This window comes from Megalops cyprinoides, chromosome 22 (assembly GCF_013368585.1).
Source record: "Megalops cyprinoides isolate fMegCyp1 chromosome 22, fMegCyp1.pri, whole genome shotgun sequence".
NCBI classification, from domain to species: Eukaryota; Metazoa; Chordata; class Actinopteri; order Elopiformes; family Megalopidae; genus Megalops; species Megalops cyprinoides.
Window position 1 is genome coordinate 12,731,643 of NC_050604.1, and position 72,089 is coordinate 12,803,731.

The window sequence follows — 72,089 nt, forward strand, 5'->3', positions numbered from 1 at the left end:
TTTCACATTTTCATCTAAAATGAATAAGACCAGTTTGGATAACTTCTCATTATTGAGCATCTTTTGTCAGTCCCTGCTAGGCATACCAGAAATATTCTGTTCATTAAATGTCTACTAACAATGAACATTGTGCCTGCAAAAGAGAACAAATCCTGGTCTCCTCATATACACAAAAAGTGGTGAGAATATAACACAGAAATCTTCATTTTAACAAGTAACTTTCTAGATCCCTAACAGTAGCTACCTTATTTAAACAAGCATATACCTGCAGTGAATCTATGTAGCTAGCTGATTTACTATGAAATTACTATCCCCAGGGCTCATCTGAAAGGCACGAACACTCGCGAAGTGTCACAGTTCGCTAGACCACAACTTTTGCATTTCAAGGTGTATACCTTGAGGATGTATTTCACTAAAGGTCCAATCTACATCTCCATGCTGACATGAATTAAATGCAGTTCTGACAAAGTCAATACACACACAGGTAAACAGAAATGTCACTCCCCTAGAAAACATAATCACAGACGTTTTTTCTGCTTTAGTTCATGAGTGCTTGAATTACTTTCAGTAATAAATGTGTTCCCCTGTGTGTGTCTCCTACAGTTTCAACAAAGTTCTTCACCATTACGCTTCCTAAATTCTTATATAGTCGGCAAACATACTTGCACATGTACAATAATATAATACCAACATTCAAAATCATCAGGGAAAAACTATGTATAGATTCAGTATAAGTCTCTATGTTACCACAGCAGCATTCAGCAATATTACATTGCACCACCAAGGGCTCTAATCTGTACAAGCATTTTATGACAGCTTCTCATGAGCTTTGCTCTTTTTTTGTAGGCCGATGATTTTTTTGTAGGAAGATGATTGAGACCTGTTTGAAAGGCCAGGAAACCTTAAAAGCCAGATTTCCAAGTGTTGGGCAGGCGGTGCCAGTAGCATTGATTTGACACGTTTGAAAGAAAATAACATACGCCTCTGAGAGTTTACCCCATAACCGGCGGGGGAAAGACAAATGTAGAGCAGAAATGTTGCAGGGGCATTTTCCTTTGCTTTCTTTAGATGCTTGCCAGTAGTAATCGTCCTTTTTCCCCATTGTTAGTCGTAACAGAAAGAGATGGCATCTGTCTGTCTATAATGGAGTAAAAGAGAAGAACCAAACACAGAAATTTCAAAACATTTGTTAACCAATGACAGTGAAACTGTAACTGAACAAACTGTTGCATTGTGGCCACTTGTGAATTCTGCGGTTCATATGAGATTCTTCTGTAAGCTCCCACAGTTCATGAAAAATGAAACTTGAAGTTATAATTTACATCAGAAAGTAAACCAAGACTTGGCTTTTGTACTTTTATAGCACCACCTGAGTCACAGACAGATAATAACAAGTGCAAATTCAGATATATTTTAGATGAGAACTGGTTAAAGTGTTACTTGAATATCACAGGCCTTTGCTGGAACCAAATCTACATGTGTGATTTAAACAAGAAGAGGGAAGGAGAGCGCGATCTGAGTGGAATTCATGTTCCTTTGGAGAGTTATCACCAGAGGGCGAGTGGCCAGGCCAGTGCCTGAAGAGGCTAGGATTGAGTGGCTTGATACCCGCCTCTCCTTGGGTCACAGATGGCTGGGACGGCCTCTCCACATTACACCTGCAGCGTGCGGTGGAGCGACTGGGGGGCTATGCCTTCCGGGGCTCAATATACGCTTCTGAGGAGCAGAGTCATCTGGACCTTGCAGACATGGAACCTGACCCAAAGGGATTTGTAGGCAAGAGACCGCATATCAAAGAGGGAGCTCTTGCTCTGAGAGCTGTCAGGAAATTTTGTTCGATTGGCAACTCGTTCCCCGAGGACGTGATGAAAGGTGACAAATGTGTTAAAATACATAAAAAAAAAGTTTGAATCTAATTTGAATAACCCAGATTTAATAGCAGGCGGAGCGGGGAGCTGACAGCACAATCAGTCTTAAGCACACAACCAGAGAAGAGAGAAGAGAGACAGACCAAGATTAAAGGCAATTTCATAGCGCTCACCCTATTAATGTTTAACAAAACGCATTAATAAGGAGAGAGAACAGCTCCTTTGTCTTTGAACTTGAGGAAGAAGAAGGCCAAATTGATCTATGAAATATTTACAAAATACTATCATTTGTTTATTTCTGACACAAATGACTATTTTTTTAATGTTTTATTCATGGAGTGTAGTTGTTTGTGGCGTGACTCGTATTACAGTAATGAGATGGCCCCAGTTTAGAGAGAACACACTTCAGTCTAGTTTAAATCAGCTAAGACCACCAATTATGTTGCCATCTTTCCTCTAAACTGCAGTCAGAGAAAATGCTAATACAGCCCATTTTTCATTCCAGAGACATGGAAGACTTTGACAAGGTTTACACTTCCTGAGGTTAGCTCACTTTAATTGGCTAGTGCAAACTTCTTATTAACAATTTCGGTGAAAGGGGAAAAGCGTACAGCTATGAGTTGGTCAAACAATAAAGATTCAGCTCAAGATCCAGACCCGGATGGTGGTGAAAAACAATGTATTCTTCCTTCATACAATTTTTATGAAAAACAAACAATTGCATACATATGAGACAATTATGGCTACATATATCCCCTGGAGTGGGCAAGTTTGATTAAACTCAGAATCTCTCTCAGTGTTTGAAGAGAAAACAAAAACTTACCAGTTAACCTTATGTAATAAATAATGCAGCCTGTTGGGTATTAGGAAAATTAAGTGTGGCACCATAAGCAACAAACAACAGGCAATTACAGAGGCCACATCTCATGTCATTTAATGCGCTTGCAGCAACTTGACTGAAAACAGTTTGACCGTGAACTTTTAAAACAAAACATATTGCAAGCATAAGCCATGCCTCTGGAATGGCTGAAAAGCCGCCTCCACTGAAAGCAGCCACTGCAATTAAGCAGAATGGAATCATGTTCTAATGGACAATACTTATTTGACCTGGTATGTGCAAAACAGGTGCATGAGAGTTACCAGTTATGTTGTCAGTTATATTTTTTAGCCTTGCCTCTTTCAGACTCACAAGTGTCCATAGATTACTGCATAAAAATGGCATGTGTGCTGAACAATACAGAAGGAAAGAAAGAAAGAAAGAAAGAAAGAAAGAAAATGTTTAGAGTCGGTCCAAAGGTTGCTGACTTTTATCCAGGGCAAGGCTAACCATCTCCAGACTCCCATCTCACCCCATTCCCCTGTCCATAATGCACACTCAGCCGAGGCCATTAGAAGAATAATGAATTGGCCTTGTCACTAAGCACATGCATGTTAGAGCTGATAGCCTTCCACTGTTGGTAATGTTATTCTGGGAAGATGCATAATAGCTTGTCAAATCCTGTTTAAAAGCTCTTTCACCCTTAGTAATTTACCTTGCCTTGCCCTCCCTCTGTAATGGATTTTGTATTTATTAGCAAAATCAAATCTATCATAAGTGACTATAGGCTGAAGCAAGGGTGCAGCACTCTGCACTTTCTGCTTACATATTTAATTTGATAGCAGTGGGAGGCACTGGTTAACAGCTTTTAAACAGCATGTTTGGTTCTCATGGTCTTAACAAAATGGTGAGAGCAAGGGCTAAACTGACAAATGACCAGCTACTGACTGACCGGGACGCAGTCTGATTACTCTTCAGAGCGAGTTCCTCCTCTCCCTTTTCTGATTATTATTTTTTTTTTGCGTGTGTGCATTCATGAGTACTCCATTACTTCTCAGAATATATTGTATTCATCTGAGAACTTTTGCACTCCAGCTTCTACTGAGGTTTAAATGCAGTGACACTCAAAGTAGGGTCCAGGTTAAATCTAACCACCATTTTGTTTGCAGCTTTGAGAAACAAATTAAGTGTTGCATTTTTGCACAGCAAGATAACAAAAATATATTTTAAGAAATGATAAAAAACTGCTGAATTTGTTTTGTCATCATTAACAACAAAGAACATTACAGTTTGGCTGAATCTGGCTGTGTGATTTGTTCTTAGAAGCATCTTCTGTAACATAGACTAGTACCTCATTGTACACCCACTTTTACCTTAACAAGACCTCACCAAAAATCTTGCAGCCACACATGGAGTCAAAAACAAAACATCTCATGCATATCACCCCGGCTATCAACAAGCAATTTGTTCTGTCTGGAAACAATGTATGTGAGAGAGGCGGCAAGTGGACACGAACAATCAATACTATCTCCGGTGATTACAATGATAAAGGGCTCTTTCCTTTATTCCTCTAAAGAATCACCTTCTTTACACAGGCACCATAGGTATCACAGCACCACTCCTATTTCCATGACTCTGGCTGCTCTGATAAGGGAATCAATAAGTTGATTTAAGGCCCTCTAAACAACCAGAAAAAGCACAGATTTGAATCCTTCACGGTAGAGAGTGGTGCCAGAGAATTGTCTGAGAGTATTGTTGTGGTTCAGGACTAAAACACCGGTCACTGACAAGAAGAGTATATATGGTGTATTTCTAACACTCCTAGATGGAAGCAATGAATTATTCAAGCAATGAAATTATAGATTCACTTTCCTTTGCAGAGTGGCTGTGGACTGATGTCTCTGTCGTGGTGACTGAAAGGGGTTTATTTATCTTCGAGATAATTAAAAAGAACCTCTTCTCTTTCAGAAAACAATTGAGCAGACTACGTCTACAGCACTGTATGCGAGAAAGGCAAATTGCAGTGTTTCCACTTTCGCTTATGGTCTTAGTGTTATGGGGTTATGGTCATAAATCTGAGAAAGCAGATCCAAGATCATATTGTGATGTAAATCAGCAGTTTTAATCTGTTTGTCTCTTCCTCTGTCATTTGACATCAGAGTTGACATCTGGTAATAGTATGTCTGTGTCTGCTTTTCCATCTCATGGTCTCCCTTACATTATAAACAACAGAATCCATATGTCACTGCAAAGTGTTATACAAACTACAGCAACCTACAGGAGGGAGATTTCTATTTGCTTGTTTGCTTTAAGTACAAGTCAACCCTTCTTCTCTGCCTCTGGGCAGTGGCCATGCAGTATATGATAGGAGAGCACTGAAATCTAATTTGATCCTGTATATCTTACTTATATCACTCATCTTACCACTGATCGGCTAATAAAGTGAGGTAGACACATTTCAAGGGCGTGAAGGCATATCTTAGGCGAAGAATATTTATTTTTTCTGAATGCCCTCCAGGTGTGAATTGACTTAGGTGTTCCTCTTAAAGTGTTTCTGATGATACCAGTGTCAATCTCTGAGTCTTTACTCCTCAGTTGAAGCAGCTGGAAGTCTTCTGTTTTAACATGCTTTGTTAAATTCCAGTGCTACTGAAAGAGGCAGTATTGTTAAAATTAGGCTGCATAATGCTTTCTCTGTTTTTCTCAGTTCTGGCCTGTGTACCTATGAGAATGCATGGATGCATGTCTGTAAAGACTGTACATAAGTGCGCTTGTGATATTTCCACATCAGCATCCAGCTACGCCTCCCCAACGTATGTGGACAAATTCAGGTCATGAAGAAAGTGTGTGTGTGTGTGTGTGTATTTGTTTGTTTGTGTGTGTGTGTGAGCATGTGCATGTGCGTGTGGTATAAAAAATACAAAAAAACCTGGGGCTAAACAAACAAAAGTGTATCCCGGAGGACTTCAAAGATCAAACACAAACAGCATGGCTACATTTGTGATTTGCTTGCAGGTCCCGAATACACAAACACCAGTTTCATTTAAATATGCAAATAGAACTATCATGTATGTGCAGATAAAATAAACAGGACTACACACATCCAAACAGAAAGTAGCCCCGCATCTGTCGGTCTTTCATTTCAGCTTGCTGCCCATACACTTGGATGTTGGAGAGACGACCAATCAGTACTTCACTGCAGTAAAAAATGAAAGAAAACAACTAGATTTACAATTGGCATCTTAGTAGGCACCACAAAGTAACACAGGGACATGAAATATGTGAAATATAAATAGTTAACATTTGTTTTATGCATTATCTGTTTGATAATGTCATGGCATGTGCTGCAGTAGTATTTTAACAATAGTAGACAAATATACAGTTTGTATACGATATACAAATAAGCATACAAATATACAGTGAACAAATATATTGTACACAATACACCTTTCTTGCATATACAATATACAGGAAGAGGATGCATGCGTATCTTGCCACCACATGCTGTGAGATGAGTGGTTCTGGTTGCAACAGGAAATCCATAGGCAACAACTGGAGATATCTTGATTAAACTGTCATCTTCAAAGCCTCAAAAAGAACCCTTCAAATTTACATGTATAAATGCTGCACTTTTGGCTGGGCAGGAAGGAAGTTGTGTCTATTGAAGACAAGCTACAAAAACGCAACCTAAACTGCAATACCTAAACGCAATACCAAACTGCATCTGAAAGAAAGGCGGAAATGTTTACCATGGTCAGATGAAATGAAAACTGCGTTTTTTGGAGTTTTTGCTTTATGTTTGATGTAAAGATGAAGCTTTTGTCATGAAAGTATTCATGTCTACTGTGAAATATGGTGGGGGTTTATTATGGTTTGGAGCTGGGTCCTGGAGCACAGGTGTATGAACTCCAACATGCACAAGCACATTTTAGCCAAAACCTGGTTCCCCTTGCCAAGAGGTTCCAACTTGGCTGGGAATGGACTTTCCAGCATGATAATGTGGTCTATAAAGAAATGGTTAAATGTGTGCAATGTAAATGTTCTCAACTGATCATCTCAACTACCACACCTTAATCCAATCGAACATTCAGGGTAGGAACTCAAGAGGACAGGTCGCAAATCAAAATCAATATAGCTGAAGGAATCAGAGTAATTCTACCTTGGGGAACGGTCAAAATTCCACTCAGAAGTGCCAGAGCCTCATAAAACACTACAGTAAGCATCTTGTAGTGTAAGTATAATTCATTCCAGACAAAAAAAGATTTACAAAATACCATTTACAGGGATGTGAATTCATTTGACCTTTGTGTTTTCTGGAATAAAATCCATTATTTATGAGAAATATGACTTTACTCTGCTCAACTGCTAGTAAAAGCATTTTTTTTACTTTTTTACATTGTAAAGCAAATTAAATGATGCATTTGCTTTACACATCTTCCTTTATGACATTATTACATGATCATGTATATTATGTCTTTATTTCATTCCTGTTTATTTGTGGAGTATGAATAAATAAGGTGGGAACTGGATAGTTATTCAGAAGCCCAGCCAAGCTATTGACAATTTGGCTGGAAGTCTCAGCATCAAGATTTTTGTGCAAGAAGATTGTATATAGTACATGTCTAAAGTTAACCATGCATCACAAACTGGACAGATATTGTATTTTACATTTATTGTGGTTTAAGAGATTATTTACAACAATTTAGCAATTTACATGACAGATTCAGGTTTAATTTCTTGCTCTGCCTTGTTTCTGTCTCTTATTGGCTCCAAAACAGGTAAAATTAGATGGGGAAACTCAGATCTAGTTGTATATTTCAGTCCATAAAAACATAACTGGGTTATTTCTCAGAGCTTAAGGAATAAAAGCTGGGCTATTTCTCAAAACTAATTTCTCAAAATCTGTTACATATTTGGAAGAAACAAGAATAAGTGGTGCCCTCTGTTTGTGATCTAGAACAACCTGGAGGGATAAGACGGGGCTGGCTGCATGGATTCCTTCACTGTGTCTGCATTTCCATGGTGTTGAGAGCCATTCATAATTCAGAATGACCATACAGATTCAAGCAGACACTCACAGCGGAGCCTCCATTCTCAGTCATACAAGGAGAAAAAAAAAATGTACGGAAGAGTCTTCCCTCACAATGGATCCCCTTTGAGTTCAATGGCAACAAAAGCCGGCCGTCCGATTCGGCTGCATCAAGCCTCAATAACAGGGAGCCGAGCCGCGGGAGGAGAGCTCCAGAAGTTCAGCAGATTCTCATAACCTCATACCTTAGGTATGGCACCAACCATAAAATCATTCTGACTACCAAGCGGGTTTTGAGCGTGTTTTGTGTTCTGTCGCGGGACCATAGATTTACATTACAAAGTGTCAGCTGCATTACACTGTATATCAAACGCAAGTGTGATTCAGAGGCTGCTCATCCCAACAATGGCTGGAATGCTTGACTTAACAAGGACTCTGAACTGGAAAAAATAGACGATGTGAGAGAACGTGAGAGAAACACCGTCAGGATAATGTAGGAAGTGTCCCTCAATGAAAAAAAGCTAAAATACAGTTTTAACACCAGGAGTCTTCAATGCCTTTTATCGGGTAACACAAGGCAGTATTTTCCACCCTGAGAATCATATTAAAAGAACTGAATAATATCAATTCCATAAATGATGCTTTATTATACAGTCTCAGACAGTAAAGTGTGCTTTTCATTTGCTGTAAGCATGCCTCTTTAACTTCCCAACCTCCCTCCACCCCATCCTACAGCCTTGCGCTTGCCGGAAGACCATGAGGTAAAGTCTGTTTCTATGCCTCTATTGTTCCTCTGACGCCTTGGAGCAGGGAACCCAACAAAGCTGTTTGGTGGCACTTACATTTGCAAAGAAGCAGCTGAAACAAAGGGGATAATCGTCTCAAGACAGGTGCTTGAGCCGCACAATGCACTTCTTAATTGTTGACAAATGCGCTGTGCAGTTCATTGTTTGTTCTTCAAGGCTGAAAATGAGTGACAAATGTTTACCATATTAGGGGCAATACGGAACAGGCCCACCAGTGGGTAACAGCAGCCTGGACGTTTGTGTGTGTTAGGTGAAATATAGCCTGAAATATTACTGCATTCCTTATTTTATAAATGCAAAACCAGTTGGAATCAATTTATATTACACCACATGAAATGCAAGTGCTTTATTCATTGGCGAGTCAACAAAGATACTCATCCCTGAAAATGGGGTTTATTATAGTACAGCCAGTCAATCTGACCAACCCAAATTATCTGATTAATGGCTTCTTGTAAGGAGATGATGACCTCAGATAGGCTATCAATCTGTCTAGAGGGAGCATTACAATTTTGTCATTAATGTGATAAAACCAAGATAAGATACATCACCTCATAGGTCATCAAAGGACTAAAATATAATTGGGTGTTATTGTCTCTGTGATCCAGCTGTAATCTCATTCGAGACATAAATGCCATTTGAAGTTTGTAGACATGGAAGGGCCTTGTGTGTCTCACCTATTAGTGTTTCCTTTCATAGCCATTTTTACAAACCTGCTTGTAGCAATTCTTGGTTAATTTTAGGTGACCTACTTTTGATGAGCATTACTGCTACCTAAGGTTGTTTCTTTTTCAAACACATAAGATTTGAAAATGAACGGCAGACAAGCATTCTTTCTTAAACTCTTGTATTACCACAATAGCAACAACAACAAAATGAAAGTTCTCCTGGACAAAATCTTCACTGTACTCATTTGCATTTCATTGGAGTTGTCCATTGACACATTTTATTTTATTTTTGTCCTGAAATATTAATGTCTTTAGACTTCAACTGGTGATTGAATGCTACTTTTTTGGGAGGTTTTAGAATTTTTCACTCTTTCTTTATGTAATGATGTTAATGTGTGCCAGAACACCAAGGAATAGAGCTCACAGCAGTGCCTGCAGAATAGTAAGGTGAGATGTTACATCTTTTTCCTTTTAGTATTCTGCTTTTTGAAGGCTTATATTCAGTTTTTTATGTCAGGAAGAAACAAAAAAGGTTAAGTAAGCTGCCCCTGGCAACTTAGCAAGGCCATGGCTGAGTCGACCGTTGACATGAGGAAATCCGAGCTCTTGTTCCTCATCCAGGCTCACAGTCATACCGTGTTAAAAACAGGGCCTAATCCAGCTTTGTCCCAACAAAGAGCATCCATCTCTTGGGGCTGTAAGGTTCACTCTGTGGAAACATGCTCAAGATGCATGTGCAAGTTTACGACTCTTGTTTTTGCTCTGATTTGCATCACAACGATTTGCATCACAACTTGGTTGGTGCATGAGCAAGCAGCCAATTTGTGGCATACAGTTTTGGAGTTACATGCACGGTGAGTTTTCATTCAGTGCTTGAAAATCCAAAGGTTACACTTGAGTTGAGGAAAATGTCTTTGTTTCAATACACATCGAAATGGCACTTTTGCTACCAAAGATTGTTTCCTGACATTACACATGCTACATTTTACATTTTTTATGAGTTTCACATTGTAGGACCAAGCCAAATTTTAGTATTACAAGTAAATAAATGCATCAGTCAAGGCCAATGCTCCCAGAAAGCAGTGCATTATGCTCTCTCTGTATAACTATAAAATACAACAATCAATTTATTCTTGTGTACCTTGCCTTTGTAAAGAGGAAACAAAGGTTTCCTTGTACTGTTTCTGAAGTGAGGTCTTAAAAAAATCAAAAACATAAGTTTGCCTAGACAAGATCTTCACTGTATTCATATGCATTTTGTCGGATTTGTCCATTAACACATTTTATTGTTTTTTTTTTTTCTTAAAACATGATTTACTTAGACTTTATCTGACTGTTAGAGTACTTTTTTTGGAAATGGGATATGTATAAAATTTACAAGTCATAGACACAACAGTACAGAGCTTTGCAAAGTGTCTCCTCCCTCTGTTTCACGCACATGTCCCATGGAGTCACTTATATGAAAAATAAATGAAATGACTTTCAATGCTGCTGTGAAAGAGCCATTTGTAACAACGTCATGCTGGGCAGTGACCCAAGTCTGCAAGCCAAAGTCAACTCAGCCGCGGCGAATGGAGCCACCAAGCCATTCCAAACCCCACCGGTGAAGTAGCTTTATGGATGGGATGCCTGGGAGAGTCACTTGCAGCAGGTATTCACATATTTGCTTTGGATGGAGACCTTGAAATCGCACGGTGTGGTTAGTCCATAGGAAGCATCCAAGCATGAGGTGGCCAGATGATTATTGATTTATATACATGCCCCGGGGAAGGGAATGAAAGAAACAGCTCTCCTTCAATCCTCTGGTGCAATATTACTGCATTAGAAAAATGTTTCTCTCCAACAAAATATACCTTACATCAGCTTTTACAACTGCAGTGCACCCCTCTTTTCAGTGGTCGTATTTGTACAACATGTTTGATTGGAATTTGGCTGTCCTTGTCAAATTACCCCATGCTGTTGATACGTTGCTTCAAAGACTTGTTGTAGAAGGGCCGATAAACAATGGAATTATTACATATCCCAATGATAAGGATGGCAACAAATGTAATGATATGAACAAGAACAGTCTAATTAAGGTAAAAGTCCTGCTAGGATGCAGAAAATAGTTCTGAACTTGTGAAAATTTCTGAGGTACAGTGAGAAGTGTAAGTCACATTTTCACCATCTGATGGGTTTTCACATATATATCTTACAGCCAAGCACACATCCAGAAGTGTTTTAGTCATATGCTATTATTGTCATTGATTGATACATCATGTTGGAATTCTGAAAGGATGCACCCTCTCTCAGAAAATCATTAAAATTGTTCTTTCCTGAGGACATAGATGTATCATGTTCATTTGAGAGGTTTCCATCATTACACAGTTTACCTCTCATGCATAAATTCCACACCTAAATATGGAATTAACTGCTCCGGGTTTTCAGACTACAGCCGGGAATATCACTAAATCAATTGTGAGTTATTTATTGACTGCTAAGAATCATTCAAAATCTTGGCGTTTGGTTTCTGAGAAGATGCTGGAAAGAGCCTATTTCCAAGTAATATCTATTATTACCTTGAAAGTAATGTGTAATTTGAATGAGAAAGAATAGCACAGTGTGGAAAAAAACAAGACAATTGTTCCATTTAACTGTTCCATTAGAGCTAGGGTTGACATAGTCTGTGGTTTAATACTGAGAAGGGCAAGCTGTTGAACCAGACAGAAAAGTAGACAGACCTTTTTATCCATTAATAAATGCGTCTGCCATTCTCCAGCATTACTTTTTACATATGATTAGCTAAACTTGCTGAAAGATAATAAGTGGTACTGTGGCCATTATTGTGTCGGTAATAATATGCAATTATCTCCTTTGATGTTTCTCTCCTCTTTACAATTTCCATTGGAGCATGGAATCATCTGGGTTCAAGTCCTCGTTTTGGCAATGCCACAAAACACAGGGAAGACATATTAAAAGCATGTTCAAAGTCCTGTCCATATTTCTGAAAGCTCTGCCGCATATTGAGGAAATCCACTTTCACCCTACTGTATTTGAAATATGTAAATTTCATTGCAAAAACAGTTGCTGGTGATTTTTGAGGTATAACCAATTGACAACACAAAACATGGAGCAACCAACTGCATATTTGGATGTATTAAGGTTTTTGCTCTTATGCAATGTCTGTTTCTTAGAGAAAGTTAGGAGTCATTTTATTGCTTGTTTTGAAAGCTGCACATATCCTGTTCCTATATGAAATGCACCTGGGAGAGCTAAGGGTGTATTGGTGTGGTGTCAGACAAGTGCATGTACCTTCCCCATCACGTTTCCTGAATGAGCCCCGGGTCTACCAGTAAGAGGGAGGAGATCTACAAACCAAGGATGATGAAAGTCTTTAAAATTTACACTACTATTGACTACTTTTACATGTGAACAGCCAAGTAATGGTACCGTGAATCTGGCGTGCATTTCTTTTCTAAATGTCTTACTTGCAAAAACAGCTCAGAAGATGCCAGCTTTTGAATTACCATGTGCTACTTGCCTCCTTGTCACTCACAAAATGCAAACTTTTTTATTTGTCATAACATCTAGCCAGTGAGATATGATGCAAGATTTTTCACAACATTGAACAAGCACAGAAATAAACTTTTAGGAGGAATAGTCCAAATGAGGTGTTTTATACGACTCAATACTATGTTTAATACAGCACTATACCACATGTCTTTTTTGAGTTTCTTTTAACCTGGACACTGGCTTATTTGGGTTATGACTGTCAGAATGAGGTATGTACAGGTTATGGAATGTTAGCTAATGCACATTTAAGTGTAAACACTGTACGCATGACATTACAAAGGAAAAAAAAAATCAGGAGACAGGATAAGCAAATACATTTTTCAAAAGGCTTCGAAAGATGCCACCCTGTGTCTCCACTACCATATTCTTCCATTTGTGTTACATTATCGGACATTTTGATTGGGAGCTGTCTTCATGGCAAGGTCTCCCTTTGTTAAAGACATTTGATGTTTCAGTACCATCCCCTAGTAAAAATAAAGGTTCATTAAAACCATGCATGAATATTTAAACACATCAATAAATAAATACAAGGAAGTCGGCAGCTTATGTGACAGCAGGTAATATGATAGCTCTGTGACAGTGTGCTGCGACAGTTTAATTATCGGACATGCCGTGGTTTTCGCTTGAGGAAATAGATCATTGTGCACATGAATATGCATTAGTTTGCAGTGCTGCATCGGTAACATGGAGCTGCTTCCCTCTGTTGCATGGTGACGTCACGCTGGTTCATTAAGAGAATAGAGTGTGGCCAAGCCTGGGGGCTCCTGCTTATAGTACACAAACCCAGTAATTAGGAACAGTTGATTGTTTAATGAGGTGGGAACAAACTGCATATAAATGGCAGTGAGCCACTGCTGAATGTCTTGCAGCTGGTTAAAACTAGGTGATTACAGGCGTGATCCGACAAGACAGGGGCAACTTTACCAAATATAGACATTATGACAAAAGTGCTTAGGAGCAAAATGAATTCATAGTTGACTTAAGAAAATGTTGCAGAGAAAAAAAAAAAACGAACTGGAGGAGTACAGATTTTTGGCAGTTATCGTGACTTAAGTATAACATTTAAAACAATAACAATTCAAGGCTGCATATTTTTGTCCTCGGTTTCTTGCGCGTTTTGAAATCTCATTGCATCACATCACATTAATAACATTTAACGGTCATAAAAAATGGATCAGATGAACATTTACCATGGAGATTCATCATCCAGCAGATCAGCATATATTCACCAAATGATGCCATCAGTACATTCAAAACACTATTATGCTGAAAGTGTTGATGAACTGGAAAACTCTGCACATGTTTATACCAGGATGCACAGGACAATAAATATACTTTTCTTAGCATCTCAAGTTAATCAAAGCAGTCACATTGTAAAGTTTTAACACAGAACTATTCTTTGGGAAAATGACAGTAGTCAGTAGCAGCAAGTCAATGAAAGATTTTCGCAGGAACAGTTTGTTACTGCAAAAAGCAACATTGCATATAAATCCTGCTAAAATTCTAGCAAAAGCAGTTTGTTCACCAGTATCATTTCCTTGAGATGAGGCAAAAGAAGACAGAGGCCACACATTCATAGAGATTGTGAGTTTTACAAGTAAAACTGGCATTTTGTAGCTGTGGGAATGAAAGCATTAAATGCGATTCTCCCTTTGAGGTACAGTGGAATGTTTTAAAATACTATGATTTGAAGTGGTTATGCAGCATTGGTTATAACATCAGGGATCTTAACCTGTATCTCTTTATCAAAATTGTATATTACCATAGTACCTCTATTTACATAGACAACCAAAATGGTAATTTAGCATAGTGGCTGTGACCAGTAGTTTCAGCTCAAATCTTTAAATCTGACGTTGCGAGAGCTATCATTTTAACTAAATTCAAATGTGTGCTTTGATGAATCAAATTTAATGATTTATTTTGTCTCCTCAAAGCTTTAGTTAACGCCCCACCCAGGCCTGAGCCTGCAGATGGATGGAGAGATTTGTCTACACGCCTTTGTCGTGTGTCTGCACCACCGGGACCTGGGCTATCCTGGCTCCGCCTTTGTGGCCCAGAGATGTTCAGGAGTGGGGCTTGGAGCTTGGCTGTTTCCCCACACCGGCACGGTGCTCCAAGGAAACTCCTTCAGTGAGACAGATGGAGACCCCAGGCCAAGGCCTCCGGACCCGCTTTGAAGCTTTGCATGCTGTTGCCCATGCTGCTGATAGACAATCAAAAGCCAGGGCCCGACAGACAGAGAGGGACAGAGGGATGTTGGAGATGGGGGTGTAGAACTGGGGGATCATTTCTGTGGCCTACATTTAGTCTAATTACGGCAATGGGCAAAATGATAGTAAGAGTGGTTTCAAAAGAATGTCAGAACTGAATGGACGAGGCAATTTCATGCATTTTCATTTCTGCACAGGACAGAATGGCAATGAACATTATTTTGATGCAAACAATGATTGTACGTAGACTGCAAATGCACCATAGAATTAATCATTGTTGCAAGCGGTCAATGTAAATGGTGATGTCTCTGTGTTTGTTCTCCCTTTGTATAAATGCATAATTCCATTCAGTAACATGTTCTCCAATTCTTCACCTAATGTAATGTCACTCTAAAGTGGAGCCGATAATAACTTTAACATTATTGATCCAGAATTACATCTTTTCAATGCTCAGGACTTGGAGAGACTCGTTGCACAAGTTCTGAGAACTAAAGCCACTGGGGACAAAACTTACGGGCCACTTTAGTTTTCGATTTGTCATCTCAGTCATATATTGAACTGATAACATGAGGGTTAGTACTGCAGGGAGCAGTTTCGAAAAGATCACAAAGGGAAGGTCGGAATAGGATTTGATTTGAGGGCCCCGTGGAACATTGGTGGTTTGAGGCGGTAATGTTTGGTTTAAAGTCTAAAATTTCAGAACAAAGGCTGGGGCTTAGAGATGGCCACGGCGCTACAATGTTTTTACTAAAACCAAAAAGGGCTTCTCTGTGTGTGCTTGATCCGTGGCGCTGTGACTTTTACAGAGACTTCCTCTACCCACTGTTTTTCTTCTTTTTTTTTGTTCCTTTCCCTTGAGCTGCAGCTGGTTTTCAGTTGTCAAGCCGTGCCATTACTGACGGACATGTGTTGATTCATGTGCCGGTCCCTGCAGCGGCCCGGGGAGTTCAATTTGGCAAAAACTAGTATACACAAGCCCAGCTCTCCACGCTCTGCCTTTATGTGTCCATGTCTGCTTAATACGCATATCTGGGCATGGCCCAGAAACAGTGTGCAGGAACAGCTGCTCCCAATTACATTAACTTGTATAGGCACAAATGGCCAGCTTGCCTCCACTTCACCGTCTGAGGAGGGGCTTATTCAATAATTTGACAAAAATGTGCAGCGCATGCATTTAGCCATGTGTTTCTGCTTAACCAAAAGCCTGGATGAAAATCCCCTTCTCCGAATGAACAATCTTTACCATCTTAATTGCAGGGGGATTGCTGTACCTACAAATGTGCCTTTATTTAGTTCCATTTAATACTTTGTTTATTGTTTGACATCTTAATGTTTACCGGAAACAACCCTGTGCCGACACCCATGCCAATTTCAACCTAAGCTAATGTATGTAGCTGCACTACATGGTTTTAATTATAAAGCATATTCATTCATTTTTCAATGCATTGGCTGTTGAGATTGCCTATTCATTATGGAATATTCATTTGTTATTAATATAAACATGTGTACAGACAAGCCAGAGATATATTGGCAGCGGGAATGGTTCTCAATGACCTAAAAAGAAAAAAAGGAAAAAAAATGCAGAATGCTGCATTTGCCACATTGAGAGGACGCAGGGGTTCAAACCCGGTTACACGTCCAAAGAGAAAACAGCACTTCATCATGATCCCTGGACATGTGACCAGCTGCAAGTCTCACCAACCGTATGTTTGTGTTTCACTGGAAGTAAAAGGCCAATGGCACAGCTGGAATTGTCTGTTTAAATTCCTGTGTCCAAAGCCAAAAAAGCAGGTCACAATAACAGTGCATGACTTTACTTCCTAATCAAATCTTAACACCTGTATTAGTTCTGTTCTAACAAAGCCATTAATGTGTTCTGGTGTTATTTCAATCTGTGTCTATAATAATACTTCTACATGAATCCTGGGTTATGCATGTACAATCACTCACATTGTCCATTTAATGTTTGCAGGAAAGGAGTTTCATTAAGCATTAAAACTGCACTCATAACTCCATGGTCATTCACAAGAACTTAATCAATTATTTAGCATCCACTTTTTAGAAATGTCACCACATCCACTGGTTATGATGATCGTAATATTTCAGCAGCATGAAAGCATGACTCCAGAATTTGGAAAAAACTATTTTCTCAGCCCATGCCACAAAAATGTCTTTTTGAACAGCAATGCTTAAGTCCCTAAACCCCCACTATTTCCTACAGCCAATTTTCTTTGGAGAACTATTATAGGCACTTTCCAATGTTTTTGATCATTTACAACCTATTCTTGAGCTGAAAAAAAAAAAAAAACCTAGGGAAGTTCTGTGTAATTGTTAGTCAGCATTACAAAGAAATATGTGCCATTTATGTTTTTTTATTGATGAAGACATTCTTATGTTTTTTTTGTTTTTTTTTACCACGATTCAGCATTAAGGATAATTTCCGTCTTCTTCCAGGACATTTTCCAATACTTAAACCACAAAAATATTCTGAGAAGGAAGCTGGGACCCAGCATTGATGGAGTAACCTCATAACTAAGAATAGCAATATTCATAGCTTTGAAAACATTGTAAGATTATATTATTGGTATATTTATATGTAAATTAGTATTGAAATGAAAGTGTACTTTCATTTGTTTTCTCCAACAGGATAAAATATAAAATAAGGAGATGCAGCCATTTTGTTGGGAAAATCAAATGTATGAGAAATCATATCTGCGCATGTGCAGCAGCACTCTAAAAGAAATATGCACAGAATGTGACTGTATTTTCTCCCTGAATACTAGCAAGGAAACAATTGAGTATAAATGTTATGTCAACTCAGTTCTGAGGCTTTTGTCACTTCTCCATATACTGTGTAACGCATGTCTCACACAGTCCATATTTATTCCCTTTTTCAGTCTCTGCAGCTACAAACACGGATGGCTACATATGGCAAGCACTCATTAAACCACACAAAATACAATGGTAATATAAACATTCTATATTAATATTTTGAAAGGTAATTATTTAACTGAGCATAATTTAATGCCTATTTGAGGACAGAGCGTTATTTACCCATTACTACTCTCAACTGTATTTTTCTGAAAGTAAAATAAATAGATATTAAATAATCAAACCATCACACCACAAGGAAATGGGGGCTAAAGCAAAAACTCCATGCTTCAAACATAAAATTATGGCTCAAAAATGGGGTTTCAGACATGAGTCTGTTCCTGGCATCCGGTCACTATAATCAAGCCCACATGTTCCTCAGATTGGCCAGGGAGACGGAGAGAGAGAGAGAGAAAATAAACATGTTTGACTGCTATACTTCCTGTGTTTGGTGGATTACTCACAGACAGCCGAAAAGTCCCTGTGGATTATCGAATCTTTTAACAAGGGATTTACTTTTGACATACATATGCTAGGCAGAGCAGGCATTTCAGCAAAAAAAAAAAAAACCTGAATTAACTGCTAACTTTAGATTTAATGGACATGACTGAAATAACACAGCACATGGCCAACATTTAATAATGAGCTCAGATTTGTTGTGCTGGGCACAGAGGCTGACATTATGTCAAATTATTTTGCTGGGTTCGAACACCAATGCCTGTTGCTGCTGAACGTCAACAGTAGTACTAAACCAAAGGTTCAGCCATTACTATATCTCCATGTCAGTCTGGGTAGCACTGATGGACTTCATCAACAGCCAATCAATGGAAATATGAATGGCCAGAGATGGGCAGATTTTCACCTCCAGAGCTTTCCATTTCCAACAGTAGAGCCCATGGTAGACTTGACTATATGAACATGATGCCAGTTTTAATTCCAATGACAATGTATTTCAGTTCTTATTTTCTGGATTAATTATACAATGTGACCAATAGTTGAAAGACAATCAATAGGAAAATGTTTAGTGGCATGAATGAAACATGAATAAATAAGCCTTCAAGGGCCATCAACATGGTGTGTAGATGGTATGTCCACCTAAACACTACTCATAGGTTTTATTTTCAATTGCTTATGGAATCAGGAGCTTAACATTAATGCATAGCTCCAACTAGATATGCTAAATCATGACTGCATTGCAACCTGCTGATTATTTTTCTGAGGTGCCTTATGTATCTCCTTGTTTGAAATGAAATACAAACTTTGCATATAACAGTGTGTTACTTGCGTTTACTTGCGGCTAAGAGGAGTCAGACACATTACCAGGAAAATGTCGATGAGTTGAACTCACTGAAATACTCAGCAACAATTTCAACATTCCATCTTGCTGCTCCCTAGCCAACAGACCCATACAGTTAATCATCTTAAGGGCTGCAATATCTGCCATTTTTAGAGCGGAGCCTGAACTCCTGAATAGCGCAAGGTCACTGCCGTCATGTACAGTGCATTTGGTTAGACGCGCTGTCACCATCTCAGAATTCCTGATGTTGTTCCGCATGCTTTTTAAAGTGCACGGGTGCTGATTGATGGCACTCAGCTTAAAGACGGTGAAGGATAGACTGATTATACGGGCAGAAACGTAATTACGATGGAGTAATCAGCGGCGGGGGCTGCCACGCTGTAGCGGTAAGAGCTATACCTGCTCCCGTGCAATTTAGAACCTTCCCTGGAGATGATGATCTCTGGAGGCTGAGACATAATTCCAGGCCACCCAGGACACAGTCTCCCGAGTTTAATAGCTTTTAAAAATGTTTTACTGGCGACCTCCTCTGAAAAACAGGTCGGCAGGCTTAGAAACAGAGGGTGGGGGGGATGAAACACGAGCAATTTTTAATGAAGCCATTTTTCTTTTGAGGCAAAAGCTGGGAATTTATTTTGCAATGAATTTATTATTTTTTTCTCTCTCTCTCTGCCTCTCTTTAATTCATCATAGTCTCTGTGGTGGCCTATCCTCATTAACGTTTCCATTTCCTTACTTTTTAAATACATCTCCCCATGGTGGGAAATGCAGTATGCCTCTACCACAAAAGCTTTTTTCCCCCTACTGTTACACACAGAGTGCATCACAAACTGCACATCACAAGCTAATTTACTGCATGCCACATCACTATGCAGCTTCTCACATGCTCCTTTTTTTAGAAATTGGGCCATTAACCATGCTGAACCTTTGGTGTCTAATTAATACAAATACATCTTTTTTTCATCTTTCATCGTTCCAGTAGAAATATACATTATTGCGGCATATTTGGTTGACAACTCTCGAACTTGTAAAAACTGCTCAAGTTCTGTGTGCGCGCCGAGCTTTCAATGGGGATTCGATGGAGCTGATAAAAGGGTGTGCCCTTTTTAACTATGATAGATTTCACTAATCAAATTCTTGGCAAAGAATGATGGAGTACTACCACGTACGATAAACATTTTGTAACACTGGGACTTGAAGAAATTCGGAACTGTCAGTGTTGAAGGATGACCCAATAATTTCTGCACCTCTCACAGAGCAGTACATATCCTCTTCTTCCCCCTTCACCAAGGGAGAAAAAAAGATATTTTCTACACCCTACAAGATGTTGAACATGTATTTGGTTTTGTTTAAATGTCTTTTATGCCATGAATGATTCATAGGATATCCATTATGCTTGATACAAGGAACAATGTGTTTGAGTGCAACAACAGGAAGACACCATTTTGGAGAGGTGCCTGTGTTTTGAGGGCCAGGGAGAAGGAGGAGGAGGAGGAGTGGGGCTATCAAAAAATCTCTTGCTTTTATTTACTATAATTTCCCACAGAAATGACAGGAAATGGCAGGGCGCAAAGACAGAGTGCGCGTAGAAAGTTTTCATCCTGTCAGGAACATGTCAACAAGCGAGCGGCGCCGCTGAATTTGAGATAGGACAACGGCTGATAAGCAGGCAGACCTTCTCAGACAGGTACGAGGCTCTCCGTTTGAAGAGTCAGGTGTGCTTCCGTTTCCATCTTCCTTTGAGCGGGACGCGTTGCCTTTAAACCCTCCGGCGCTTTCTGTGAAGCGAGGCGGCAGTCTGTCCGGCAGCGACAGGACTAAAACTGGATAGACAGGAACACGCCGGGAGATTTGACAACCCGAATTTTTTTAAATAGAATTCAGAGCCGCTGCTGTAAGGATGTAAACATGAGAGAGTGATGCGGGGCGATGGAACCTGAGCAAAACTCTGACAATCCCAGGCCTGACGGAGAGCTGAGCCACCGCTTTGTCCCCGAAGCTAACCCTTGGAGAATGCACGGACAGGGCTGTTCCCATTGCAGAGGAAATCTACTGGTTTAGATAAAAGCAGGTGTTAATTTATGCAAAAAAATCTTATAGTTTATTTCTTTTAGATGTTAGTTGGGGTGACGTCTGTAAAACCCATTTATCATTTCAACATTTCAATAGTTAATATTATCAATGTCAGCCTCTCTGTGTGTATTCAATAGTACTTCCAATCATTGACAGCAATGAACGGGTGTCTTGTCTCAAACAATTAGCATGTGTAAAGCAGTCTTTATGGTACAAATAGGAGTAACCACAGTACTCAGAAGTCAATACCTGTCACAGAACTGCTAACATCTGAAATGAATGGGCTGTAATGGAAACAGATAGGACTCATTTTCTTCAAGTTTAGCCTAACATGTTTGCAGTAGTTAAGTGAAGATAATGAATGGATCCAAACAATTAAATAATAAAAAAATCTAAATACATCATTAACCTGATATATATGGTTTCTTAGTACCTCCCTGCACAATTACATCCATTTCAGGGAGGCATGACTAGGAAAACCTTTAGCCAGGCATGATTAATGGCCACACTTGATGTCTGTGTCAGGCTTTTTAATCACGGTGATTAGTGTATCAGTTTGGGAATCAGGTAGCGAGCATAAGTTTTCTTTTTCGACTAACAAACACAATGAAGCGTTAATGAACATTTAACTGATGTGGATCAATAAAAGATATTGTTGTAAATAAAATAAACTTTCTGTGTGACTTAAACCACATGTGTGGTTTAAAACTGCAATTACTGTTTTACATGAGTCTTCCTGGCAACAAACCTCCATTCATGTGGCATTGTAAAAAGGTATATGGCTGAGACATTTTTTGTATATAAACTTGGAAATCTTGTGTTCCCCTATTAATGCCACATTCCGTGGTCTATTTCAGTTAGGAAGAATACACATACAGCCCTGTATAAATAAAGCTGTGTAAAAGCATACGTCTCTATTTATGCAATGCCACTGAGTCTTCTCTTGTTCAGATTTCATACGATCATTCCTGGTCCTCTTGTAACGAGGACCCCTGCATAGCTTATCTCCAGGTCCCCAGGTCCATTTTCATTTTACAGACACCAGGTTGGGAATATTCAAAGCTTACTCCAGAAATTGCCCAGAAAATTGATGGAACGTCACATTATTTAGATTTCTTCTGTTTTTTAGTTTGGGTAGTATGTATCTTGAGCACATTCTCAACTTTATTTGATTATTATTCTCTCCTCATAAAGTCACGGTACTGTTTTATAAGTGCATTCATTTACTTGATACAGTAGAAATAAAAACTAAGAAATACCCTTTTGTTACTCTGTAAATTACTATGTTACCATTGCATTGGTGGCATGAGGGCAGGCAAATTTGTATGCATTCCATATGTCAGCTCTTTATCTTCTCTTGGTGAGTCAAATTTAAGAAGTATGCATTCTTAGAGATAAATGTGCATTACACGCATTTCCACTGTCACAGTGTTTTACCACACCAATTCTCCAGAGTCGACTCTCATACCTCCGTTGTCAACCTACTATTTTGTGTGAAAAACTATGAAACATCAAATTCTTTGGGACAATGCTATTCAATAATAAATACAATAAATAAATGCAATAGAAAAATCTTTGACTGATCCCCTTTTTGCCTTTTGTGACCAAAAACATGATATAAGCAGCAAAAGTGTCAACATCTGGCCTCCATCTCATTGGCTGTCATTTTAAGATATATGTCATATTAAGGGAGCGTGGAAACAGGAAATAGACCCATGGACAATTACATATGCTCCTCTGCATGGGGAGAAAATGTCAGAGGTCATGGGATTTTTAGGGAAAAAGACACCACGCATACACCACCCACTATCCGCTGAAACCAGTAAAAATAAACAAAAGCCATTTCGTCACAGGACGAGATGAGCCCACACTAAATATAGAAGCTGAGATTTTCTCCGGGCAAGAGAAAAAAGAGAAACTGTAGCAGAAGACCATTCACTGCTGCGGTTCTGTGGTTGAAATGGCTGATTGCTGGGAAAGCCCTTAATAATGCAATTTCCCATTTTGGCCTGAATAGAAATGATTTTCTTTATGAAAGTCTAGAAAGGACAACTTCAACAGCACTTCAACAGTCACAACTTTTAAATTGATATTAATAATGTATAATTCTCCTTTGCTCTAATGGCAATTATACTGTGGTAATGGGAAACAGCGTTGTAGCATTGCAAGTAGGACAAATGACTCCTGCTGTGCTGTCTTTCTGTACAGTTGGTTAGGAAAGTTATTTGTGCATAACCCAAAGCACATGAGTAGAATGTGATCCATGTCTCATCAAATAAGCGCAAACGTAAGGTCCCAACCTTGCAAACTGAATGCCATCCTTAGAACCCAACTACCGCCCCATCGCTGGCTCAATCAAGGGTGCTGTTTGCCTTTCTGATCTGCCTTGAGTGAGCCTATGGGGCTACAGAGCTGCCCTGAGTTTGAAAACACACAGGCGCGGCTCTGCGTTCCCTCAGAGAAGATAGCTTACTAGCCCATTTGTCTCTTTTACCTCTCCAGTCCCCAGACTGCTCTGCCATCAGCAGTTCCTCTATGTCTTTGTCATTGTTTTTCTGCCACACTGCAGCGTATGTGTCTCTCGTGTTCTCTTTCAGGCTCTCCACCGAGGGCAGAAACTGGCAGAAAAAAAGTACAACAGGCTGTTGTGGTACTTAGAGGGTTGGAGTGGGGCACTGTCTGTACCCTTGAGGAAGGTAATTAGCCTGAATTCTAGGAAAAAAAATCTGTCTATATAAATGGACAATATGGGAAATATACCTTGGATATTTGTGCCTTGAAGGTGCAGTTACAACCCATGTGTATAGTTGTTTGAGTCCCATGTCTCTTGCCCTTTAGACCCTGCATTAAGCTGTGTACATTTTCACTGCTCAGTTTCCCCTGTCCTCAGATGATGAAAATGCATAAGGAACTGTATCTCTTACTTACCAATTACATCTGCAGTATACATAGCCAATATCAACTGTTTTATCACAGTAGTACCCATGTGTACTATCATGGATACCGCAGTCCAAGTTATACACCAGCCATCAGTGGCAGTCCTTCATTCTGTGGCAATAACACAGTCACCAGATTTCAATCACAACTTTGCAAGAGTATGTAAAGCGATTCACCCTACCAAATAAAACATTCATTTGTGTAAATTATGTAGATGGAGCTCCGGTCAAAGGAAATCTATATGCTTTTCTGCTTTTGAGGACAACGCAATACTCCACAACACTCCCAATGTTACAGAAGAACTCTGATGAAAAATTAAAACAGGGTTTTTTATTTTATGAATCAAGAGAGTATGCACACAATTGAGCATTCTGAACTGTGGTTAGGCTAGAATCCGACCCCCATGCTCCACTTGATGATGCAAATCAGCCTTACTAAGAGACAGAGACTTTCATCAGAGCGCACAAAGAAACAGAAAACCTTGATGTAAATATGTTGCTTTTCTGCAGATGACTTTATTAAGCTGTGACAAGCATGCAGGTTAAATCAATCAGTTCACCCGCAGCGAATGTTACAAACAACAAAAGCATGAAAACTATGGACAAAAATGGCTGAGTATATTTATAGCGAAGAGTTATGGGAAGTGCTGTGTAACCTTGTGAGGCTGCATCAGTGACCAGTGTGGCTAACACCACATGCTCTGGAATCCTCACTGACTAACAACACGGTTGAGATTGTGAAACACAGTAAAAATTTCCAGAATTTCAGAACTCTAGTGTGTCATCTCCAGCATCTCCTGTTCTGCAATATCCCATTCATAATGTAATGTGGGTCAGGTTAATTCACTGTGAGCTTGCTGGCAATTTTCAAGAACTGTAATATGTTTACTATCTCTGACACCAACACTGTATACTGTATAGAGAAACTCTGAGTAGTGTCAAACAATGATCTGTTTGTCGATGGTGAAAATCTAACCATTTAGAACTGTAAACAAAACTATACAAGGTAGAGATGACCATTATTTTTTTTTATTTTTTTTTTGTAATGTGTAAGACTCTCTCTTCACTCAATTTCTGACAATTCTATAAATGTATTGACCTCTGAATGATCAAATCATCACCCTTTGTGAAAGACAATTTTTCTTTACATGATCACTTGTGTCTAAGTGATCAGAGAGGGGTCTGTAGAGTTTGATAAGGCTCCCGAGGGAGTCCGACCTCAGGTCACCCTCTACTTCTCCATTGAACCCTGCTTCCAGGCCACATTCCTATAGCTTAGCCCTGGCTTCCTGCCTTGGTGGAGGATCGGTGAACTTTGAGCCTCTCGCCTTCAAGTTTGTGATCCGTAATCCCCGTCTGTGGGATAGCGGCCCGAGCTTGGCTCCGAGTCGGTGGGAGGAAACACCGGGAATGAGGTTGCTCCTGTATTTAGCGAGGAATCCGTCGGAAGTAGCTCGCACATGCCCTGCGTTTTCATATTGTAGTCCAAACCCTGGCAGAGATGTGCTATTTGGAGAAGTTAAGCTGCAAACATAGTTTTGAGTAGTCATTTGTTTGATTTGCAAGGCTTGCTGCAATGAGGGAATGAATCTGTCCCATTTCGCAAGGTTTGCTGCAAGAAGGGATGATTCTGTCCCATTGTTTACTTTTTCAGGTCACAAACATGGTTTACCAGGACTGTTCTGACTCAACTGTGAAAGCAGGAAATCAGCCCCATTCTTACTGGAATTGGTGTTATTAAATGGTAGAAAAAAGAGCAGAAATTACAGAATAGCTTAGCACTTAAACTGCCCCCCCCCCCCCTCCCTGGTTGTAAATCCATATTCCTTTGAAGGAACACTAGTCCATTAAGTTATTTTTCTTGTGCTCATGAGTTAAATATAGAGCCCAGATTGGTGATTTTTATGCCAGGAATAAATGTGCCTTTGGAAATGGAATGTATGTGAAAGGTCTTCTATTTTCAGGAGAGAGCTGGACCTCTGCCAGCAAACCCCAAATAATGAAATTAACGAGGAACCGATGACTTTAGTCCTGGCTGGAGCCAGATGCCACATCTTGATCATATTCATGCAGCTCACGTGGAGCTTTAACGAGACCCAGGAGTGAACCCTACAGGGAGCCTCCAGCCCACCTCACGCGAGGCCTTGGCACTCACAGCCCAATCCAAACAAACGAGAGGAAGTCAGATATTTCATGCTTTTTTGCCACATTCAGCAGAAAACGATCTAACCTTCAGAGACTGGGCCACAGACATTAATGTTTGCAGAAATTATGGTTGGGGTATGGGTGGGGGCTGGAGAGCTATTCAACATGAATGAGATCCCATTGTATTCCCTTTTGTTCTCTTTTATGACTGTGAGCTGGTGACCGGTGACAATAGTGAGGACGCCCTTGTCATATCCTTCTAATTCACTTCAGAGGTAGTGATTGCAGAAGACATGCAGAATTTGGAAAAAAAAAATATATATGTATATCTGTGCATATGTTTTCAGACACACAGGGTTGTTGGGGAGTATTATATTTTACCTTTTACACTCTCAAAGCAAGTGGTGGCCTTTGATCTAGTTTAAATAAATGACATGGCTTTAGCTTGGTCCTATTAAAATCATGTGCACATCATTAATCTCATGAAACCACAGTTGGGCAGTCATTGATCTGTCATTCTGTAAGTACTGAGAATCCAGTAAATAATTACCTGCTGAGTGATGTCAAATTATCACTGGCAGAGAGACTGATAAGGAGAATGCTTCAGTAGGAAGACTCACAGTGTGTCAGGCATATAGCCTGATCCAAACACTGAGTAATCTTACAGAAAATAACAAAGCCCCTCTAAGAATATTTTCTATTTAGGTGTACATGAATCATAAAAAAGCACCACTGAATGAACACTCTGACCACAACCAATCACTTTGACTGACAGGGGACCTGAAACCAAAAGTGGCATGCTTCTCCATTTCTGCCAAAAGAAAAAAAAAAAGTCTTCTGAGGACAAGTTTACTCTACAAACAATGTGGGGGCTGCTTCATTTTTGTGGAGCAGGAGAACAAAAAAGACCAACTTTTTTTTGGATATGTTTAGTCCTCCTTTGACGTTCTGTCACACAGAAAACAGATAATAATTTAAGATCTTCCAGTGACAAAGACCCCCATCTTCTCAATTGCTTCCAGTGTTGTGTAGCTGAGATAAAAGGAGGAGGGCACGGGCGCTCGCCAGTGGACAGAGGCCATGTAAACAGATGTATCTTCGGAGAGAAGGAGGGGGGTGAATGGCTCTATTGTTTGGTCTTGCTCTCTGAGAGCTCCGTTTCGAGCGAGTCAGACTGCCCGTTTTGGATAAGAGGAGTAGCTATCACAGGCACACAAAGCCGCGCAGTGTTTGACTCCAACAGTTTCCAATAGAAGTGTTGGAGAGTGTGTTTCTCCCCTGAGACACTCTGCCTCCACTAAACTCTTACAAAGGAATTCCAGGACTCCATTAGTCTCTGCCTCGCACAGATGTTGGTGTATGTTAACAGAGACAAAGACCACAGTGAAACAAGAAATCTGAACTGCTTAGACTGCGAGCTAAGATTAGACCCCAGCGTTTCTCCTCTTAATAGCACTTTCCGAAACTTTCAAGAGACATCAAGGCGCTGTTTTGAATGCTGTGGGAAACAAAATGCGTGTTAGAGAATCTAATTTTACACGTGACAACTCAGCCAGCTTACGTGTTTGTCATAAGTGAGTCACTTGACTAAAAGTCTAAAATTGTAGCTTTGCTTTTAATGCAGATGCTTCATTCAGCACTAGGGCAACACACACTTGGTCTAACGCTCATTTTTTGGGCAGGGAGTCCTGCATCCCAGCACCAGCACATGCATATTCTTCCATTTTCAGGTGTCCTCTGTTGTATGACAAGCCTCCATATAACAAAATAATAGATAAAGCCATCATGCACAAAATAAGCAGGCTTCAAGATGAACGCTACTAGATATAATTGGTGTCACATTACCACAGGGTTTTTTTTTTTTTTATCTGCTTTGAATCGTTTTACCAGCTGGTGAACTCTGCTTCAGATCTCATTGTGTGAATGTGTGGGTCCACCACAGGGCTGGGTCTCACTGCAGCTCACTTAATAACGTTCGTTTTCACACCCACTAAATCACTGTGCAGTCACCTCTGGGAACAGCTCGTCAGAAAGCCTGACGCATTGAATAATATGGAGTGGAGATAGAATGACTGGGATATAGTATGACATTAGACGTAATATTGGATTGGATTTTTCGCATTGTGGGCATTTTCCTTTGTTGTTGTTAATTAAGTTAACATTAACAAGTACTCAACTGATGCTCGATATAAAGGTGACCATCTTCAATGTACAACATATGCTGGCATGATCTGACTAATCACAGAATCTATTTTGTGATATACAACAAATTATTGTTTTCATTCATCCCAACAGCTTCACTGGCTTTGCAGCAAAGAATCAGAATCAGAGTTGATCAACATGTTCCCTTATCTAGATGATATCACACAGCACATGTCCTCCCTGATGACTCTCCTCCAATCTGAGAGGTAGTTTGGAGAGACAAAGTCTGAATTTTGACAGTGACACTCTGCCCCACTGCTGAACTTTGATATCAGTGTTGATAATGAGACATTTGCAGTGCAGGCAGAACCAGCCTCGGGTGTGAGTGTGAGTGTGTGTGTTGGGGGGGGGGGGGGTGATGATGAAGCCAACTCCCCCAATCCTCCTTGTGATGTCATGTGGATCATCCTCCCCCCAAAAATAAAGTCTGACAGGGCTGCAGGTCTTTTCATCCACCCATGTATCCCTATGCATTCATGGACGTCATTGGTGGTGCGGGCCCTTTTGTTAGAAGGTGAAACCACATATCACACCCTCGGCCCCTCTCAGCTGCCATATGGCTGGCCGGTGAGAGGAGCCTACAATGGAACAAAAGAAGAGAGAGACAGGGGAGAGAGAGGAGAAAAGAAAAAAAAGAGAAGAGTTTAAGAACAACAGAGGGGGACAGAGCAAGAGAGGGGGAAAGACAGCAAAAGGGAGAGTGAACTAGGAGGCAGCCACAAGGAGAGCAGAGGAAATTGATTTATTTTTTTTGCCAGGGGAGGGTGGGGGGGGGGTGGGGGGGGGGGGGGGGGGTAGCCTGAAATATAAAACCCTCTTCTGAGCCAGGCCGACGGGCTGTTCATCAGACATCCTCTTCAAAAAAGAAAGAAAAAAAAAACACAGTGAAAGGAAAGTTTTCAACAAAGGGCACATGTAGTCGAAAGTAATTATAATGGCAAACGCACACACAGCTTGATGGCCAGGCACACCAGCAGAGACTGTGCTTTTAAATGAAGTTAAAGTCTGCTAAATGCAATGAAGGCTCCAGAATGCAATTATTAGGGAGGGTTTGCAGCACTTTTGAGACTTTTTCATTAAAAGCAATAACAAGTTCAGCCCAATGAAAGCTTACGATTCAACCCTTAGGGTGCAGAAAATTTTAATGTAATCTGTTGAAAGAAAATAAAATGTCATTCTTCTACCACTACTAGTACTACTACTATAACTACTACTGCAAAATAGTGTTAGTATTATTTTTATTTGTATTACTAATCTGCAGTATTGCCTATCATGTGCAACTAATTGCAACCTAATTCCTTTTTCCCCCTTTTGCAGATGAGAAACCCAAAAGGGAATCATTTGTTAGTTACCACTGGTTAAACTGCTCATCTTGTGGAAAGATCATTTTATTCCTGAGGAGTCAATTTCCAATATGTCAGAAGCATCTAGTTTGATCCAGATCAGGAGACACACTGGTTGGTGGGAGGAACAAACTGAAGCCACTTGTATAATGACAAAGGTCAAGAAGCTACCCACAGGGTGGTGTGGGGGGGGGGGGGGGGCTCCCCTCTCGACGTGCAAGATCCTGACCCAATTAAGTCAGTCCAGATACCATCAAACCCGAGATCTTGCTGTTCTCCTCCGTTTTCTGTTGCCTTTAGCATCAGAATCAAAGGTGTGAAGAAAGGAGAAAGCCTGATGTGTTTCACACATGTGCCGGGTTAGGGTTCTTTGAAGGGTGGAAATAAATCTGCCCCTCGTAAATAGAGTAAATGAGATGTGATGCCGATATATTCAAGGTGACGGCTTTTTTGGTGAGCAAAAAGTGCAAAAAAGAGCAAATATGACAAATATATGACCCCTGATGTCACAATTAAAATGGAGAGTCTGCTCAAAACTTTAAGTTTCACTCAGTTTCTGAACAATGAAATTGTCACCATGCGCAAACCACATATTGATATCCTCGCAAGCCACTTTTTGCAAGATCCTTGGAGCCTTGAAGCGATCAAAGAGATATCCATGCAAAAAGCAGCTGTTTTCCACTGGTATTCATTTCTCTCCACTCACTGTAATGAACACCTCCGCCTCATAGGAAGGCCGGCTTGCATTGTCAGCCAGAGAGGATTAGAATGTGGTTCAGAATGGTCAACCAGGCATGCAATTACTTGATATGTTTCATAAAACATACATACATATATTTACATACATTTTTTCCTCCAAGACTGCCTCTAACTAATCCTAACATGTAGGCCACCTGTTATCATCAGCCAATCAACTGTTGATTGCAGATTAGTAAGAATTTAAGGTGACATCACAACACACAGCTACAGAATTATTTTCATGTGCAAAATAATAAATAAATGTGTCTTAAAGGTGAAATACTTTAAATGTAAAAGTAGTGACAAACAATTATTTCTGGGGACATGACAGGTATTTCCATGTATGAGTTGTGGCAAAAATGAAAGTCTGATGGCCATATTTACTACACCTTTGTGACTAGCATGCAGACATAAATATTTGTTGTAACAGCAATTACACATTATGCAAAGTGGTCATTAGTATGCCTGTGAGTGCTCTTTTCATCTGTCAGTTAGCTCAGCTGCCAAAGCAAAATGCAATCTATCCCCTTGGCCACCTATAGGACTGAGAGAGCAGGTCTGCAGCAGATTATCCAATTAGTACCAAGCAGCCAAGCCTGGTGAAGTCCTATCAAAGGAGATAGTAGGACAAAAGGATGGGAGGAACCACTCACATACACTTCTCCCTATACACCTACACTATTTTATTTTTATTTACTTATTTTAAAATTCAAAATTCCCAAATGGGTATTTTCTTTTACCAAAAAAAAATACCCATTTGCTTTATGTTATGTATATAAGGGGACTCACATACACATGTCCACACCCGTCTTATGTATAAACAACATTCCTACCAATATAAAATCAGAGAAAACCAGTCATTTTCAGAGCTCATCTAACATTTAGTTAAAAGGTCCTTTGCAATTTTGAGCAGTATGAATTCAAACCATATCATCTGGACGCAGTCAACTTCGCCAAGAATCTGATAATTCCATGCAACTTTCCTGAAGTGACACAATATTCGAGCCTCCTCCTTTTTTAATTAAAATGGAGCCCCTAATCGCAACCCTGGCAGCAGTGCCTTGCTAATGAATTGGAAAGATCTTACCTCCGACAATGAGTGGGTTATCTCGTTCACTGAAGACTTGCGCCTTCCATTCTGTCAGAGAATGAGTGTCTCACCCGTCATTATTCGAGTGGCTCAGGGGTCAGGGGATCACTCGGGGCCTGACAAAGGCCCAGCCGCCGTCACACAAGTCACCAAAGTGTGTCAGGCCCGGCTCCCTCATTAACATACTTGCCAGCCGCGGTCTAACAATGATGAAATGCTATCAGCCGACAGCATCTGCAAAGGAAGCATGAAGTGTCACTCATCTGGCCCTTGGGGATGGAGGGGGGGCTAGTAACACAGCAATCTGTTTTTAGCTCTCAGAAACTCAAGAACTGCAAACTAATGGGATCGTTCCTGGACAAATATAAAAATTAAACGGCGGAGACGAGACGAAGAGAGGAGTAACAATTAAAAAGCCAAAGGAACCATGCCTCCTGATTGTTATATTAAAAATAGAACATTAGTGTTGCTTCCCATTCAACAATTGCCCTGTTTATGCTGTGCATTGTCATGCATTGTTTTTACATACAATCATCAGGACTCTGCTTCGGGGTGGGCATGCGCCATACTCTTAATCGCCCAGAGAAGATGATCCGCCTTCCTGCATCTGCCTGCATCTCTGAGAAACATGGCTTAAATATGGAGAAATACACAGCCACGCATTGCAGTGAATTAGCAGGTTTAGGTTATATTCCGGGAGTGTGCAGCACTTCTGAAAGAGGCCAGCTTTCATTTCAGAAGAATGCAATCGTTCCACTACCATGGAGTGTATTCACCAGGATGTTCTGCAACAACAACACTCCAGTGTCCTCAAATCTGTGTTTGTGAAGAGGGGCGGGGAATAGGCGGTTTCACTCCAAAAGAGCACTGAATTGAGTAGGCAGTCAGCAGTAGGCAGTCAACAGTCAGTCAACTGCTGATTAGTGCTGGCTTTTCGTAAAGCCTTGCAAATGTGCATATAATTATCCATTTTAAGTGAGGCTTTTTATGAAGTTCGTGAAGTAAGATCAAACAAGTTTCCAACATGATATTTTTTTAAACAGGAAGTAGTCTTGAAAGCCCTCTCCACTGCAATTGCCTTTAGGAGCTCAATGCTTTACTTCTTCTGTTGGTGTTCCTCCATTGATGTTATCCACCAGTTCTTGAATTAGAGGAAAGCCAATAAAATTTCAGTGCAGGCCTGTCTATGACATGTGCAGACTTACTGCAACTGGTGTGACTTTAAAAAATACACAATGTGTCTGTAGCCATACTTGAAACTTAGGACACAAAAGGACTTATAATCACATGAATAGACATGTCTACTAATATGAAAGATACTGGTTTAAAATGTAGGAACATGCTTTGGATTATATGTGTTAGTTATTTGCATATCATACAGAAGAATGTGTAAATACTTATTACTGATTACCTACAGATTATTTTCAGGCTGACATTAGAAATTTACAAATCTCACTCCCTTTTGAATGCATTCTCCCATATGCTGCATGCATTCTTTCTATCACTTTAATTGGCTTGCTAGTCAAAGCTCTGAAATTTGGGGCAAAGCACAGTTGTTGCAGAAGGAGCAGCCAGCCCCGATTTCCCTTTTTCCTGACTTGAATCAGACAAAACTCCAAAATTACTAGAGTTAATTTTTATTCAGCAGAGTGAAAGCTGATCCCGAGCTCAATCAAGTTTCCACGGTAACAGGCTGAAATTGGAAACACGTGTCTCCGCCACAGCATGGGGGCACCACCAAACTGCTCCACATCTGCCAGGACTAATAGGTAAGGAGACCGTAAATCTTACTCCCAATAAATGAAACAGCAGCCAATATGTCACCCAGGGCCTCGGTAATATGAAGCATTTGGTCAAGCCTGTGGAGTTCCCTTTATTCTGGGTCTGTCAGCTGAAATGTCAGCACAAAGTATGTGCTGTTTTTTTATGTTATTTCCACCCGTCAGCCACATTGCACAGGCATGTCTGAAAACAGACAGTGGGGTTGTGTTGTTCAGTCCATGTGTGAAATAGTTTACAGCAGCTCTGAAACTTAGCCGTGGCACATTGCAGCGTCGATTTACTATCAATCTAGCATTACCTGAGTCTGACAATGTCATGTTCACATATGCACCTAGAATTGGAAAAAGAGAGCAATTACTCTCCTGTCTCTGTATTCTGTGCCACATGTGAACATTCAGCCATAGTTTGATAAGGATGGAAATGCAAAGTGCAACACTAATTGAGACGGTATTGATGTGATATGGTTTCCTTAATACCGTAGTGCCAATCATCTGTGTACATTATCAGACAATGTCAGCAAGACATTGGCATCACAATATAAGAGATTTTTTGCTTTAAACAATTGCAGTGGTGAATCCATGTGTTTACTTCCACAAAAGGCATGATTGCTGTTACGAATCACGTGGATCTACAGCAGAACTTGGAATGTTAAATGTGCTGTTGAACAGAATGAGGGGAGAATTTGCACATTGGTGTTAACCTCTGAATGCAAAGGCAACTGCTGTTTTTTATATGCCAACATGACCTATTCTTCATACTGAAATCAAATCACAAGTGACAGGGCATGGCCTTTGTCTCTTTGCTGCTTCACTTAAAGGGCACCTAGGCCTGTTCTCTGAAAACATTGTGAATGTCCTACCTGACAACTGTCTGTCATCGTGTGCATAAGATTAGAGCTTGACATAAACTAGTCTTTTAAATGACAACCTAAAATCCATCTAGCATTTTAAATGAACGTAGGGGAATGCTTTTGGCTGCATGTAACAATCACACAATGAGTCAATGGCCATCACAACCCTACATGTTAGTGGTACCTCCAGTTAAATACTTCAGTAGGATTTCATTATTGTTTCCATGTAAACACCCTGTCTTTTAATAAATAAATAAACACACACACAGCTCGTCAAATACAATGCCATGCAAATGATATCAGATGCCCCTTTCAATCTGAAGAGAAGGCTATTATTGTAAGAGCAAGGACTATTTCTAAAGCGAAATAACATGAAATCTGAGCAAGCCCCACAGACAGCAATGCCATTACTTTGTCTTTGCATTGCAGCTGTCCAAGGTCTTCAGTCACGCCCTCAGAGGGAATAAAAAAAACTGTGCTGGTTATTAACATGGTGTGCAAGGACTGACATCTGATAGCCATGACTCCAGAGTAGGAATATGGGGGTGAGATGCTGTACTTTACAAAAGCAGGTTATCGTATGTCTGTGAAGCATATGCTGGATGTACAAGGAACTGGCTTTCATCCATCGCTGTGATCTACCTATCCCTTTATGAATTTCCAGAAGCGCTGATATGATCGCTTTGTATTTCAGCATTTCAAATACCAACAAGCTTTCTTTTGTTAAAACTAATACCACATTATTCATTGCTGGATAGAGGACATTCAAAGGTAGATTATCTATTGTGGTAGATGATTTTCATGAATGAAGGTTATTCAGTCTGTTTTTCACTGAATTTTGTTGTTGCTTCTGCGGCAGCTGTTAAATCATAGATAGTTATAATTTTCATATGCACTTGCTCATTAGCTGAGGATCGCATGAGCATACAGAAAGCCAGGGAAAGCAGATTCTTATCTTTGTTAAGACTCAAATATCCATTCTTTTTCCTGTCAGCTAGTAATGCATCGATCTTGTTGAACTTGGAGTATAAATAGGAGTATATCTACATTTTGAATAATTGTGAAGAAAAAAGCAATACCCAGCAACAAATTCATTTTAGAGCTGTCCATGGTTCAAGAGTAATCTTTCTCTGAGAAATTAGGTGTCAGTCACTTCCTGTGGATATGGTGCTGGAAAGTGTGAGCAATGAGGAACTGAAAAACATATCACTCTCTTATTGGAGGTGTCCTGATGTGTGTGGCAATTTTGTATTTTCTAAAAAATAAGCCTTTCATTGAATACAAAGCAACCTGGGAAAAGAACAGGATGCTAACAGGCACAACAATGAAAAAAAAAATTTGAATGATGCATGCTGGAGAGACAGTGTAGTGGGATTGTCGGGATATGTACCCCACTTTGGCATGTGCAGCAACAAACAGCTACCATACTTTCTCATAATGCTTCTACAAGGTAACGTTACATGCTACACAGCTATGATGTCACATGAATGTGCTGAGGACAGTATGTGCTGACAGGGAAGACCCTCCAACTGAAATCTGTGTACTAACTATTTTCCAGGCACTGGTGGATACCTGGATCCACTTACAGTATTTAGTGATTATATTCAGATTAATCACACACAGGAAATAAGCCTAGAAGGTTATAACTCGATCCTGTCGGAAATGGTTTCACACTGCCAAAATAAAACTGGATCAGCATTTTGTTACTAGATTCAACTACATGTTGCTGTCTGTCTAAAAGCATATTCATTGAGGTTCCAAACTGCAGCCACATGATACCAGACCAGCTCACACAAGCAGTCTATATGCTGTACTTAGGGTACAGCATGGTTTGTTCAGTCTTAAATTCATATGCATTAACTAAGCTAACTTACATATTATTACTTCCCACACTAGAGCATACTTTTAAAAATAAATCATCCTTTGGATTTTGACAGCATAGAATAATAACCATTATGATATTACATGAACACATATTCTGAAAGACATTCCTAGGATGAAAAAAAAAACATAATCAATGACCAAGCTAAACACACCTTCAATATGTGGAAACTAATGCTAGCGGTATCAACCGCTGAGAAAATAATGAGCATCTCTAATAACATAGAGTTATTTTGTTACAACATGCTTTTTGGCACTAGAAGAGCCATACTCTGTTCTGTGACACAGACACATGCATCCAGTCAATCTACAGTCTAATATGGCTAGCTAAAGACAACACAAGCTGATAAACCAAAAAGTGTACCAATCTTTACAACCTGTCATTCGTGATTGTGTCATTTCATACTTGTTGATGCTGTTAGCATCCATTCACTGCTGTACAGCATGATAGCAACATACCCAGACCAAAAGAGGCTGGCCTCTAATTGAAATAGATTCAAACTGGTACTTAGTAAGGATTGGCCAGAGCATCAAAGAGGCTACAGAGGGAGAGGAGACAGGTACACTATACTTATAAAGCATCCTCAAGAACATCAGATCACTGCCATATGTCATAGGCTAGACTGAAAAATTTGCAGGCATTGTATGTGAGAAACAATGTTTCAGCATAGGCATATACACTTAATAAATTCTGTATATGGGATGCTTTACAATGTTTCTTCTTTTTCTTCTTATTATTATTTTTGTGATCATTATTATTATTATTAGTAGTAGTAGTGGTAGTGGTAATAGTAGTAGTAGCAGTATTAGTTGTATTATTAAGTAGTAATTGTAATCTTAATGCAAACATTATTTCAACAATGACTGTCCAGATCCCATCACAGTTAGAATTTTCATTTACGTCTGTTTGAAGAAAAGAACTGCATTATATTGCTATCCTTGGGCACACCAAATAGCGAAGACAATACAACAAACTGTGACATCACGATTGATAAAGCCTGTTACATGCGTGCGCACCAAATGCACCAGCAGGGAGAACAAGTGTTTTACAGTTTTATAATGGTGAGACATTCGGGACCTGCACGTGTCATAAGGCAATAAACATCTCTCCTTATGTGAGAGAAGTGAAAGTTGGACCACTGATGAATAACAATGAGCGCATTGTTAGACGTTCGGAGGGGCAGCGCGACTGAAAGGTTTGGCTAAACCCGAGATCCGCGGGAGCTAATTGGTTGAATGATAATGAGACAGACGAGGCCAACAGATGCTCGCGTGCCTTTACAACGCCGGCCACGGCGGTGCATTCCGCCGGCGCAAACGTTTGAGTGATGTGCGGGACTTCCCACAGTTAAGGGCGAACCGCGGTCTCCGCTATGTTCCACCTGCTAGGGCCTATTGTTAGGGACTTGATTTAAATAACAAAGCTCAATGCCTCTGCATACAATGACTTTATGCCTCGAGCACAGAAATATACAACTTCTTTTACGACCGGCCATCTGATCCGTCAACTTTGCGACATTTTAAGCGATATACACACACGTGTCTACAAAGATTTCAGTGAACTTTGTAATTACTATTGTCATCCTGTTACGTTCAGTTTAAATAAAATGTCATTTCCTACAAACCTACTAAATAGTTACTTGACTAGATCTAGTACGCCTTTAAATATTGAATCATTTATTTATTAATGTACTAAGTATAGCCAAAGGGTATTTTTTACGATTAAAACATAAAGCCACAAGATTTCCTTCTAAACTATTATAATCTGATGACTGCTTTGGCTACGTTGTTTTGCCTTTGCACCTGCTTTTTGAGTGCTCTCCGAAATGTTTGCATTGTATCATTATTCCTTCAGATTTTAACCATGTGTGAAAGTAGATCAAGGAAGACTTGCTTTGTAGAGGAGCCGTACCTAAATGCATTAAGCCTCCATCTGCTTCTAGAATTCACAATCTTCCTTTTAATGTCTTTTTTTCTCTGCGGTGAACGGTAATATTCCAAAACCTAGCCCAACTTGTTTAAATCCAAGAGTTCAACTTCTTTGTGCTGGGAATGTGATTAACCCCTAAGTCCCTAAAGCAATAATTACATTACGGCTTTGTGTGCGCCTTAGGGCTCGGGAAGCAAAACGTGACAGAACCAAACCATCAGGCCGTATCTAACTTTGTTAACTTTGCAAAGAGTTTGCATAACTAGATTCCAGAGACTCCTTTGGTCAAAGTTTGCGCGTATGAATAAACAAAGGCGTTCAATGGCGTTTACAACATGCAGCTGGGCCAAGATATCGTGCATCTGCGTTTATTGTTATAGTGTGAATTTAGTTAGCGATTATGTATGGAATTTCCATAGCATGGCCTAAACAGGTATATTAGCTTTACAAAGCATATAACTCCGAATTGCCCCAGTAGGAGTGCGTCTTTAAAGGCAGCTTGCTTTTTCATCATTCTTCTCATGGGTTACGCTGTAGTCATGTGCTTTGAGTGATCTAGGCCAAATGATGAATCAGTCTTTAACAGATGTAGCTGCACGTTCCACTTCTATTGTCCACCTGGAGCCTACAATGTTAAAGCTGCGTAATGTTACCTGTACGTACGTTCTGTGGTTCTTTTAGGCTTCTATAGGCCTACGCAAACAAGGAAAGGATCGTGCTGAAGTTAAGTTTAAAGTTTTATGGTCTATGCACTTCAATTTAGTTTTTTCTTCACTTTTACCCTGCAAAGCCATTTCAAACATAGGATGTGGGATGCCACACCAGCAACAGAACTATCACTGGAAACTAAATCCGGTTAATGTGATATGGGTTAATGTACAAATCACTTTCTATTTTCACATGAATAGTGGATTTTGGCGGACTGTACAAACACTATCTGGGAAGATTTATAAACCCTGTTAGAAGATAGAGCGTTAACTAATGGAATTGGATTATCTCTGAATCACGTTCTTCATGGTCACCAGTTCCCCTTTGGTGCTTTTAAATGGGGGGGGGGGGGGGGGGGGGGGGTATGCACAGAACCGGACCAAGATTTATGCCAGATGGCCGCAGTATTCCATAGTCCCAGTTGTTCGTGTTTTGCTTGAACCTCGCATGGATGCTAATTCGGGGATCAGGAATCCTAAAGAGCTCCAGTGTAGTAAAATGGTATTATTCACCAGCACAGAATGTTCATCAGCGTGACTCAGTGTGAAATACATTCATTAGAACCGATTCCTTTCACCACGATTAGCCACACTGCTTGGTTCAGATGAAGTAGACACAAAGCAGATAAGAAACCGCATGTGAAACTGTAGGGGAAAAAACTGAGGGGAAAAAAAAAAACAGGTGGAGAAGAGAGTGAAACAGTCGAGACAGGAGCACTTATCTGTTATCTATACTGAGATCAGTAAGGAGGAGTTGTTTTGTATCACATACCTGCACTTCACACGTGTAAAACTGCTTTGGGAATAATGCACACCATAAAGTCAGTAAATCCCGATTTGAATTTGATTTCAGTGAGGTTACTCATAATGAGCTCTACTACTACTCACACTGAGGCAAAAACTGCAGGACTGTGAAGCGGTCCTTACCACAAAAAAAAAAAAAAAAAAAACATTTCCTCCTGGTGCGTTTCGATGGCCCCCGAAGTTATCACCGTGCAAGGATTGTCAATATGCATATACCCCGTTGTGTTGCTGTCACATTATTCAACACAAGTTGTTTACCTTGTAGTTCATAAACACTTGTGCTAGGGGTACATTTCGCTTTAAAATGCATAGATTTTTTTTAAATAAAATGTATCGGTGTATTAAGCGCAAAATGCGACTACTTTGCTGTAGTAACGGGTTATTGAATATTTATACAAACCACTGAGCCAACAGAAATACATGGTTATCTACTTGCACAGATGCATGACCTCTTATGTTGCGCCATGTATCTCTGGTTTATTGAATAAAATCACAGATAAGCTTAAAACACTTAGTGTAAACACATATTCCTGTACTACATTTCGAATCGTTCATTTGAACAAGCCCACCCCTGTTATGTTAATACCTAATTAAAGCACAATGCAAACCTCAGGAATAAAAGTTTGTCTTGAGTTATTCGCCCAAGCCTTTGTTTAGGCACGCTCTGGCGAAAGTGAATCCAAAAGGCGGGGTTTGCGCCACTCGCTCGTGAATCAATAGCTGCTCTGTTTAGAGTGGTCATTGAGAGGCTACCAGAGCAGCTCTTGATTTGGGAAGCGTTTTGTCAGCGCCGAAGAAAAGCTGCAGTTTTAGTTTGGGGCGGGCTATTTGGGACAGCCAGTCTGCAGAGGCACTACAGACGGACTCAGCAGAGCGCTCACAGATTGTAATCGCGCTTCACGCAAATGCACAAGTTGATGTGCGCAACAGATCCATATGGGAGAGCATCAGTCGCGTTGAGTTCTAATGTTTTCATATCGCTGAATCGTCAAAGCCAGGACTTTTTTTCTGTTTATCTCTACAGCAATCGTTTTACTCTTGAAAATGCGTTGGGACTGATCACAGGACACAACTTGATTACAAAAATACTGGATTAGACATGGTCAAGTTTTAAAAAGGAGAACATTCAAGCATTTTGTGGAATTACTTTCACGGATTCTACTGGTGATTTCTCCGAAAATGAAGATCACCAAAGGAGACGGATTTTGCTTCATATTCCTGCAACTTATTTTGATTGTGGCTTTAACACAGCAGGTTGCAGGTAAGACATTGAAATATAAGGTATACGAAGAACAAAAAGTAGGAACGGTGATTGCAAGGCTTAAAGAGGACGTGTCCGATGTTTTATCCAAACTGCCAAGTTCCGTCTCTCTGCGCTTTAGAGCAATGCAAAGAGGGAGCACATCTTTTCTGTCTGTTCGGGAGCGGGATGGGGAAATTAGCATTGGGGCTAAAATCGACCGGGAAAAGCTCTGCGAGAAGAACCTAAACTGTTCTATCGAATTTGATGTAATTACGCTTCCGACGGAGCACTTACAATTATTTCATGTCGAAGTGGAAGTACTGGACATTAACGACAATTCGCCACAGTTTTCCCGTGCCATCATCCCTATTGATATTTCCGAAAGTGCTGCAGTGGGGACACGGATCCCACTGGACAGCGCTACGGACCCAGACGTCGGTGAGAACTCCCTGCACACTTATTCTTTGACCTCGAACAACTTTTTCAAAATTGATATTCGAACGAGAACAGATGGAGCCAAGTATGCTGAGCTTGTTGTGCTCAGAGAATTGGACAGGGAGGTGCAGTCCAGCTATGAACTTCAATTAATAGCTTCGGACAAAGGCGTGCCTCCCAAATCTGGCTCGACGCTTCTCAAAATTACCATCTCAGATTCCAACGACAACAGCCCTGTTTTTGAAGAGCAATCGTACGTTATTAATCTTCTTGAGAATTCACCGTTGGGGTCTCTGCTTATTGACCTTAATGCCACTGATGCTGATGAGGGCACTAATGGAAAAATAGTGTATTCTTTTAGCAGTCACGTGTCGCCCAAAATTTTAGAAACGTTTCGAATAAACTCAGAAAATGGCTGCTTAACCCTTACTAAACCAGTGGACTTTGAGACCACCACTTCCTATGAAATTGATGTTCAGGCTCAGGACCTTGGCCCCAATTCAATGCCAGCACACTGTAAAATTATCATCAAAGTGGTTGATGTGAATGATAATAGACCAGAAATCAGCATTAACTTAATGACGCAGGGGAAAGAAGAAGTGGCCTATATATCAGAGGGGGCCCCTGTGGACACATTTGTGGCTCTGGTAAGGGTTGAAGACATTGACTCAGGCTTAAATGGAGAAGTTGTGTGCCGGCTGCATGGCCATGGACACTTCAAGCTTCAGAAGACTTATGAAAAGAACTATATGATCTTGACCAATGTTTCCTTGGACAGAGAACGGAGGTCTGAGTACAGCCTCACTGTGATAGCTGAGGACAAAGGCAGTCCAAGTCTCTCTTCTATTAAGCATTTTACTGTGCAGGTTTTGGATGAGAATGACAATCCACCTCGTTTTGAGAAGAGCAGGTATGAGATCTTCAAGTCTGAAAATAACTCCCCGGGGGCCTATCTCACGTCAGTGGTGGCCAGTGACCCTGATCTGGACTCAAATGGACAGGTCACCTACACCATTTTAGAGAGCTTCATCCACGGGAGCTCCATTTCAACGTATGTCACCATCGACCCCTCCAATGGCGCAATCTACGCGCTCAGGACGTTCGATCACGAGGATGTCAGCCGGATCGCCTTCGTTGTGCAGGCGAAAGATGCCGGGGACCCCCAGCTGCAGAGCAATGCAACTGTTGTACTGACTATTTTGGATGAAAACGACAACTCCCCAGTCATTGTCATACCGCAGCTGTGGAATTACACGGCCGACATACCCGTCTCAAAGTATGCGGCTGCAGGGGAGCTGGTCACCGTTATCAGAGCCACGGACAGAGACACGGGGGTCAACGCAGAGCTGACCTGCTCAATCATCGCCGGCAACGAGGATGGCTTCTTCACCATGGACCCCAGGAAGTGTGAAATACGAGCTAATGTCAGCATGGAGGTGGTGCCGCGGGAGCATGTTGAACTTGCGGTTGTGGTCCAAGACAAAGGGGCCACAAGGCTTAGCGCCAGAGCGGTTTTGAAATGCACTCTGTATGAGAACATGGAGAGCCACATGCAGCCGGTACCGACGAGCAGCAGCCACCCGACCCTGGACGTCTCCATGATCATCATCATATCCCTGGGAGCCATCTGTGCTGTCCTCTTGGTCATCATGGTCATGTTTGCGACCAGGTGCAACAGAGAGAAAAAGGACACAAGGTCTTACAACTGCAGGGTGGCCGAGTCTACGTACCAGAACCACCCCAAGAAGCCCTCCAGACAGATTCACAAAGGGGACATCACCCTTGTGCCGACAGTGAATGGCACACTACCCATCAGGTCACACCATAGGTCACCGTCCGCCTCGCCTACTATGGAGAGGGGCCAGATGGGCAGCAGGCAGAGTCATCACAGCCGCCAATCATTGAACAGCCTGGTTACTATATCCTCAAATCACATCCCAGAGAACTTCTCCCTTGAGCTTGCTCATGCTACCCCACCAGTAGAGGTAAGAAAGCAACCAAAACCCACCCCGCCAGATTTATTAAGCTTATGCGTATTTTGTAACACAAAAATAATGATAAAAAAAACGATTTTTTCACTCCCCTCTACAGCCCCTGACAATAAAGGTTAAAGCTGACCAGCATTAATTTGCAGTTTTGCAGAAGCTTGATGTATTTGATCATTAGGTCATTTTATGGTGATATGATTTGTGTTTCCATGTGCAATGTATGCTTAAGCTTACATTATTTTGAAACCATTTTGAGTCATTGTTAGTTGCCCATGGTTCCACATTGTCTCTGTGTCTTACCATTCATCTCATGTTCATTCATTTGTCTCCATTGTCTGCTCCATTAGAATTCATTTTTATTTTTCATTTTATTTATTTTTGATTATAGCAAGTCTCACAGCTTCTGTCCATGCTCCATCAGGGCCAGTACCAGCCAAGACCAAGTTTCCGTGGGAATAAATACTCAAGGAGCTACAGGTAATCCACGCTGATGTTTGATGTTTTTTTAACTGAACTGTGTGTTAGAGCTGGACTACTCAACCCTGGCTGCTTTGTCTACAGGCTTTAGTCCCAGTCAGACTGTTCACCACCTGATTCAACTTATCTTTGTCTTGGCTGAACCAATTTACCTTCCCATTTCTGAGAGTGTTAGTGCTCTAAAGGGATCTGAAATGCCTGCTGGATTGTAGCTCTCCAGGATGGGAGTTGAGAAGTGCTGTCTCTGAGGGTGTAGAGTTTGCCTCACCACCTCAATGTATCACTTAAACATGTTTCACTTCAACAAAATGTTTTCAACACGATAACTGGAAAGAAGGGGAAAGCACCAGAAGGTATAGATGCCATGTTCGTAGTCCATCTCTCACTTTCATAGGGTGCTTTTTTGCATCATGTGCAGGGGTCAAACCATGAGATTAGGCCATAGAAAACAGGATATTATTATGGTTTGTATTATGTCAAAATGTGAATGTCTTTGTCAGCATTGCTATGGCATGGTCATTAAGCGGACATTGCTTCTCCACATGCATTTTTCAACCCCATGTATGATAATGTGAAAGCATACATGAAGGCCAAGTCATCACAGGCTACAAGAAACAAACAGCTGACATCAGTGCAACCTGCTGTCTGTATTGCGATTTCTAAACCTGTTCTTATGTGCATTTCTGATAGGAGATGGTATGGACTTAAACAGTGACTGATTTGGCTAATGCAATATGGATGTTCAGTTTGATGTACTTCCCTTGACAATGGATAGTGTACTAAAGGCATGTTGTATTTCTTTTTGTGTGTTCCTCAGATATGCCCTCCAAGACATGGATAAATTCAGCCTGAAGGACAGCGGCCGGGGAGACAGTGAGGCAGGGGACAGTGACTATGATTTAGGAAGGGAGTCTCCCATTGACAGACTGTTGGGCGAGGGCTTTAGTGAGCTTTACCTCACAGATGGGCACCACAGACTGCATCCTGGTAAGCATGGAATTTTGGACACCCAAATCACAGCTGTGACTGTTTCTTCCCGACCTTGTTTCAACCCAGAATGCACTCAGAAGCTTACATTTTCGGATTACGGATGCTGAGTTTAAAATATGCATCCAAATTTCGCCTCAGTCTCAGCATATTGATGTATTTTTTTTTTCCTTCAGAGAGAGATAAACTCAGAGCCGGTCCATGAGTGCTTATCAGTAAATTAGTATGATTATGTAAAAAAGTCGGAATAATCTTTTTTTTTTTTTAAAACGAGGAGCCTTCATCTTAAATCGTTTCTGAGACTAGATACAGATGCAGTTTTGAATTAGTATCTACCGTTTGAAATGCAATTTGTAAATGAACTGCTTTAATCTTAATTTTAAAGGACCGCTGGCAACTGGTATGAAATTAGTTTGAGTTTCATTTCGATTTTGAAATTTTCAGAGTTTTCAGTTTATTTTTAGGATGAATTACCATTGACCCCTCAGTAAGTTAATGCGTTCTTTAAAATGTCCCTGAAAGATGTCTAACTAATGTAGAATTCAATACGAAGTTGCCATATTTGATTTGAGTAATTTATTCTTGAGGGGTGTCTTTGAATACTGAATACAGAGCATACCAAGTTGAAAGGAGAGGGAAGGGTGTATTTCCGCATATTCTGATTCTTTCCAGTGATTAAATCCTTCCAGCTAAATGACCTCTCACTGAAACAGCATTGTGCTACACAGCTGTTGTTTGTTCATTTCAGTTCTCCATCATGGCCTGCAAAGGGAACTGGTTCATTTTGATTGATCTCATTTTCATTAAAATGTTGAGTGCGTCTCGCTTTCCATTTTTGCCCACACACATAAGAACAGTATTTGAGCCTGTCACTCGTCTATATGCATTTCCAGTTAGGTTGAGTGACAGCTCGAGGCTTTCAAGTCTGAACTGAGGAAAATTCACAGTAATTGCTCTCAGCATTACTCGGTTATCCCTCTAGAGGCCTTCATTTTAACTTGGCTGTTTCTGTTGTGGAACAGAGAACAAAGTCCAGCATGCCCATCTGCCTTTTGTATCCCCCTCCAGCGATGAAGCTCTGCACAGATGAATGCAGGGTCCTCGGGCACTCGGACCAGTGCTGGATGCCCCCGCTGCCCTCTCCGGCATCCTCGGACTACAGAAACAACATGTTCATCCCCGGGGAGGACGCCCAGCAGCCGTCGCTGGAGGAGGACCAGCAGCCCGCGGACGACCGCAAGAAGAGCTTCTCCACGTTTGGCAAAGAGGCCGGCGCCGGGGTTGGCGAGGAAGCGGCCGGCGACCTCTGTGGCGCCTCCCTCCTCTCCGAGATGAACAGTGTCTTCCAGCGCCTCCTGCCGCCCTCGCTGGACGGCTATGCCGAGTGCAACGAAGCCGAGCGGGCTGACTCGCTGGAGCGCAGGAAGGGCCACCTGCCCGGGAAGCCCAGCACCTACCCGCAGGGGGTGGCAGCCTGGGCAGCCAACACTCACTTCCAGAACCCCGGCAGCAGCATCGGGCCCAACCAAGTGAACCACGCCGGCACCCAGGCTCCGCTGAAGTGGCTGCCGGCCATGGAGGAGATCCCGGAGAACTACGAGGAGGACGAGTTCGACGTCCTCAGCCACCTGCAGGCTGGCCGCAGCGAGAGCAGGCACGAGATCATGGACGCCAGCGAGCTGGTGGCCGAGATCAACAAACTCTTACAAGACGTCCGGCAGAGCTAGGCGCGGCGAACAGACCTTTCCTTTCCTGTGTCTATGGGAGTCGAGGAAAACAGAACTGCAGTCATCATTCCATTGCATTTATAATGTAAATGTGTCTGTGAATGCTAACGATTTAAGTATGTTGTATTTTATTGTTCGGTACAGTGTACACAATGTGAGTGTAATGATCTTTGTATTTTAAAAATACATTTGTACTCTTTATATTTATATATAAGTATATTGTGTGTGTGTGTGTGTGTGTATAAAATGAATCAAACAAAAGTCTATTTTTATATTCTGAATGCATGTTGTAAAAATGATTCAAGATTTTGGCAGTGTCTGAAAAAAAAAAAAACATTTTTCTGTTACTGTAAATAAAAAGTATTTAATGGGCACAATTCTTTCTTTTGGGACATGGGTGGGCTTATGAATGAAAACCAGACAATCAAGTGGAATCAAGTGGAAATATACAAAAATTTGAGGGCTGAATAATATATGAAACATTTAGAGTCTTTGTAGAGTAATGGAAGGGAAAGAAAGGAAACTTCAAATGACAGAAAAATCTTCACCATTCTGCGTGACATATTCCGGAGATTCTGCATTTTACCAGTTTTTTTTTCTGGACACTTCATTGAGGGATTGATCCTAACTGTTCTTGAAATACTAGACTGGAGAATTAAAGTGAGAGAGGGGTTTGTGACTAATGTTGAGAGTGTATGCAAATTGTGCTCGTTAAAATAAACACAAACTTTCTGCCCTCTGGATTTGAACAGGCTGTCAATTCTCTTAGAGTGCCCCCTGCTGCTCAGAGTAGAAAACTACTGTTTTCATAAAATCAATTGTCAACACATGCTGCATTTAATAACGCACTGCATAAACTAGTTCAGTTGTATCTGAATATATTTTCTTTTTTGTTGTTGATGGCATTCCAACATATCAGATGTAAATGAAAATAATTGTACAAAAGTACATTAAAGTGCAGGTTGGATATTAATAATGATATTAATATAGTCAGATTATCATCTGTTGAGGAAATCTTTCCTGTAGTTCCTATATAGGAAACTTTCATTTCACTGAACACAAAATTATGTTAAAGATTACTCTTATCAAACCCTAAAGTATAGTTAATGAACAATTCCAGTCTAAAAAACATTTTAAACACTTACAGTCTGAAGCATTAACATTGGTCTAAACCCTATTGATACAGTTATTGGAAATGTAATTACAGCAGTTTGGTTACATTACAGTTACATTATTAAGGGTATTCAGGAGTACATAAATGTTTTATAGAACAACTACTTTACATTAATTAGTACAAATTTGTGCTCGTTTAAAACTGAAAAGCCTTGCAAATAGGTATTATGCGGTGTGATATAGAGACCTCTAGGGATCAGTGTTATAAATTACATAACTCAAGCAAAGCGATTAGATGGAACTTAGTGCTGACTCAATTAAACATACCGCCGAGACATGTTCGGCAAAACACTCAACACGATCCCTGATGAAGTTATTGTGTGTTGTGGGCTGTGATTTTAAGTCTGCTTCTCTGTTTGACAGGATACTGGAAAACGCTGAGGATTTCTTTCAGGCAAGACATTTGCCTGCAAACTCTAGGAGATGCACTTGAAACTAGCCACCATTTCATTGAGCCCGTACAGCATGTACAGACTCAATAATTGAATAGGGCTTTGATTTATTTTAGTCAACATTTCCATGCTGTCATTAAGGCTGCTTGTCAGCATGCGCCTGTTACAACTCACTGTGTGGGTAATGCTTTATGATGGCTTTTAAGGCATAGTTTTCAGTGGGAGTAGGAGTTGTGGGATAGGAATGCTAGTGCAGTTTGCCTCCACTATCATGCCATTAATTGGTTATTTGCATATAGTAGAAATAGACCCATACTTGAGTAATTAAAGACAAGGTGTGAAGCGCTCCCTCCATCTGCCCTGGTTGGTCCTCGGGGTAGTATTCCCGTGTGCAGTGCCGTTGTGACTATAGAATATTAAATCAGGATGATGGATGCAGGAGAGAGGGAAAGTGACTCAGGTGCATTAAAGCGGAGTCGGTCGGCAGCATCTGTCTGAGGCACCCCGGCATTCCCACATCACCTGTGCTGGGGAGCGTGGCGTGTCTGCCAGATTGGCCTTGGCGTTTCTTTAACGCTTTCCATGGAGCATCCACACTGAACTGAGGCGGACCCAGCGTTTCACCACACAAAGCCAGATCCACAACCCACTCCATCAAAAGCTTGATCAGAGAAAAAGGAGTAAGAAAAAATGTAAACTGTACCTAATATTTAACTAATCTTTCCATCTCTCCCCCCTCTCTCACATATACAGTATACGTGTGTGAGTGTGTGTTTTGTCTATGTTTATGCACTGGGTACAACTTTTTGCATTTTTGTCCTTCACCAAGAAGGTACCACACATGTGATACCTTGAACACAAAATTTCATCCGTGAGATCTGATTAAAGAAGATCAAATAGGTGTAACTTTCAAATGAAACATAAATCTGAGGCTGTTGCTTTTTTAAATCATGGTGAGATATGCTCTCCAGCCAGTGGAACATGGAAGATTTGGTGCATCATTTAAAATGAGCTTTGGACAATGCCACATGGCTCCAGGAGCTCCCCTTGAAGAGTTAAAGTTTTGCAGTCTCTGAATATCTGTGTATCACCAAATCTTGATTTATGATTATGCAAAGGAGTATGTGAACACTGTAGATACATCATTACCGAGATATGAACCCGCATTATATCAAATGCACGTAATAAAATGAGAACAACATAAGGAAAAGTTTTGCTGAACACAAGCTCTTCTTTAGCATTAGGTGGCAAGCACATCTTGTCTCATCCTTCATGCAAATTGTTCATTTGTTTCTCTCATCATAGTCTGAACCTGCAAATTGAAGTAATGACTCGTGAAATCCGGTCCAATATAATGGCACGCATTAAGCACAAAAATAGAAATGTCACTTAAGTAACAAAAAAAGTGAAAAAAAGATCACACTGTCTGTGCTTCCCACAATGGTGTTGCATCTCCCCAACCCATCTTTTCAAGTCATACTTTTTAGCCTGAGGTTTAGTCTTGCGTTCTTGTTTTAGAAGGCTTTCAAGTGTCTTCCCTTGCACAGAGACAGAGAAGAACCCAAAGGCTGGGGAAAGTACAGAAAGCACTCTGGAGACCACAGTGGAACAGCACTAAACTTCTGTTGCAATTTACTCAACCTTTTGGAGGAAAAAGAACAAAACAAATGTCAGGAGATGGAGGAAGAAAAAAAAAACACCCCATAATATTTGGTATTTATTTTACAATGCAGCTGGAGAAAACTGAGACCGAATGTAGACATAAGGAGCGTCTTTAAATGACTTACTAAATGTAAAAGTCATGGGAATGTCCATGGAAATTTTCCTCTAGGAGTTTATGTAACGGTAGTCATGTTTGTGAATGTGTGTTCCACTGTGAAATAGAGCTGGACATACTGACACAAGAAACAAAGCAACCTTGAATGGAATAAACGTTTCCCAAACACTTGTTGCATGACAGCATTTCATGAAGTTATATAGCTATTTGGACTTTTACCTTTGCAATGTACATAGCTAGCAATAGAATGTTATTAAATCCATGTTTTTGATATTATGCTATCAAAATTATTAAATGATTAAATACTGTCTATTAAAATTAGCTTGACACTAAATAGTAAAGCCTGTAACTACCTAACTTATATCTAACTGGGTAGCTGTTCATGTATTTATTTATTTACCTTGCTAGATAGGTACATAATCCTCCTTACCAATGTTACATTTAGCTCATTAGCAATATTAAATGCAGATAGTACTTTTCAGACTAACATTGTTTGAATACCACTGGAGGTTCACCTGAGGCTTCTTCCACTTTAAAGCAGAAAGTTGTCAAATCCATAACTAATGCCTAATGCTAAAATAATTCACATCATTATTAATCTATTTACAATTTTGTCTGTGATTTACAAGACCATAATGCCCGAGCTGCCAGTGAGATATTGTGAATGATTCTGTAGTTTGGATTATGCATGATGCTCATTCCACCACTGCATGTGAAGAAAAGAGGTGAGTTTAGGTTGTGGAGTCTTGGTAGGAAATACAAGATAACTAGAGGCTGCCAAGAGTAAAGCTCATTCTGGTATATGTTGTCTCACAATGTGCTGTAGGTAGTGATGACCCGAATACTTGATTGCCTGGAAAACAAGCACCAGGGCCATAAAGCTGATACCTTCAGGTACCAGTGGAGAAGGATGAAAAGGGATGGAATATGTGCATATTTGGGGAGCCACGAATCCAGCAGCCAGTTATGATTGTGCAGAATTGGTCTGAAGGTGTTGGCTCGGACACAAGAGTTTTAGCACTCTAGATAAGACAGAGCACACAACTAGAGCAGCTGTTGGGTTGAGTACAAGGTGAGAGGCATCCTGATTTCTCTTTTGTTGCTTAGGAAGAATCTACAGGATTGGATTTCAGGTGTGATTTTCGCTGCACCGGAGTGTTTGTCATCGAAGGTAACACCTAAATCATTGGTGGAGCAGGAGGGGACCAGAGTGGAGGTATCCAGGGTTATGGAGAGGTCTTGGAGGGGACAGTGTTTAGCTGGCAGGTAGAGCAAGTCTCCCTTGGAGAGGCAGAGCTTTAGAGTTTCTATCCAAGCAGAGACCTCCATGAGGCATGCAGTAATATTCTCTGAGACCTGGCAGTCAGACGGTGGAAAATAGAGAGAGCTCAGTACCAGTAGCATAGCAACAAAGAGCAGAGATAACATAACTGAGTAATTTTGCGTAAGCAACTCATCCATTAACCATTCAAATCAAACTCAATTAATTTAAATTAGTTTGAATGAAATCCAGCTGACCTGGGTCCAGGGTGCCCCAGGACTGGAGCTGGAAAACTCTAAAGAGTGCTACATAGACCTGCTCAAGTTTTATATCACGTATGCAGTATAGTATGTTATGCCATATAATTTGCTAAGAAATAAGCAATCAGTTAACAGAGCATTTAAGATGTCTTCATACGGAGACACAAGTAGGGTTCCTTCCTCCAATTGGTCCGTCTGAGCTTGGTCCTCTGGCTTTAGATGAGATAGATTTCCTCACCGGTAATGTCCCCAGCCGCGATGATCATTTCCTCTGATGAACCTCCCTCATGTGTCCCAGATGAAAGACTGGGAACTGGATTTTTCAGATTAGCTCCGTATCGATTCAGCAGTCTGCCGAGAAAATGGGTCTCCATCATGGATCATTCACAAAGGTGCGAGGCATTCCTTCAGCTAAAAATACAGCTGCATAAATTTGCACAAGAATATATGTGGGCCCTTTTAGTGTCACAAGAAAGAGGATAATTCATTAAACCAGTCATTGCCTATTCAGTCCAAATGTAAATACAAATAACGCTCTAGGCTTGTAACTAGAAGGTTGCTGTTTTGACTCCTGAATTTGCTACTGCTTGAGCAAGTGTCTATAGCAGGGCTTTCTTCCATAAAGATCCGAGATAAAAGTATATCCTGGAATGGCACATTCTCTTGGTAAATGGATAATTATTTAGATGCAGCAGGTATATCTTTTCCTCTCTGTTCTTTACTGCCCAGTAACATGGGCTTCCCTGGAAGATTACAAACAATTAATTAATGCCTCTGTTAATTGTGAGTTGGCCTCATGTGCAGCTTCCAATCTGCTGCTTGTCCAAGTGCAATTAAAACCAATAGCAAATATGAATCACTCCACTGAATATTTATTCATTTTGTGCTAATGGATGGCTGCTCTTTTTCTCCATAACTTCCTCTGGAAGCTGAGACTAAAGACCTGAACCAGAGCGGCTGCGCTTTTCGGTTCGGCATGCGCAGTGGTGATACTGCTGCATGTTAAATTTACAGAAAAACGCACAGATCTGTGACCATCTGGACAATCATAATCAGAAGCAGTTATTTTTCTGTATCCATTCTTATTTATAGTCTTGTGTATGAGCGGAATACCATTGAGGGGGTCATATTTTTGTGCGTCCAAATCCCAATTTTGTGTATTTAGGCAGGTAACACAACAGGTAGAAAGTACAAATTTCACACAACAGAGGTCAGAGGGAAGTTTGTTTTCATTTATATGCGGATCTTTGTATTCTCTGAGCTGATGTTTCCCTGAGCAGAGAATTCCCAGTAATGCCAATCATGCGACCTGACAGTGCAATAAAGCAGGTCTCCAAATGACATGCACTCACTCCTGGAGTCAAGTCAAAAACCACTGAGCCATCTTACAGGAAAGCTCTATTCAATAATGAAAAAAAACTCCCAGATTAATCCATTACTGTATTGCCATAAAATGACCCCTGGATCTTATGGGAAACTGCTGTGATTCTTGGATGTGAATGAGGGACAAAAGAGGGTTGCTCCTGTGTTTTTGGACCCCTGTTGGACATGCGCTTTTCAAACGTCTAGGGAGCTTCAGGACCTTGGACAGCGGTGTCTTCACAAACAGGCATACACAACAGAGGGTAATTAATAAAAGATACGGCTCATTGCCTTTGTCAGGCCTGTGCACCTTTCTGGGCGGACCCTGGAGCATAGCTGATGTGACGTGTACACCAATGAAGGTGTTAGTAGTGTGAGTTCAGGTTGGGGCTTGTTTGTTCTCCTGCTGTGGGCCTGGTTGTTTTCAGCTGATGACACAGCTTGGATCGAACCTTTGCCATAGGACTCAGCCTGCACTCAAATGAACTTGATGACTGCCTTCTTGACTAAGCCAATCAGGAGCTCTGTGGTCAGTGTTTCTTGTTCACTCACCACCTGGCGCCATGCCACCATCGCTTTGTTATAATAGGGGACAGGATTAGCCTGGGAGGGTTTGTTTAGTGTTACCGAATATGACTTTCCCTTACGACGACTTAGCGGTTTTGCTTGAATCCTAGGGTCAGTCAAAGAGATGCGACTGCAAACAAGCTGGTACACGCGATCCATTGCTAGCCAAGTTTCCTATTTTATCCTTTCCACATGGAGCGCTGCATGGGGCGGAACTGGTTCTGTGGCATGCATCCACATCCCAGTTTGTCAGGGTGGGGGAGACATATCCTTGAAGAGCCGCGCACGGGTACGGTCTTGTCCCTCTAGAGCAGGCCAAGCCCACCGTGGGCCCCTCGTGACAATGCTGATTAGGTCTGATTGAGCCTGATGGAGGATGTCCATCTCTCCGCAGGTGGCCCTCTGTCAGGCAGTCTTGGCAGGATTTATTCCATTTTGGATTTGGCAATAACTCTCTGTTCTTGCGACAAATGTCATGGCGAGCTGCCACTGGATGTCATCTACTTAGTGGCCCGGATCGTGGAGGGAGGGGTTCTAGTAACGCAGCTGGGCGTCTTGGGAACGTGGGGTGGCAGAGGTGGCACGGGGGGTGGTTAACAAGACCAGACGGTGAATTGTGACACGCTTGAATCAGCAGGTGACTTGTCACATTCCAGCAGGGATGTTTTCTTGTTTAGCCCATGGGGCTGGGCTCAATGTGCTGGGAGCACCAGGCCATGTCCACACACTGGGAGATTGCTGCTGCAACATCTTATATCAAGGGGGTTCTGATTAGTTCTGGAGGATTACTTTGGAAGGGCAAGTTGTGTGCTTGCTTGCTCAGAAAAACAACAGGTACCAGGTCTTGGGCAACTCATACCCCATTGCAGTGTCTATTTTACTTGTAGGCTTGGCTGCACAATGTTTTTAAGGATAACAAAAATTTCTGGATTCTGATGTGTTGCACCAACTGAAAATCTATTTAAACTGACATTGCAAACCCTCTAGTTTTTAAACTAAGATTTACTTCAAGTGGCATAGCCTTTCTTAAATTAGGTAAATATCTTGGAACAGGTCCTGTAGCCAGATTTTTTTCTTTTCTTTTTCACAAAAGAACCTCTATTGTATTTTTATGTACTTGTAACTGTGTAGGATGCGCTGTATGTGCTTAAATTAAAATTAATAGGTAATAGGTTTCACAGTGACATATGGTGACAGATACAGATGAATGGAGATAACTAAAATGTCTGTTTTATCTAAGCTACAATTAATATGAAGGTATATTATATCTTTGTCTGACCAGAAACTAAGAATCCGTTTAGGTATGCAATGTGTGGGAAAAGGTGCTTCTTTTAAAAGCAATTTATCAGAATTTCAGTGATTAATATTCACCTTAAGAAAGTCTGGATAAAAGCTTTTCTCAGGTGCTTTTTCAGGTGAACTTTTAGCGTGAACTTAGAGAGTCATTATTACCTGTAATCAGCAGCAGAGACATTGTCTTATTTTTACATTCTCAAGGCCTTCAGTCTTCAAACCCACTCTGACCATGGCCCTGGAGACCGCTGTAGCAGAGCTGCTGTATAATTCCCCAGGGCTTCGGTTTTTTCCACACAGGGAAGAACCCAAAGCCCTTGTGTATTCTATTTTAGTGTTCTCTCTCTGCGTGCGAGGTTAGCTGTGAAAGGGTTGGGGTTCTTTACATTATCAGCAAATGTAAATCAAGCTGTTTTTTAAAATTAGCCGCCTAGGGACAGAGAGAGTGTGGCATGGAACAGACACCATGACTTTATTCCGCCCCACTGATATGAAAGGTCAGTGCAGAGGGGGGCACATAATGCGTTTCTATGCTGCTCTTAGAGACATAAAAGTGGATTAAAGAAAGAAAATAAATAAAGAATGAGCAGGAACATGAGGAACTGGGGGAAAAAAAATTAAACCACTTGTGGGAATGAAGCTTACAGCATGTCCCATTGTGACTGTTCCTGTCCTAGCGCAGAGCATCCTCATCATGTTTTCCTTTTTGAAAACAGAAAATGAACTTTTAAGCAATTCGGGCCAGATGTCACAGCAAACAGGGTGAAACTTTGTATTAAGTTGACCTTATGCCAGCGTAACAGTAATGTGACTGAATTTGGAATGAGTGTGTAACACAGTGATATGTAACAATCACATAGCAAAGCAAAGAAGAACATTATGTGGTTTGTGCTATTATGGAACCTTATACAGGTGTGCACTACTGTAATTAGTTCAGGATTGAGTGTGCATGGTTTAGTGACCACATAATAACATAATCCCTGCAGCCTTCCATGAGTTTAAGGTCCACGAGAAATATGGTGTCCTGCAAATTTTGTCTTCTCTGGAGGTCAGACTACAGTGTACATTCTAATATTTTAGCACATGTAAGTAATAGTGTTACTTTTTCAACTGATACCATCCAAATGCTGCCTAAAGTGCAAGGTTCATGATCATTCAGTTTTACTACTGATGCATTGAGATGATGCTATTCTTTTCCACTAGATGGCACCGTTTCTTTATTGCAGGGATGATTCTGAACAGTGAATGAATCTGTCACATATTGACTGGGTTGGGGTGTCTCCACTATTTTGCATGTTAAATAGTTTCACTCTTTTGTACAACCTTGGGTATGTCTGTGTGTGTGTGTGTGTGTATGTTTGTAGATGAATTTCACATACATGTGTTTTGCATCTGCTTATCCTATGTACTTCAAAGTATTTTTGAACTTCATGATGCAATGAAAGAATGTGAATTCTACATGCTGGCAGAAGCTCAACCTGGACACTAGGATCTGTGTCTGACAATTATTTTTTACAGAAACAAGTCTACACATATTCACACTAAGCACTGGGATTAAATACAAACTTTAACACAAATACAAACATTAGCAATGTTGTAAGTCAGCCATCATTTAAAGATTCTCTGTTAAAGTTTCCCTAAAATACAGGAGCATGTAAAATAAAAGGCAGTAATGCAACAGGCTGGATCGAAGAACTATAAACACAACACTGAGTCACTCTGTAATTCAAATAGTGAGTGTCAGGAACACGAATGCATTTCTGTGTATCCAAACTGGCATTCCTGTTTCTGGCATTGACCAAGGATGCTGGTTGTTAAGGCCACGTTGCTATGGAAGTGATGTCATGCTCGGCTCCTGTGGGGAGCGAAGATGGTACATGAATGAGACAACCCGTTGTGTAATTATACAGCCACTTGATCTGCCAATGCAACAACTCCTGAGATGGATTGGAAACAGAAACCATGATGTAGAACCCTGATATATACTCAGAAATCTTTTGTGAGTCCCTTGCATTATAACACAATACAGCACTATAAGAACATGAGCAAAATTACTGTGAATACTGTAAAGGAGAAAAGATATAAAATGAAAAGAAAAATAAACTGGAGAGAAATAGAAATATATGAGAAATATACTGTACAAGTGAGACAGAAAGAAAGAAAGAAAGAAAGAAAGAAAGATATGAGGGAGAAAGAGAGAAATACAAAAACATGCATAGTAGTTTTTGTAATAAAGCTCTCAAGCAAGGCGAGTACAGAGTGTCCATTTGGTGACACAGAGCTGGCAGTGAGAGGATGTTCTGGGCGGAGTACTTTAGTAAGATGGATTTCAGCACAGTGGTTGTCACTTGCCCTGAATGACGAACGACACCAGGCAGAGGATGCTAAGAGGTGACCCGGCAATGGCAGGGCAGGTCTGGGGGGGTGGGAGGGGTTTTTCAGCTCACTGTGTGTGTGTAGGATATGATGCATATGTGACCAAAGTAATGGATTTCAGTAGGGCGAAAGGTCGGAGCACTTTATTCGCAAAAGGTGCAGGGCCTTCAGTAAATTATTTAAATGGAAGGCAAACCCCAACAGCTCAGTGTGGCTCTTGCTCATTCTCAGCCACACTGGATCCGAGCCAGACAAGTCTGTTCAAGCCAGTCAGGCATATATTCAAGCGTCGAATTTCCGCCTTATGAAAACGGTGGAGAAATCCCTCATGCCAGCCAGTATTTGCACTACACATGAAATTACATCTCAGTGCCCATGTTTTGCCTGAAGCTCTGTAGGACGCCAGCCAGATGGTTCAAATCTTGGGATTTATACTTCCCTTTTTTTGCTAACTGTGTCCTTGCTCTTCAGTGGTTTTCTGGATGACAGAGATGGAGAATCCGGGACTCAGAATGAATATTTGAATAAGCATTTTGTCAAGTAACCTGTTTGCGACATCTCAATGTTGTAATGGGTTTTGGGCAAGTGATTAAAACTTAAAATGAGTGGATGGAAAGGATGGTTGAGCACACATATATAGTCCTGAATAAAAGCAAGGAACAGTACATTTTTTTTTATCATCTCCATTTCCACTTCAAGTCAATCAAACTAATTAACGTGGTACCGTATCTAAAGAAGTTTCCCCTGTTGTTTACTGCCTCTTTCATTGCTGAAAAATGAAACTAAAACTTCAAAGAATTTACTGAACATGGCAAAATAATGGCAAATATCAAACGAAGAAACAACAACAAACAAAAAAGATCTCATCAGTAACTGAACACAGGAATCCTGAACTGGATTAGTACTTTCAAATTTAAATTCAGTTGTGTTTTAAGATGAAAGTATATCATCACAGTACATTTTAGGGTTTTACAGTAATCAGTTTCATTTGTTCATCACAGCTGTGGGTAAGAGAATGCAGGTAAAGTCAAAGAATGTATAGCTTTATTTGAAAAGCTCCAAGAATGCAATGTTTGTCATTTTTTAGGCTGACAATTATAGTTACCGTGATGTGAACTCAACTGCAGAGGTACAGTGTTTTTTATTTTAATGTAATTCAACTCTCCTGTAGATTAAAAAAAAGATATTAATTGCCCCTGATAAACCGGACACTGTAGAAATTTCCCCATGGCTGCTTGAGAGGGTGTATCCAGTCTATCCATATAAAGATCAGTGACTAATCCAGCTACGACCCAACTATCTCAGGTGACCTACTTCCTGCCCATGCCACATCTAGCTTCACTGAATCAGTCATTTAGATTCTCCCCTTATTATATGAGCTGAAATGCTGAAGCAAACATTAAAAGCTTTGGGCAATATGTGGCACAAAACTGGACTTGCCATTTGAAAGACCTGAGTGATTAACCTTTTGAGACTGCCTCTATCTCGCTGTCCTCTGCGCTGGAGGGCCACGACTAGCCAGCCGTAAGGATCCTGGTATATCATCCCTCCATTTTATCTGCAGCCTCTTTTCACTTTGAGTAGGATAGATAGCATCGAGCAGCTCTCTGCTAATGAAGAAAAATGCACAGCATGGTTTGCAGTCTGCCTGGGAAACTAGCTAGACAATGCTCTCACCCCAGGCAAACAGGCCTTTATAACACTGCAGCTGCTTTGGACAGCCCGGGCAGAATATTACGCTTGAGATATCATTGCTGTGCTTGTGTTTTTAAACTCTGACAGTAAACGTGTATGACCCTGTTCTTTTTTTTCCGCCAATGAAATGAGCCATGATAGTTTTCTTAACTCTGTCATTACGCATAGCTTGACAGTTGTGGATTATTGCAAATTGCTTTTTTATTTGCATTTCAGCACTGTGTGCAAAACATTTTCATGCCATCAGGAAGTAAGGAGTTTTTTTTTCACAAACAAATATACAACTAAGTTTAAGAAAATCCTTATTTGTGTGTGTCTACTTCCATTTGCTGTCAGTAAAAATATATATTCAACAATACATTCCAATGTCCAATCTCAAACGTCTCTTTCACTCCAACTATGGAAAATGAAGTAGCCAAAAAATGTTTCCAGCAAAAGGGCTGTGAACATAATCAGGCACAGTATCAGATTTTCAATTGTTTTTAGTTGTGCCGTTTCTTGTCTGGTTGCCTGTGTGGCTCCAGCCCCTGGTTAGGGCACCCAAGAACACAGAACATGACCATAAGAAATCTCCTTTTCAGTGTCCCGCCACTGTGTGCGGGGAGGGCTGTAGGTAATGCCACAATTTACCTCTGCCAAAATCACTCATCAAAGGCACAGAGGTCCCTGCTGCCATGGAGATGCTGTCAGCGGCTTTCCCAGCACTGGCCTCTTCTATGGGTAGAACAAAGAGACCTGGGAAATGGTATCCTTAGAAAATGACTTTCAGGTGGCTTTTTTAGGTGTCAATGCATAAGCTCACTTAGAGAATCCATTACACTGTGTTTCCAAGAGACAACCGAAGAATTAGCCTTACTCGCACGGTTGAAGATGTGAAGAATGCATCTCAAGTATTAAATTAAAGAGGGAAAAACACACAGGTTTGACCAATATAATTATGTGTAATTTTTTCACTAACAATAGGTTTACATAAAATATAGTTTAGCTAAAAAGTGTTCCTTGAGACTTTTTTAAATTTGGCATTCAAAAGGTAACATACATTACATGGAATGAAGACATACAAAAAATGTGTCCTCATTATTTTATGGAGGACATTACTGCAGGGTATCAGGGTATTTTTACTGTTTGTTGAGAGGTGTGGTGTAAGGAAGACCTAAGAGAGACTACAACATTCGTTACAGTACATGTGATGTTTGTTCATCCTGAAGACATGCTACTGCTATCTCTTAACCCATTGGACATCAGAATGTATTGGCAACTGCAGCTAGGGACCCTAGAACTGAGTATTGACAGGACACTGGTGATGCTGGAGAATGTGTTTGGCCTCAAGAGACACAAGAGAGGAAACCAGATGATACGGCTACCTCTGAAGGGAAAAACTCATCTGAAAATGAAAAGTGTTTTCTGAAGTCAGCAAAAGCAATTGTTTTTAAAACCCTGTCTGAAAATCCCCCCAAAAATGGTTTACCTTGACTGTAGAACTTCTTGAAAAAAGGTGAATGGGGAATACTGACCAAACAAAGTCACGATCGTGAATATAGCCACTACTTCCTCTCCCGAGTGCATTTGCTTCAATGGAAAAGTAGTATTTTACATTCAGGGAGATTGTCGAAAGCCTACAGATAATAAACAATGCACTAGAAACTGCAGTAATAAATCACATGCCCCAGTTGATAATAACAGCACTCCAGCCTCCGTCAGGCACAAGAAGAAGGTTAAATGTTATTTCTGATCATAACCATGTGGTCCTCACAGCTGACACATCCAATATAAAACTGTACTATTACTGAGTGATCTCTGATCTCTGTGACACGGTTCCTATTTGTTTCTCCTTTCCAGTTTCAGATGCTGAGAGCGTGGGAACACGGGGCATGTTTGAGTTACCGCGTCTCCCACCGACCGAATTAAACCAAATAGTTTCCGCTCTGACGCTTGAGACAAGGACAGCGGTCGTAAACGCGCCGACGACAAGATCGTCATGCTTGGATTCTCTTAATGAGCTTTTTAAAGTGTGCTTTCACAACTGCGAGGTCTCTTGATAGGTCCTCATGAGCGCCCGCTGAAATTACTGGCCGAACGCCGGTAAGCGTTCCCAGAACGTTCCGTGTCCACCTTCACGTCACACGCATTATAAAGCATGACATAAGAGAGGGCTGGCAGACGTGCCGAGGAGGGATCCTAACCAAAACGCTTTGCATTTTTTTGTGTTTGTTTTGCAAAGCAAGCTGCTGAGCACTAAATGACATTCACATTTAAATCATGTTAGTGGAATAAAAACAGAATGTAGGTGTACTGGATTAGAATTGGAAAATAATGCTTAATGTCTTTCAAAGCTATATAGTTTATGATATGTATTGAATTCACTTCAAATCTATCAGTAGGAGGTCCTTTTGCTCACTTTATGAGCCTTTTCTAAGTGGATTGCCAAACACTTTGTTGTACTGTGAAAACACAACTTCCATTTAAATATGTTTACAAAGACAGAAAGTGCTGCCTGGAACTGGCAGAGTTTTTGTCTTGATATTTATGTGTGCATGTCTGGATTTGGCTGGTTCCATGCCTCTCCAAATTCATTACTCAGTGTTTTGGCTATAGCTTTTTGAAACTCACAAACGTCCTTTCCTAAAATGTATCCATATCTTTCCATATTCTGTTTGATTGTTGGATTGTAACTGGATTATGTTCACACCCTTGGGTGAGACAAGGCTAACAGCTTACTGACCCCCTTTTTGAATAAAAATACATCTTTCATATTGTTGTCTCTTTCATCATAAGACTATGGCCAGGGAACAATGAATTTCTTTTCTCCAAATCAAACCGAGGTTGAGTGGGTGGGGCTCTCTCACCTCTCCCCCTCTTTCTTTTGCTCTCTGTCCCTGACCACTCCAGCTGCCTTGTCTCCTCTAGTTCCCCCTCGTTGGCTCTTTGATTTCACTTCCCCGTTGGTTTCCACACCACCTTTGATGCTGTGGGTTTGCTTTCTGCCGCAAAACTCTAAAACAGAGGGGGAAAAAAACCAGGACTCCCTGCTCTATACGTTTCTACGTTGCTAGGGAGCTCCCTAAAGTGCAAATGAGCCAATGTATGCTGCAACCCTCTGTAGATTTTACCAGACAGATGTGAGAAGGGTCTAAAACACTGTTGATATAATTGCTGCTGAAGACGATCCCACTGTTTCTATGCAGGCACGTAAGATAACGAGTAGGTAGAAAGTGCAGTGTTTGTTGTCGCCATGGAATTCAGTTTTGGAGAATCATTATCATTTTGTTGGTGTTTTTTTCCCTAACAGAAAAGCAGATGTAATGAAATTTCTATGTTTAAAACAGCAAGTTAGGGATTAACTTATATGTATTTATTTTAAGTTGGGTTTGGCCACAGCCCAAAAACCCAGTCCAAGATATTCTATCCCAGCATTCAGTTGTGGCTTTCACCTACAGTATATCCATACAAAAAAAAAAACCCTCTGTAACATATAGGGTGAATAGTTGTCATCAGCATATCAGATTCTTCAGTGATTTTGCAACACACAATCATACACGTGCATACACAGAAATATACACACACACAACCATACGCACACATGCATTCACTCACACATGCAACTCTTCTGCAAAAAAGGTAGGAACCTAACATGATATTTTTCTTGTGAACAGAAATTTTGATCAAAGCTTCTTTCAACATTACCTCTCCACAAATCCCCCAAGCCCCCCACTGAACCCCACCTCCCCTGCCAACACAACCACCCACCCACACAAGCTTTTTGTTATATGTCTAATGTGCCTCTTAATTGTTTGCAAGAAAGCCTTGACTGAATCTTTTAGGTCTGAAGTATAAAATTAAGATTTAATAGATTATTCCGGTCCCAGAGGAATGGTTATATATTTAGTTGGTTGCCATGAGAAGAAGTCATTGATTGGAGCCTGATGGAGGGACCACTTATGCATGGTTCTTGAAGGCTGCTTTTATATACAAAATGTGATAGCTAGTGGCCATACTACATTTTCCTGCCATTGTAATGGTCTGAAAATTAAATAGAGGTCAAAATCTAATACCACAAGATCATTAAGTGCCTGATCAATAAGGCAATTGGATTTGCCTGGTCCTATTAGGTAGTGCATCTAATGTGTCTGAGATTCATGAGGCAAACTATAAAACTGCATATTGTTACAACAATCTCAGATTATTCTTAGAAATATGGTCTTTTAAAGTACAAGTACAGTATATATATATATATATATATATATATATATATATATATATATATATATATATATATATATATATATGTGCACATGTGTGTGGCTATACAGTGTATATACAGTGTATTTACAGTTTATCCATCTATTTCTCACTGTTTATTCAGTCCTGCCCTTGATCTTGGCCCTTGTACTACACCTTTTGGATTCTGCAACACCCTATTGGCCAGTTTTACTGGCTGAGTCACCAGACTGCTCCGGCTCATTCAGAATGCTACGGCTCAGGTCTTCAATCTTTCTCCCTGTCTCCTTCCACTGGCTACTGTGAGCTGCTGGCATCAAATTAAAAACACTGTTGGCTTACCATCCCTACACACAGCCACACAGCACTAAGGTCTCTGAGAGCTGGACAGTACAGCTGCCGGAGAATCTAGGCAGTCACAGAAGAACTCACTAGAGTAGTTAGTCTAATCCAGATACAAGACATATTATCAGAAAAAAGAGAAAATAAAAAAAAAAAGTACACAACCAAACACCTTGCAGTGCTTATAGTCCACATACATCTACCACAGGCTCTTATGCCTTGTCTACTTCTTTAATAGAACAGTCATATTATTCAGAAAATTTCAACAGAAGAACAAGTTCAGAATAACAGTGGTGGCGGTTCATATAATGCTATACTCTATAACATATTCAGATTATGTAGAAGGGCGGAAGTGGGAAGAGGAGATCCTACATGTTGTTGAAAGTTTGGCTTTCATTTTAGAGATATGTGGTATGCTTTTGGTTTCTTTGACTGACTGATGATGTCATGTTGGGTTGGGATTTTCAAAGCATCTAGAACACATGGAGACTGGCTAAATGACAATGTTCCCAAGTACTAACAAGAAAAGGTACATAGTTTTGTCCGTAAAAGCCTTTGAAATGAAAAAAAAAAAAAGAAAAAAAAAAACGTAGGACCTACCTCGCAGGAGCAGACTCTGCATGGTTCTCATGTGTTTTTTTCATGGGCAAGTGAAATCCACACAAGATAATAGAGTGGTGGAGGGAGGTGATCGAAGAAAGCTAAAAAATGAATGAATATGCAACCGATGTCATTTCAAGTAACAGCTCAAGTCACAAGTACAGCCTCTTGTCAAGATGTTAGGAGTTGTGCCACAGTTCAGTTGCTCTTCTGTCAAGTCATGACTAATACAGCAACACACGTTGCTCTTGAGTCAAAGTCGAACGAGTCAAAACACAGCTTTGTTGGGCACTACAGTGTGTATAGTCACCAGTAAATGCTACAGATTGTAAAACTTTAATCTGTATAGTACATTCTGTTGTATACCGTTTAATACTTAAGACCTTTTATTCAGTTTGATACTTAATGTCTCTTTTTTTGTGAATGGAATGTTATGTACACAGCTACAAAACATTTTCAGCATAATTAAACAGAAGTCAATGGGAAAGGCCTCAGCTTTGTTTTCCACACTTATACAGTATCCGTTACAATGTATAAACAAGGAGTTTCATTTCTGTGGTCTTATTTTGATATTTCCAGCTCAGCAGTATTGTTGGATTTAGTGCACTGTTTAACTTACACTGCTAGGAAGGGTTGGCATCAACACAAAGCTAGTGCTGACAGCTATACATATACATATAAATATGTACAAAAAGAGTGCAGAAAGTGTTTCACTTTAAATATGACAAATGGCACCTTGTTGAGGAAGTTGCATTTGTGTTGCAAAATGTGTGCTGATATTTTTTGTTGTTCCTAACTACCCATTATTGTATTTGAAAACAGTATAGTATCTGCCATTTGTGTTAGCGCTATGAAAGTTGGGCTAATTGTCTAACTCATGAGAACGGTCTGCAACAAAAAAAAAACGACTAGCTCATTAAATTTGCACCTCACCTTTATGTGATTCACTTACTGCTGCTTAGCTGTAATTATCCCAAATCGTAGGAGTATCAGCCATTATGAAGGCATACACCTTGCTACGGCACAGAAAAAAAAAATAAATATAAAAGTAAGAATTCTCCCCCGGGCCTTGTTTTAATGATAGGAAACAAACATACTGTAGAGTAAAGACAAATGTTTCAGTTACTTCAAAGAAAAATGTGTTTTATAATGAAGAAACATGGTGTTGTCTCTCCTGAAACAGCCTCTTTTTGGAGATAAATAGAGTTCAGTCCTCATAGTCTTTCCCATGTACCAGTGGGTTAGTTCAAATTCAATTCCAGCAAAGATAAATTTGGAATCCCTATTACTATTGCTATGGAAGCTATTGCTGTTGTGTTGCTGTGGGTGCCTCATTTAAATCCAAGGGTGACCTTCCAAGACACTAAGAAAAAGAAATCACATGAAGAACACATCTCATAATTACACTTTTCAGATTTAAACTTAGGTTCATGAATAACAAGTAAAAGTCAATGTAGACTGATCAATTAGCATTGACATAACTATACCATGTACATGAGCATGGGCATCAGTTTGTTTTGAAAAGTGCTGGGGACAACGACGGGTTTGACGTGTTCACACCTTATTAAAGTGGTGGGGACGAAATGAGCCATGACAAAAAGTGGTGGGGACATGTCCCCAGCATCCCCAGCACAAATGACGCCTATGTAAATGAGTAATGCTTGACAGAACAAGTGATGTTTAGAAAGTCCAGAGAAAAAAAATGTCATTTTGGCAATTTTTACTATATTAACTTAAGTTCTACTGTCACCCCAACATGATTTAGCAATATTAAATACTTCAGATAAAATTTCACAAGTTGGCAATGTTTTTGTTAACAGCTCTTTTGTGTCATTACTATCCTATTTGTTTTAAAACGGTGGTGCCCTTGTCTGCCCTTTCATTTACACAAAGCCTGGCAAAATATCAATGTTTGTTTGTAGGCCCAGTCCGTTCAGTTATTAACAGGCTCTCACTGTTCATTTATATTCTTTCTCTGAAAAAAATTCCAGGACATTAGTCAAGATCACGGCAGAGGTTTGCCCTGCATCCTTCCGGCACGGTCAACGGTCATTCTCCCGTGTCGTTTTCAATAGGCGAGGCTGGCGAATTGGCCGGTGATTTACAAACGGCTTAAGTAATGCAGACCTCAGCTACTAGACACTTAATCAATGCCTTACATGCCAATGATTTACTTTTTGTAGCAAAGATAATGCTATGTTTTCCAAATGAGCCTTTACTGACAGATTGAGTCCACCTCGCAGTCTTTTTTCATTTACGGCATTTCATTTCAATTTTTGGATGAGGCATGCATGCAGAAGTGGTGTTATTGATAGTTCATTTCAATTCAATTTCAATTCAATTTCAATTCCTTCAATTTTAAATCATCCATTCAGTAACAAAAACTTTACTGAACACACACACACACACACACACACACACACATTCCAATCCTTTCTGTTTTGTTTGTTTGGCATTGTTTGGAGACTTCTGTTTCCATATCCCTTGTTTTCTTATTACCTAAGGCCTGGGGTTCAGTCTTTTGGCCCCTTTGAACCCTGCCCATGTGCGTGTTCCGGTATCTTCGGGCTCTCAGCCAGCTGGAAGGGCTCCAGAATGCGGCTGGCTTTGGCGGGAGCGGGACCTCAACATTCTACACTGTCTGTGCATCCCTCAGCAAAAAAATACAACAGACGTAATGTTCACTGACACCGTACACCCTGTGTGTATGAGAAGGCAGTGGTGCCATGATAAGTCTGGTTTAATAAATTTATTTAGTAGGCCCTTTGCTCCGAGCCCATTTCTTCTGACTGGAATCTGGTGGCTCATTCATCTAAACTACAAACATCCAAGAGACAAATCTTTCAAGAGACCAATAAAAAGGTGAGGTTGAAACGGTACCATCAGTCTCAGCCTACAGTCTTTTTGCATGACCTTTGCACTCCTTTTCATTTGTCGTCCCTCTATATATTCATCTCTTGTCTCCGGTTTCTCTTAATTTTCTTGGAAAGAAATGTTGAAAAAACCCAGATAGGACACCTGAAAAATGACCCTGCTTATTTCTGTCCACCTCTAGCGGTCCTGTATGATGTGGAATTGCATGAGCCGGCAGTGTTTTCATCTTACCACAGCACTATCGTGGGATCCACTGTCAGTTCTGTTTAGAATTGATCCATTGCTTGCTTATTTGAGGCTGAACTTTGACCCCAACATTGCAAAGGCAGTGTTCTTTTATTTGCACTTTGTCGGGTCTTGGACACACATCTCCCAAATTTGTCCTTAACTTTAATGTAACTTTGACCGAGATTGAAATGCAAATTCTTCTTTGTTCATCTCACAGTTTGATGAGTTTACGGATTCTCAAAAGGAATAATAATAATAAAAATCAGTGCTAAGTAGCTCTTGTATTTATACTTCAGACAAAGCTGGACAAATGGACAAAGAAAAAAAGTTGACTCAAATCAGGGGGACATGTATAGCAATGTTGTCCAAATGGTAGTCCTTCTTTCACTATGTGAAATATCCAGGAGGCCACAGAATATTGGCAATAACCAACACAGGAAAACCAATGCCCTTGAGAATAGCTTCAGATGACTGGCCATATGAACAAACGTCTAAAACAAATTCATTATAAATGAGAGATCAAAATTATCTGTTTGGTTGTTTCTAAGCCTCAGGTGTGCTGCCACCACTTGGCTCAACTTCCGACATAAATGAAGGTAGCTGTAGTATAATACTTAGCTGCAATGTTATGGTGAATGGCAGGTATTTAGCAGTACACACTACGTCAGCATCCACACCCTGAAAAATCAGTGTATTATTTCTCTCACTCCACAAATGCTGCAGATGTTGGTGTGTCTCAACTTCAGATACTTAACTGAAAAACCTATTAAACTTCTTCTTATCTTGAGAATAGTTAATATTTGTTTAGGGGTGCAGTTTCAACATAGTTGTTTCAGTGTTTTGCTTTAGGTTTAGAAACTGTTCATGTGTTAAAACAAGGCCACTATCTGTCTGTGCTGTTCCTGTGGGAGTGTAAATTTATTATCTTGGCAGAGGAACATGTTATTGAGCAAGAGCAAAGAAATCAATCATTTTTTCCATACATGTTTAAGCTTTTCACATGGTGAAATTAGTTAACCTGCAAGAAATGTGGATTGACTGGGATTCAGCATAACTAGAAAGGATATATCTGGGGGTATTTTCCTAGAAAAGCTTGATCCCGTAGATCACTATTTATTTTCAATCATATTTTTGGCACCTAGCTCAAAACAGGGAAACTCAAGACTGGATTCTTTCCTGAACACGTGAATACCGTAAAAGTCAAAAAACCCAAAAATAAACAAGAACAAAAAACTGTTGAATATTATCTACGTTGAAGGAAAAAAAAAACTGAATCTTAGTGAATTGCCAGTAGAGTTTTGCTTTAAAAATCCAATTACTACGTCCTAAAGAGATACATGCTGCAACAGGCAGTTTAAATGTAGGAGGGTGAATGGCTTAAATTAAATTCTGCACCAGGTGCCTTATTGGATTTGTTCTTCTTTCTGTCACAGTTTATCAAAGCCTCTTCCCTTGAGATTCATTCAAGCTAGGGAAAAATAAATCCTTTATATCATTAAGCATTATCCCAGCTTAATACTTGAATATGTCTTACCTTATAAAACTGCTTCTCAACATTTAATGATAAATCCATTCTTTAAAGCCTAGAGTTCACAGTAGGGGCACATAGAGGATGCTTTCTCTTTATCTGTCTCTTGTCATTGTAAAATCTGCACCTATGTTCCTATGGCTATTCGTTAATACCGGGAAGTGACCTGGAAAACTGAATGTGGCTGCATTATTAACTGAAAATGACACATATTTCAATGTAAGCTTCATGAAACAACCCATTGGGTACTATTTGACCTAAACACAGGTATAATTGCTGCAAACTGTCATATGATTATCTGTATTTCTGTATTCATGAGTTTATTTAACTTAAGGTTCATTATTGTGATTTTAGAGTTTAAGTAAGACTGAAGAAGCTAGCAAGAGTTCAGAAAAAAAAAAAAGTACATATTTTTTGGGGAGTTGACTCACCTGCCATGTGTCAGTATGCCATGTGTCCCCCTAAAAAATCTATATTTATTTCTTTTCAGCAATACTTGTCAGAGTTGGTCCTTTTAAGAAAATGTTTTTCCACAAAACGCTTGCTCCCTAGTACAGTGAGAAAACACATATATACTATATGGACAAAAATATTTGGCCACACCTGTTTTTCAGGGTTTGGGCTAGGCCCCTTATCTCCAGTGAAGAGCAATCTTAATGATTCAGCATACCAAGACATTTTGGACAATGCTATGCTTACAACTTTGTGGCAACAGTTTGGGGAAGGCCCTTTTCTATTCCAACATGACTGTGGCCCAGTGCACAAAGCAAGGACTATAAAGACATAGTTTGATGAGTTCGGTGTGGAAGAACTTGACCGGCCCGCACAGAGCCCTGACCTCAACCCCATCGAGCACCTTTGGGATGAACTGGAATGGAGATTGCGAGCCAGGCCTTCTCGTCCAACATCAGTGCCTGACCTCATAAATGCTCTACAGAATGAATGGGCACAAATTCCCACAGAAACACTCCAAAATCTTGTGGAAAGCCTTCCAAGAAGAGTGGAAGCTGTTATAGCTGCAAAGGGGGACCAACTCCATGTTAAAGTATATGTATTTGAATACAATGTGCCTGTTGGTGTAATGGTCAGGCATCAAAAACTTTTGTCCATGTAGTGTACCTAGTCATGCTGTTCTCTCAAGCTCAAGCCACTGAGCTACAACTTCTCCTGCCATGGAAAGAAAGTTTTATGAAATACAAAGGAGCTCTCTTCCTCAAGGTCATCTTTTTCTGATTCTGCTGAGACTGAAAAAAAAACAATCCCCAATCCCTCTGGCACAGTTGCAAGACTCACAAATAAGTCAGATCCATCCTTGTCTATGCCTACCATATCCATTAGAAGAGATTTTATTAAATTAATAAGAAAGAGGACACTAGAAAACAAATGCATTTCTTGCACCTGCAGTAACAACATATGTTCTTCACCATACCATCACAAGCTCAGCTGAAGCAAAACCATCTTTAGAATTTTTCTCTTTGACAAATGCATTAGAGTTAAGCAAAATGATTATTTAAAAATGTTCCGCATCCTCTTCTGATTGGATTCTGCTCCTATAAACTAGGCCTTTCTTTCTGTTGTATGAATCCTTAGGAATGTCAAAGTACAGCAATTACGATACACACATATTTGAGCTGTCATGACATTTGCCCTGGTCATTGCACAGAATCCTCCCTTGTGGTGGTTATAAACTATAGACTCATACCAACTCCCTGTGGTCACGGCCCTGGTAATTCTGTGTTCAAGTGAAACATATTATGGCAAGCATAGAATGTTTACCTTTAACCTCAAAAGCAAAAGCAGAGTTGAAATATATTCAATGTACTAAGTTCTAATCAACATTGGAGTTTTCATCTTTAGAGATATTCACCACAATGATCTCTCAGCAGTACAAATTAACATTCACTGTCTGCCAGTCCAAGCTACATTTCCTACTCCTTTCTATAGTAATTAGTGCAGAGAGTATAAAGATAATTAAAACAGGGGATCACATATGACCAAAGCCTCTCTCTTGCTCCCCAATAAATATCAAGTAGACTTTGAAATTCTGCTGCTTACCCACAAAGCACTGAATGGTCTTTATATTCTACTATATTGCTAGACCCTTATGATCTCAGTGAACTGGCTGACCTTTCCTATACAAAATCTCCAAAAAACAGGTAGGAGGGTATTGGTGAAGCTAGAATGTAGATGTCATAAAATGTACAATACACCTCCTGTCCTATTTGTTTGGTTAAAACAGGGAGATGTAAAAGGGATAAAATGGTGAAAACAAAGACCAACCCAAGGCATAAGCCATAAGACCTCCTCCTTTCCCCTTTCCCGTAACTGTCTTTTCTCTCTTTGCTTCACTAATCCACCTCCTCTTATTGGTAGAGGGTGTGGCCAATCAAGCAGTTTACCTAATATCCAATACCTGAGCAGACATTTTCATTTACTGACGGTCTCACACACACAAACTGACCGAGCTGATACTGTTGACAAAAAGCTTAACTATGGCAAGAGTGGTAAAATGATGAAACACAGGGCAACCCTGAACACAATAAAATACATTCAATTAAAAACAGGAAGGAAAATAATAAACATTGCATATCTTTATACAGGTCTGTAAAGCAATGACATATCCATACCTGTGCAGACATAGCCCTGTTGCTGCTGAAGTTCTGAGATGCTGCCTACATGTGGTCTGTTATGATAGGATGAACTGATTGCTGTGTTGGGACGGACTAGCAATATCTTGGTTCATCCCAAAGCCTTGCACTGCTGGATGACATTCAGATCCCAGACCCACCAGAACACTTTCTTTACTCCACAGATATGCAAAACAATTAGAGAACTGAGGATCCATCTTGCTCAGCCAATCTCCCGTGGAAGACACACAGACCTTGTGAGAGGGAGCTAGAGCTCATAGCTGACTTGATTGCCTCTGTTTGATGATATTGTTTCACAGACACCAGTAGCAGTTTTCCCGTGCCAATTCTGTGGGCCCCATGATGCCGTGTACAACTTGTACTACTGTTGCTCAGTAATGCTTCTGACAATCTTGTCCATTCAAAGTCAATCTGAGCACAATGTAACTCAATGCTCTTTGAATTTCACAGCTAGCTCAACCTGCACCAGAGTTATCGGCATCTGCGTGAACTACCCACGTCCCCCTGCTGAAGTGAGAAAGCAAAAAAAAAAAAAAGAAAAAAAATTGTCAGCGAGCGACAGCAACCGCTGACTTGATTTTACAGAGAGCATTTTATCCCTACAGAGAAGAAGGACGTTTTTTAAGAGATGTCTTTGAAAGTGTTGAAAAAGCACTGGATAAGGCTGAAAGTGAAAAGAAAATGTGTGCTGAGAAGGCTGCTGAGGCATCCAGTGAAAAGCACATTGGCTCAGGGATAGAAAGCAGCCATTCTAGAGAGAAACATCTATGCCTCATTCTCTGAGAGAAAGTCCACTGTAGAATTCCAATGGTAAGTCACGTAATACAATACATGGAACATTCAATTAGGTTTCATTTTCAAATAGGTTGCACGCTTTCATCTTTTTTATGTTAGAGTGATGTAACAGTAAGTTCATGAATCATTGTTATTAGAAATAAATAAATCTATACATGACCCTTTGAAAATGTAGCTATGATCATAAATAGATTATTTTATTACAGTTTTTCATCATGTTACATTATTAAAACATGAATTGTTGTTT

General features: G+C 40.4%; 1 protein-coding gene across 2 annotated transcripts; it reads left to right on the plus strand.

Annotated features, from left to right (window-relative positions):
- The first annotated feature begins 40,712 nt into the window (after positions 1-40,712).
- pcdh18a (protocadherin 18a) lies at positions 40,713-46,460 on the plus strand. Of its 2 annotated transcripts, none has more exons than XM_036517265.1 (4): positions 40,713-43,259; positions 43,651-43,739; positions 44,557-44,726; positions 45,795-46,460. In XM_036517265.1, exons 1-4 carry the CDS (start codon positions 40,776-40,778, stop codon positions 46,451-46,453), a joined length of 3,402 nt encoding a protein of 1,133 aa, XP_036373158.1. In that variant the 5' UTR covers positions 40,713-40,775; the 3' UTR covers positions 46,454-46,460. The 2 variants fall into 2 exon arrangements, with proteins under 2 accessions (XP_036373158.1, XP_036373159.1); XM_036517266.1 differs by having other exon boundaries at positions 43,684-43,739.
- Positions 46,461-72,089: the final 25,629 nt, after the last annotated feature.

What these genes read in the sequence shown, in the direction of transcription:
- pcdh18a (XM_036517265.1), top strand. Translation starts at nt 40,776, where the DNA reads ATGAAGATCACCAAAGGAGACGGATTTTGCTTCATATTCCTGCAACTT. An exon ending in ATGCTACCCCACCAGTAGAG is followed by an intron (nt 43,260 to 43,650) that starts GTAAGAAAGCAA and finishes TTTTGATTATAG; the next exon opens with CAAGTCTCACAGCTTCTGTC. An exon ending in AAATACTCAAGGAGCTACAG is followed by an intron (nt 43,740 to 44,556) that starts GTAATCCACGCT and finishes TGTGTTCCTCAG; the next exon opens with ATATGCCCTCCAAGACATGG.